This window comes from Macaca mulatta, chromosome 20, assembly GCF_049350105.2.
Source record: "Macaca mulatta isolate MMU2019108-1 chromosome 20, T2T-MMU8v2.0, whole genome shotgun sequence".
NCBI lineage: Eukaryota > Metazoa > Chordata > Mammalia > Primates > Cercopithecidae > Macaca > Macaca mulatta.
The window spans coordinates 35,645,757-35,717,845 of NC_133425.1; positions in this window are offsets into that span (position 1 = coordinate 35,645,757).

Here is a 72,089-nt window from a genome sequence, read left to right on the forward strand (position 1 = left end):
AAAGGCTTCTTGAGGGGAAAGCTGTAACTCTGTGAGATGATTTCACAGAACACAAAGTAATTTCTCAGAAAGCTTCTTTCTCTTTGTTATCGGAGGATATTGCCTTTGACCCTATAGTCTCCAAAGGGATCCGAAATATCTGTTCTCAGATGCCACAGAAATAAGGCTAGCAAAGAGATCCACGAAATACAGATGTAACTCTGTGAGATGAATTAAGGGAACACTAAGCAGTTTCTCAGAAAGCTTCTTTCCAGATTTCATCTGAGGATATTTCCTTTTTCACCATAGCCCTCTATTGGCTTCCAAATATCACTATGCCAAATCTACAAGAACTGTCTTAGCGAAAGGATTCTTCATGAGAAAGCTGTAACTCTGTGAATTGATTTCACAGAACACAAAGAAGTTTCTCAGAAAGCTTCTTTCTCTTTGTTATCGGAGTATATTTCCTTTGGCCATATAGTCTCCACAGGTATCCGAATATCTGTTCTCAGATTCCACAGAAATAAGGCTAGCAAAGAGATCCACGAAATACAGATGCAACCCTGTGAGATGAATTAAAAGAACACTAAGCAGTTTCTCATAAAGCTTCTTTCCAGATTTCATCTGAGGATATTTCCTTTTTCACCACAGCCCTCTAAGGGCTTACAAATATCACTTTGTCAATTCCACAAGAACTCTCTTAGCGAAAGGCTTCTTGAGGGGAAAGCTGTAACTCTGTGAGATGATTTCACAGAACACAAAGAAGTTTCTCAGAAAGCTTCTTTCTCTTTGTTATCGGAGGATATTTCCTTTGGCCCTATAGTCTCCAAAGGGATCCGAAATATCTGTTCTCAGATTCCACAGAAATAAGGCTAGCAAAGAGATCCACGAAATACAGATGTAACTCTGTGAGATGAATTAACAGAACACTAAGCAGTTTCTCAGAAAGCTTCTTTCCAGATTTCATCTGAGGATATTTCCTTTTTCACCATAGCCCTCTATGGGCTTCCAAATATCACTTTGCCAATTCCACAAGAACTGTCTTAGCGAAAGGCTTCTTGAGGGGAAAGCTGTAACTCTGTGAGAAGATTTCACAGAACACAAAGAAGTTTCCCAGAAAGCTTCTTTCTCTTTGTTATCGGAGGATATTTCCTTTGGCCCTATAGTCTCCAAAGGGATCCGAAATATCTGTTCTCAGATTCCACAGAAATAAGGCTAGCAAAGAGATCCACGAAATACAGGTGTAACTCTGTGAGATGAATTAACAGAACAATAAGCAGTTTCTCAGAAAGCTTCTTTCCAGATTTCATCTGAGGATATTTCCTTTTTCACCATAGCCCTCTATGGGCTTCCAAATATCACTTTGCCAATTCCACAAGAACTGTCTTTGAGAAAGGCTCTTGAGGGGAAAGCTGTAACTCTGTGAGATGATTTCACAGAACACAAAGAAGTTTCTCAGAAAGCTTCTTTCTCTTTGTTATCGGAGGATATTTCCTTTGGCCTTATAGTCTCCAAAGCGATCCGAAATATCTTTTCTCAGACTCCACAGAAATAAGCCTAGCAAAGAGATCCAGGAAATACAGATGTAGCTCTGTGAGATGAATTAACAGAACACTAAGCAGTTTCTCAGAAAGCTTCTTTCCAGATTTCATCTGAGGATATATCCTTTTTCACCATAGCCCTCTATGGGCTTCCAAATATTACTTTGCCAATTCCACAAGAACTGTCTTTGAGAAAGGCTTCTTGAGTGGGAAGCTGTAACTCTGTGAGATGATTTCACAGAACACAAAGAAATTTCTCAGAAAGCTTCTTTCTCTTTGTTATCGGAGGATATTTCCTTTGGCCCTATAGTCTCCAAAGGGATCCGAAATATCTGTTCTCAGATTCCACAGAAATAAGGCTAGCAAAGAGATCCACGAAATACAGATGTAACTCTGTGAGATGAATTAACAGAACACTAAGCAGTTTCTCAGAAAGCTTCTTTCCAGATTTCATCTGAGGATATTTCCTTTTTCACCATAGCCCTCTATGGGCTTCCAAATATCACTTTGCCAATTCCACAAGTACTGTCTTAGCGAAAGGCTTCTTGAGGGGAAATCTGTAACTCTGTGAGATGATTTCACAGAACACAAAGAAGTTTCTCAGAAACCTTCTTTCTCTTTGTTATCGGAGGATATTTCCTTTGGCCCTATAGTCTCCAAAGGGATCCGAAATATCTGTTCTCAGATTCCACAGAAATAAGGCTAGCAAAGAGATCCACGAAATACAGATGTAACTCTGTGAGATGAATTAACAGAACACTAAGCAGTTTCTCAGAAAGCTTCTTTCCAGATTTCATCTGAGGATATTTCCTTTTTCACCATAGCCCTCTATGGGCTTCCAAATATCACTTTGCCAATTCCACAAGAACTGTCTTAGCGAAAGGCTTCTTGGGGGGAAAGCTGTAACTCTGTGAGATGATTTCACACAACACAAAGAAGTTTCTCAGAAAGCTTCTTTCTCTTTGTTATCGGAGGATATTTCCTTTCGCCCTATAGTCTCCAAAGGGATCCGAAATATCTGTTCTCAGGTTCCACAGAAATAAGGCTAGCAAAGAGATCCACGAAATACAGATGTAACTCTGTGAGATGAATTAACAGAACACTAAGCAGTTTCTCAGAAAGCTTCTTTCCAGATTTCATCTGAGGATATTTCCTTTTTCACCATAGCCCTCTATGGGCTTCCAAATATCACTTTGCCAATTCCACAAGAACTGTCTTAGCGAAAGGCTTCTTGAGGGGAAAGCTGTAACTCTGTGAGATGATTTCACAGAACACAAAGAAGTTTCTCAGAAAGCTTCTTTCTCTTTATTATCGCAGGATATTTCCTTTGGCCCTATAGTCTCCATAGGGAACCGAAATATTTGTTCTCAGTTTCCACAGAAATAAGGCTAGCAAAGAGATCGACGAAATACAGATGTAACTCTGTGAGATGAATTAACAGAACACTAACCAGTTTCTCAGAAAACTTCTTTCCAGATTTCATCTGAGGATATTTCCTTTTTCACCATAACCCTCTATGGGCTTCCAAATATTACGTTGCCAATTCCACAGGAACTGTCTTAGCGAAAGGCTTCTTGAGGGGAAAGCTGTAACTCTGTGAGATGATTTCACAGAACACCATGAAGTTTCTCAGAAAGCTTCTTTCTCTTTGTTATCGGAGGATATTTCCTTTGGCCCTATAGTCTCCAAAGGGATCCGAAATATCTGTTCTGAGATTCCACAGAAATAAGGCTAGCAAAGAGATCCACGAAATACAGATGTAACTCTGTGAGATGAATTAACAGAACACTAAGCAGTTTCTCAGAAAGCTTCTTTCCAGATTTCATCTGAGGATATTTCTTTTTCACCATAGCCCTCTAAGGGCTTCCAAATATCACTTTGCCTATTCCAAAAGTACTGTCTTAGCGAAAGGCTTCTTGAGGGGAAATCTGTAACTCTGTGAGATGATTTCACAGAACACAAAGAAGTTTCTCAGAAAGCTTCTTTCTCTTTGTTATCGGAGGATATTTCCTTTCGCCCTATAGTCTCCAAAGGGATCCGAAATATCTGTTCTCGGATTCCACAGAAATAAGGCTAGCAAAGAGATCCACGAAATACAGATGTAACTCTGTGAGATGAATTAACAGAACAATAAGCAGTTTCTCAGAAAGCTTCTTTCCAGATTTCATCTGAGGATATTTCCTTTTTCACCATAGCCCTCTAAGGGCTTCCAAATATCACTTTGCCAATTCCACAAGAACTGTCTTAGCGAAAGGCTTCTTGAGGGGAAAGCTGTAACTCTGAGAGATGATTTCACAGAACACAAAGAAGTTTCTCAGAAAGCTTCTTTCTCTTTGTTATCGGAGGATATTTCCTTTGGCCCTATATTCTCCAAAGGGATCTGAAATATCTGTTCTCAGATTCCACATAAATAAGGCTAGCAAAGAGATCCACGAAATACCGATGTAAATCTGTGAGATGAATTAACAGAACACTAAGCAGTTTCTCAGACAGCTTCTTTCCAGATTTCATCTGAGGATATTTCCTTTTTCACCATAGCCCTCTATGGGTTTCCAAATATCACTTTACCAATTCCACAAGAACTGTCTTAGCGAAAGGCTTCTTGAGGGGAAAGCTGTAACTCTGTGAGATGATTTCACAGAACACAAAGAAGTTTCTCAGAAAGCTTCTTTCTCTTTGTTATCGGAGGATATTTCCTTTGGCCCTATAGTCTCCAAAGGGAACCGAAATATCTGTTCTCAGATTCCACAGAAATAAGGCTAGCAAAGAGATCCACGAAATACAGATGTAACTCTGTGAGATGAATTAACAGAACACTAAGCAGTTTCTCAGAAAGCTTCTTTCCAGATTTCATCTGAGGATATTTCCTTTTTCACCATAGCCCTCTATGGGCTTCCAAATATAACTTTGACAAATCTACAAGATCTGTCTTAGCGAAAGGCTTCTTGAGGAGAAAGCTGTAACTCTGTGAGATGATTTCACAGAACACAAAGAAGTTTCTCAGAAAGCTTCTTTCTCTTTGTTATCGGAGTATATTTCCTTTGGCCCTATAGTCTCCAAAGGGATCCGAAATATCTGTTCTCAGATTCCACAGAAATAAGGCTAGCAAAGAGATCCACGAAATACAGATGTAACTCTGTGAGATGAATTAACAGAACACTAAGCAGTTTCTCAGAAAGCTTCTTTCCAGATTTCATCTGAGGATATTTCCTTTTTCACCATAGCCCTCTACGGGCTTCCAAATATTACGTTGCCAATTCCACAGGAACTGTCTTAGCGAAAGGCTTCTTGAGGGGAAAGCTGTAACTCTGTGAGATGATTTCACAGAACACAAAGAAGTTTCTCAGAAAGCTTCTTTCTCTTTGTTATCGGAGGATATTACCTTTGGCCCTATAGTCTCCAAAGGGATCCGAAATGTCTGTTCTCAGATTCCACAGAAATAAGGCTAGCAAAGAGATCCACGAAATACAGATGTAACTCTGTGAGATGAATTAACAGAACACTAAGCAGTTTCTCAGAAAGCTTCTTTCCAGATTTCATCTGAGGATATTTCCTTTTTCACCATAGCCCTCTATGGGCTTCCAAATATCACTTTGCCAATTCCACAAGAACTGTCTTAGCGAAAGGCTTCTTGAGGGGAAAGCTGTAACTCTGTGAGATGATTTCACAGAACACCAAGAAGTTTCTCAGAAAGCTTCTTTCTCTTTGTTATCGGAGGATATTTCCTTTGGCCCTATAGTCTTCAAAGGGATCCGAAATATCTGTTGTCAGATTCCACAGAAATAAGGCTAGCAAAGAGATCCACGAAATACAGATGTAACTCTGTGAGATGAATTAACAGAACACTAAGCAGTTTCTCAGAAAGCTTCTTTCCAGATTTCATCTGTGGATATTTCCTTTTTCACCATAGCCCTCTATGGGCTTCCAAATATCACTTTGCCAATTCCACAAGAACTGTCTTAGCGAAAGGCTTCTTGAGGGGAAAGCTGTAACTCTGTGAGATGATTTCACAGAACACAAAGTAATTTCTCAGAAAGCTTCTTTCTCTTTGTTATCGGAGGATATTGCCTTTGGCCCTATAGTCTCCAAAGGGATCCGAAATATCTGTTCTCAGATGCCACAGAAATAAGGCTAGCAAAGAGATCCACGAAATACAGATGTAACTCTGTGAGATGAATTAACGGAACACTAAGCGGTTTCTCAGAAAGCTTCTTTCCAGATTTCATCTGAGGATATTTCCTTTTTCACCATAGCCCTCTAAGGGCTTCCAAATATCACTATGCCAAATCTACAAGAACTGTCTTAGCGAAAGGCTTCTTCATGAGAAAGCTGTAACTCTGTGAATTGATTTCACAGAACACAAAGAAGTTTCTCAGAAAGCTTCTTTCTCTTTGTTATCGGAGTATATTTCCTTTGGCCATATAGTCTCCACAGGTATCCGAATATCTGTTCTCAGATTCCACAGAAATAAGGCTAGCAAAGAGATCCACGAAATACAGATGCAACCCTGTGAGATGAATTAACAGAACACTAAGCAGTTTCTCATAAAGCTTCTTTCCAGATTTCATCTGAGGATATTTCCTTTTTCACCACAGCCCTCTAAGGGCTTACAAATATCACTTTGTCAATTCCACAAGAACTCTCTTAGCGAAAGGCTTCTTGAGGGGAAAGCTGTAACTCTGTGAGATGATTTCACAGAACACAAAGAAGTTTCTCAGAAAGCTTCTTTCTCTTTGTTATCGGAGGATATTTCCTTTGGCCCTATAGTCTCCAAAGGGATCCGAAATATCTGTTCTCAGATTCCACAGAAATAAGGCTAGCAAAGAGATCCACGAAATAGAGATGTAACTCTGTGAGATGAATTAACAGAACAATAAGCAGTTTCTCAGAAAGCTTCTTTCCAGATTTCATCTGAGGATATTTCCTTTTTCACCATAGCCCTCTAAGGGCTTCCAAATATCACTTTGCCAATACCACAAGAACTGTCTTTGAGAACGGCTCTTGAGGGGAAAGCTGTAACTCTGTGAGATGATTTCACAGAACACAAAGAAGTTTCTCAGAAAGCTTCTTTCTATTTGTATTCGGAGGATATTTCCTTTGGCCCTATACTCTCCAAAGGGATCCGAAATATCTGTTCTCAGATTCCACAGAAATAAGGCTAGCAAAGAGATCCAGGAAATACAGATGTAGCTCTGTGAGATGAATTAACAGAACACTAAGCAGTTTCTCAGAAAGCTTCTTTCCAGATTTCATCTGAGGATATTTCCTTTTTCACCATAGCCCTCTATGGGCTTCCAAATATCACTTTGCCAATTCCACAGGAACTGTCTTAGCGAAAGGCTTCTTGAGGGGAAATCTGTAACTCTGTGAGATGATTTCACAACACAAAGAAGTTTCTCAGAAAGCTTCTTTCTCTTTGTTATCGGAGGATATTTCCTTTGGCCCTATAGTCTCCAAAGGGATCCGAAATATCTGTTCTCAGATTCCACAGAAATAAGGCTAGCAAAGAGATCCACGAAATACAGATGTAACTCTGTGAGATGAATTAACAGAACACTGAGCAGTTTCTCAGAAAGCTTCTTTCCAGATTTCATCTGAGGATATTTCCTTTTTCACCGTAGCCCTCTATGGACTTCCAAATATCACTTTGCCAATTCCACAAGAACTGTCTTAGCGAAAGGCTTCTTGAGGGGAAAGCTGTAACTCAGTGAGATGATTTCTCAGAACACAAAGAAGTTTCTCAGAAAGCTTCTTTCTCTTTGTTATCGGAGGATATTTCCTTTGGCCCTATAGTCTCAAAAGGGATCCGAAATATCTGTTCTGAGATTCCACAGAAATAAGGCTAGCAAAGAGATCCACGAAATACAGATGTAACTCTGTGAGATGAATTAACAGAACACTAAGCAGTTTCTCAGAAAGCTTCTTTACAGATTTCATCTAAGGATATTTCTTTTTCACCATAGCCCTCTATGGGCTTCCAAATATCACTTTGCCAATTCCACAAGTACTGTCTTAGCGAAAGGCTTCTTGAGGGGAAATCTGTAACTCTGTGAGATGATTTCACAGAACACAAAGAAGTTTCTCAGAAAGCTTCTTTCTCTTTGTTATCGGAGGATATTTCCTTTCGCCCTATAGTCTCCAAAGGGATCCGAAATATCTGTTCTCAGAATCCACAGAAATAAGGCTAGCAAAGAGATCCACGAAATACAGATGTAACTCTGTGAGATGAATTAACAGAACAATAAGCAGTTACTCAGAAAGCTTCTTTCCAGATTTCATCTGAGGATATTTCCTTTTTCACCATAGCCCTCTAAGGGCTTCCAAATATCACTTTGCCAATTCCACAAGAACTGTCTTTGAGAACGGCTCTTGAGGGGAAAGCTGTAACTCTGTGAGACGATTTCACAGAACACAAAGAAGTTTCTCAGAAAGCTTCTTTCTATTTGTATTCGGAGGATATTTCCTTTGGCCCTATAGTCTCCAAAGGGATCCGAAATATCTGTTCTCAGATTCCACAAAAATAAGGCTAGCAAAGAGATCCAGGAAATACAGATGTAGCTCTGTGAGATGAATTAACAGAACACTAAGCAGTTTCTCAGAAAGCTTCTTTCCAGATTTCATCTGAGGATATTTCCTTTTTCACCATAGCCCTCTATGGGCTTCCAAATATCACTTTGCCAATTCCACAAGTACTGTCTTAGCGAAAGGCTTCTTGAGGGGAAATCTGTAACTCTCTGAGATGATTTCACAGAACACAAAGAAGTTTCTCAGAAAGCTTCTTTCTCTTTGTTATCGGAGGATATTTCCTTTGGCCCTATAGTCTCCAAAGGGATCCGAAATATCTGTTCTCAGATTCCACAGAAATAAGGCTAGCAAAGAGATCCACGAAATACAGATGTAACTCTGTGAGATGAATTAACAGAACAATAAGCAGTTTCTCAGAAAGCTTCTTTCCAGATTTCATCTGAGGATATTTCCTTTTTCACCATAGCCCTCTAAGGGCTTCCAAATATCACTTTGCCAATTCCACAAGAACTGTCTTTGAGAACGGCTCTTGAGGGGAAAGCTGTAACTCTGTGAGACGATTTCACAGAACACAAAGAAGTTTCTCAGAAAGCTTCTTTCTATTTGTATTCGGAGGATATTTCCTTTGGCCCTATAGTCTCCAAAGGGATCCGAAATATCTGTTCTCAGATTCCACAAAAATAAGGCTAGCAAAGAGATCCAGGAAATACAGATGTAGCTCTGTGGGTTGAATTAACAGAACACTAAGCAGTTTCTCAGAAAGCTTCTTTCCAGATTTCATCTCAGGATATTTCCTTTTTCACCATAGCCCTCTATGGGCTTCCAAATATCACTTTGCCAATTCCACAAGTACTGTCTTAGCGAAAGGCTTCTTGAGGGGAAATCTGTAACTCTCTGAGATGATTTCACAGAACACAAAGAAGTTTCTCAGAAAGCTTCTTTCTCTTTGTTATCGGAGGATATTTCCTTTGGCCCTATAGTCTCCAAAGGGATCCGAAATATCTGTTCTCAGATTCCACAGAAATAAGGCTAGCAAAGAGATCCACGAAATACAGATGTAACTCTGTGAGATGAATTAACAGAACACTAAGCAGTTTCTCAGAAAGCTTCTTTCCAGATTTCATCTGAGGATATTTCCTTTTTCACCATAGCCCTCTATGGGCTTCCAAATATCACTTTGCCAATTCCACAAGAACTGTCTTAGCGAAAGGCTTCTTGAGGGGTAAGCTGTAACTCAGTGAGATGATTTCTCAGAACACAAAGAAGTTTCTCAGAAAGCTTCTTTCTCTTTGTTATCGGAGGATATTTCCTTTGGCCCTATAGTCTCCCAAGGGATCCGAAATATCTGTTCTGAGATTCCACAGAAATAAGGCTAGCAAAGAGATCCAGGAAATACAGATGTAACTCTGTGAGATAAATTAACAGAACACTAAGCAGTTTCTCAGAAAGCTTCTTTCCAGATTTCATCTGAGGATATTTCTTTTTCACCATAGCCCTCTATGGGCTTCCAAATATCACTTTGCCAATTCCACAAGTACTGTCTTAGCGAAAGGCTTCTTGAGGGGAAATCTGTAACTCTGTGAGATGATTTCACAGAACACAAAGAAGTCTCTCAGAAAGCTTCTTTCTCTTTGTTATCGGAGGATATTTCCTTTCGCCCTATAGTCTCCAAAGGGATCCGAAATATCTGTTCTCAGATTCCACAGAAATAAGGCTAGCAAAGAGATCCACGAAATGCAGATGTAACTCTCTGAGATGAATTAACAGAACACTAAGCAGTTTCTCAGAAAGCTTCTTTCCAGATTTCATCTGAGGATATTTCCTTTTTCACCATAGCCCTCTATGGGCTTCCAAATATCACTTTGCCAATTCCACAAGAACTGTCTTAGCGAAAGGCTTCTTGAGGGGAAAGCTGTAACTCTGAGAGTTGATTTCACAGAACACAAAGAAGTTTCTCAGAAAGCTTCTTTCTCTTTGTTATCGGAGGATATTTCCTTTGGCCCTATATTCTCCAAAGGGATCCGAAATATCTGTTCTCAGATTCCACAGAAATAAGGCTAGCAAAGAGATCCACGAAATACCGATGTAAATCTGTGAGATGAATTAACAGAACACTAAGCAGTTTCTCAGACAGCTTCTTTCCAGATTTCATCTGAGGATATTTCCTTTTTCACCATAGCCCTCTATGGGTTTCCAAATATCACTTTACCAATTCCACAAGAACTGTCTTAGCGAAAGGCTTCTTGAGGGGAAAGCTGTAACTCTGTGAGATGATTTCACAGAACACAAAGAAGTTTCTCAGAAAGCTTCTTTCTCTTTGTTATCGGAGGATATTTCCTTTGGCCCTATAGTCTCCAAAGCGATCCGAAATATCTTTTCTCAGACTCCACAGAAATAAGCCTAGCAAAGAGATGCAGGAAATACAGATGTAGCTCTGTGAGATGAATTAACAGAACACTAAGCAGTTTCTCAGAAAGCTTCTTTCCAGATTTCATCTGAGGATATTTCCTTTTTCACCATAGCCCTCTATGGGCTTCCAAATATCACTTTGCCAATTCCACAAGTACTGTCTTAGCGAAAGGCTTCTTGAGGAGAAATCTGTAACTCTGTGAGATGATTTCACAGAACACAAAGAAGTTTCTCAGAAAGCTTCTTTCTCTTTGTTATCGGAGGATATTTCCTTTGGCCCTATAGTTTCCAAAGGGATCCGAAATATCTGTTCTCAGATTCCACAGAAATAAGGCTAGCAAAGAGATCCACGAAATACAGATGTAACTCTGTGAGATGAATTAACAGAACACTAAGCAGTCTCTCAGAAAGCTTCTTTCCAGATTTCATCTGAGGATATTTCCTTTTTCACCATAGCCCTCTATGGGCTTCCAAATATCACTTTGCCAATTCCACAACTACTGTCTTAGCGAAAGGCTTCTTGAGGGGAAATCTGTAACTCTGTGAGATGATTTCACAGAACACAAAGAAGTTTCTCAGAAAGCTTCTTTCTCTTTGTTATCGGAGGATATTTCCTTTCGCCCTATAGTCTCCAAAGGGATCCGAAATATCTGTTCTCAGATTCCACAGAAATAAGGCTAGCAAAGAGATCCACGAAATACAGATGTAACACTGTGAGATGAATTAACAGAACACTAAGCAGATTCTCAGAAAGCTTCTTTCCAGATTTCATCTGAGGATATTTCCTTTTTCAACATAGCCCTCTATGGGCTTCCAAATATCACTTTGCCAATTCCACAAGAACTGTCTTAGCGAAAGGCTTCTTGAGGGGAAAGCTGTAACTCTGAGAGATGATTTCACAGAACACAAAGAAGTTTCTCAGAAAGCTTCTTTCTCTTTGTTATCGGAGGATATTTCCTTTGGCCCTATATTCTCCAAAGGGATCCGAAATATCTGTTCTCAGATTCCACAGAAATAAGGCTAGCACAGAGATCCACGAAATACCGATGTACATCTGTGAGATGAATTAACAGAACACTAAGCAGTTTCTCAGACAGCTTCTTTCCAGATTTCATCTGAGGATATTTCCTTTTTCACCGTAGCCCTCTATGGGCTTCCAAATATCACTTTGCCAATTCCACAAGAACTGTCTTAGCGAAAGGCTTCTTGAGGGGAATGCTGTAACTCTGTGAGATGATTTCACAGAACACAAAGAAGTTTCTCAGAAAGCTTCTTTCTCTTTGTTATCGGAGGATATTTCCTTTGGCCCTATAGTCTCCAAAGGGATCCGAAATATCTGTTCTCAGATTCCACAGAAATAAGGCTAGCAAAGAGATCCACGAAATACAGATGTAACTCTGTGAGATGAATTAACAGAACGCTAAGCAGTTTCTCAGAAAGCTTCTTTCCAGATTTCATCTGAGGATATTTCCTTTTTCACCATAGCCCTCTATGGGCTTCCAAATATCACTTTGCCATATCTACAAGAACTGTCTTAGCGAAAGGCTTCTTGAGGGGAAAGCTGTAACTCTGTGAGATGATTTCACAGAACACAAAGAAGTTTCTCAGAAAGCTTCTTTCTCTTTGTTATCGGAGTATATTTCCTTTGGCCATATAGTCTCCACAGGGATCCGAAATATCTGTTCTCAGATTCCACAGAAATAAGGCTAGCAAAGAGATCCACGAAATACAGATGTAACTCTGTGAGATGAATTAACAGAACACTAAGCAGTTTCTCAGAAAGCTTCTTTCCAGATTTCATCTGAGGATATTTCCTTTTTCACCATAGCCCTCTATGGGCTTCCAAATATCACTTTGCCAATTCCACAAGAACTGTCTTAGCGAAAGGCTTCTTGAGGGGAAAGCTGTAACTCTGTGAGATGATTTCACAGAACACAAAGAAGTTTCTCAGAAAGCTTCTTTCTCTTTGTTATCGGAGGATATTTCCTTTGGCCCTGTAGTCTTCAAAGGGATCCGAAATATCTGTTCTCAGATTCCACAGAAATAAGGCTAGCAAAGAGATCCACGAAATACCGATGTAACTCTGTGAGATGAATTAACAGAACACTAAGCAGTTTCTCAGAAAGCTTCTTTCCAGATTTCATCTGAGGATATTTCAATTTTCACCATAGCCCTCTATGGGCTTCCAAATATTACGTTGCCAATTCCACAGGAACTGTCTTAGCGAAAGGCTTCTTGAGGGGAAAGCTGTAACTCTGTGAGATGATTTCACTGAACACAAAGAAGTTTCTCAGAAAGCTTCTTTCTCTTTGTTATCGGAGGATATTTCCTTTGGCCCTATAGTCTCCAAAGGGATCCGAAATATCTCTTCTCAGATTCCACAGAAATAATGCTAGCAATGGGATCCACGAATTACAGATGTAGCTCTGTGAGATGAATTAACAGAACACTAAGCAGTTTCTCAGAAAGCTTCTTTCCAGATTTCATCTGAGGATATTTCCTTTTTCACCATAGCCCTCTATGGGCTTCCAAATATCACTTTGCCAATTCCACAAGAACTGTCTTAGCGAAAGGCTTCTTGAGGGGAAAGCTGTAACTCTGTGAGATGATTTCACAGAACACAAAGAAATTTCTCAGAAAGCTTCTTTCTCTTTGTTATCGGAGGATATTTCCTTTGGCCATACAGTCTCCACAGGGATCCGAAATATCTGTTCTCAGATTCCACAGAAATAAGGCTAGCAAAGAGATCCACGAAATACAGATGTAACTCTGTGAGATGAATTAACAGAACACTAAGCAGTTTCTCAGAAAGCTTCTTTCCAGATTTCATCTGAGGATATTTCCTTTTTCACCATAGCCCTCTATGGGCTTCGAAATATCACTTTGCCAATTCCACAAGAACTGTCTTAGCGAAAGGCTTCTTGAGGGGAAAGCTGTAACTCTGTGAGATGATTTCACAGAACACAAAGAAGTTTCTCAGAAAGCTTCTTTCTCTTTGTTATCGGAGGATATTTCCTTTGGCCCTATAGGCTCCAAAGGGAACCGAAATATCTGTTCTCAGATTCCACAGAAATAAGGCTAGCAAAGAGATCCATGAAATACAGATGTAACTCTGTGAGATGAATTAACAGAACACTAAGCAGTTTCTCAGAAAGCTTCTTTCCAGATTTCATCTGAGGATATTTCCTTTTTCACCATAGCCCTCTATGGGCTTCCAAATATCACTATGCCAAATCTACAAGAACTGTCTTAGCGAAAGGCTTCTTCATGAGAAAGCTGTAACTCTGTGAATTGATTTCACAGAACACAAAGAAGTTTCTCAGAAAGCTTCTTTCTCTTTGTTATCGGAGTATATTTCCTTTGGCCATATAGTCTCCACAGGTATCCGAATATCTGTTCTCAGATTCCACAGAAATAAGGCTAGCAAAGAGATCCACGAAATACAGATGCAACCCTGTGAGATGAATTAACAGAACACTAAGCAGTTTCTCATAAAGCTTCTTTCCAGATTTCATCTGAGGATATTTCCTTTTTCACCACAGCCCTCTAAGGGCTTACAAATATCACTTTGTCAATTCCACAAGAACTCTCTTAGCGAAAGGCTTCTTGAGGGGAAAGCTGTAACTCTGTGAGATGATTTCACAGAACACAAAGAAGTTTCTCAGAAAGCTTCTTTCTCTTTGTTATTGGAGGATATTTCCTTTGGCCCTATAGTCTCCAAAGGGATCCGAAATATCTGTTCTCAGATTCCACAGAAATAAGGCTAGCAAAGAGATCCACGAAATACAGATGTAACTCTGTGAGATGAATTAACAGAACACTAAGCAGTTTCTCAGAAAGCTTCTTTCCAGATTTCATCTGAGGATATTTCCTTTTTCACCATAGCCCTCTATGGGCTTCCAAATATCACTTTGCCAATTCCACAAGAACTGTCTTAGCGAAAGGCTTCTTGAGGGGAAAGCTGTAACTCTGTGAGAAGATTTCACAGAACACAAAGAAGTTTCTCAGAAAGCTTCTTTCTCTTTGTTATCGGAGGATATTTCCTTTGGCCCTATAGTCTCCAAAGGGATCCGAAATATCTGTTCTCAGATTCCACAGAAATAAGGCTAGCAAAGAGATCCACGAAATACAGATGTAACTCTGTGAGATGAATTAACAGAACAATAAGCAGTTTCTCAGAAAGCTTCTTTCCAGATTTCATCTGAGGATATTTCCTTTTTCATCATAGCCCTCTATGGGCTTCCAAATATCACTTTGCCAATTCCACAAGAACTGTCTTTGAGAAAGGCTCTTGAGGGGAAAGCTGTAACTCTGTGAGATGATTTCACAGAACACAAAGAAGTTTCTCAGAAAGCTTCTTTCTCTTTGTTATCGGAGGATATTTCCTTTGGCACTATAGTCTCCAAAGCGATCCGAAATATCTTTTCTCAGACTCCACAGAAATAAGCCTAGCAAAGAGATCCAGGAAATACAGATGTAGCTCTGTGAGATGAATTAACAGAACACTAAGCAGTTTCTCAGAAAGCTTCTTTCCAGATTTCATCTGAGGATATTTCCTTTTTCACCATAGCCCTCTATGGGCTTCCAAATATCACTTTGCCAATTCCACAAGAACTGTCTTAGCGAAAGGCTTCTTGAGGGGAAAGCTGTAACTCTGTGAGAAGATTTCACAGAACACAAAGAAGTTTCTCAGAAAGCTTCTTTCTCTTTGTTATCGGAGGATATTTCCTTTGGCCCTATAGTCTCCAAAGGGATCCGAAATATCTGTTCTCAGATTCCACAGAAATAAGGCTAGCAAAGAGATCCACGAAATACAGATGTAACTCTGTGAGATGAATTAACAGAACACTAAGCAGTCTCTCAGAAAGCTTCTTTCCAGATTTCATCTGAGGATATTTCCTTTTTCACCATAGCCCTCTATGGGCTTCCAAATATCACTTTGCCAAATCCACAACTACTGTCTTAGCGAAAGGCTTCTTGAGGGGAAATCTGTAACTCTGTGAGATGATTTCACAGAACACAAAGAAGTTTCTCAGAAAGCTTCTTTCTCTTTGTTATCGGAGGATATTTCCTTTCGCCCTATAGTCTCCAAAGGGATCCGAAATATCTGTTCTCAGATTCCACAGAAATATGGCTAGCAAAGAGATCCACGAAATACAGATGTAACACTGTGAGATGAATTAACAGAACACTAAGCAGATTCTCAGAAAGCTTCTTTCCAGATTTCATCTGAGGATATTTCCTTTTTCACCATAGCCCTCTATGGGCTTCCAAATATCACTTTGCCAATTCCACAAGAACTGTCTTACCGAAAAGCTTCTTGAGGGGAAAGCTGTAACTCTGTGAGATGATTTCACAGAACACAAAGAAGTTTCTCAGAAACCTTCTTTCTCTTTGTTATCAGAGGATATTTCCTTTGGCCCTATAGTCTCCAAAGGGATCCGAAATATCTGTTCTCAGATTCCACAGAAATAAGGCTAGCAAAGAGATCCACGAAATACAGATGTAACTCTGTGAGATGAATTAACAGAACGCTAAGCAGTTTCTCAGAAAGCTTCTTTCCAGATTTCATCTGAGGATATTTCCTTTTTCACCATAGCCCTCTATGGGCTTCCAAATATCACTTTGCCATATCTACAAGAACTGTCTTAGCGAAAGGCTTCTTGAGGGGAAAGCTGTAACTCTGTGAGATGATTTCACAGAACACAAAGAAGTTTCTCAGTAAGCTTCTTTCTCTTTGTTATCGGAGTATATTTCCTTTGGCCATATAGTCTCCACAGGGATCCGAAATATCTGTTCTCAGATTCCACAGAAATAAGGCTAGCAAAGAGATCCACGAAATACAGATGTAACTCTGTGAGATGAATTAACAGAACACTAAGCAGTTTCTCAGAAAGCTTCTTTCCAGATTTCATCTGAGGATATTTCCTTTTTCACCATAGCCTTCTATGTGCTTCCAAATATCACTTTGCCAATTCCACAAGTACTGTCTTAGCGAAAGGCTTCTTGAGGGGAAATCTGTAACTCTGTGAGATGATTTCACAGAACACAAAGAAGTTTCTCAGAAAGCTTCTTTCTCTTTGTTATCGGAGGATATTTCCTTTGGCCCTATAGTCTCCAAAGGGATCCGAAATATCTGTTCTCAGATTCCACAGAAATAAGGCTAGCAAAGAGATCCACGAAATACAGATGTAACTCTGTGAGATGAATTAACAGAACACTAAGCAGTTTCTCAGAAAGCTTCTTTCCAGATTTCATCTGAGGATATTTCCTTTTTCACCATAGCCCTCTATGGGCTTCCAAATATCACTTTGCCAATTCCAAAAGAACTGTCTTAGCGAAAGACTTCTTGAGGGGAAAGCTGTAACTCAGTGAGATGATTTCTCAGAACACAAAGAAGTTTCTCAGAAAGCTTCTTTCTCTTTGTTATCGGAGGATATTTCCTTTGGCCCTATAGTCTCCCAAGGGATCCGAAATATCTGTTCTGAGATTCCACAGAAATAAGGCTAGCAAAGAGATCCACGAAATACAGATGTAACTCTGTGAGATGAATTAACAGAACACTAAGCAGTTTCTCAGAAAGCTTCTTTCCAGATTTCATCTGAGGATATTTCTTTTTCACCCTAGCCCTCTATGGGCTTCCAAATATCACTTTTCCAATTCCACAAGTACTGTCTTAGCGAAAGGCTTCTTGAGGGGAAATCTGTAACTCTGTGAGATGATTTCACAGAACACAAAGAAGTTTCTCAGAAAGCTTCTTTCTCTTTGTTATCGGAGGATATTTCCTTTGGCCCTATAGTCTTCAAAGGGATCCGAAATATCTGTTCTCAGATTCCACAGAAATAAGGCTAGCAAAGAGATCCACGAAATGCAGATGTAACTCTCTGAGATGAATTAACAGAACACTAAGCAGTTTCTCAGAAAGCTTCTTTCCAGATTTCATCTGAGGATATTTCCTTTTTCACCATAGCCCTCTATGGGCTTCCAAATATCACTTTGCCAATTCCACAAGAACTGTCTTAGCGAAAGGCTTCTTGAGGGGAAAGCTGTAACTCTGAGAAATGATTTCACAGAACACAAAGAAGTTTCTCAGAAAGCTTCTTTCTCTTTGTTATCGGAGGATATTTCCTTTGGCCCTATATTCTCCAAAGGGATCCGAAATATCTGTTCTCAGATTCCACAGAAATAAGGTAGCCAAGAAATCCACGAAATACCGATGTAAATCTGTGAGATGAATTAACAGAACACTAAGCAGTTTCTCAGACAGCTTCTTTCCAGATTTCATCTGAGGATATTTCCTTTTTCACCATAGCCCTCTATGGGTTTCCAAATATCACTTTACCAATTCCACAAGAACTGTCTTAGCGAAAGGCTTCTTGAGGGGAAAGCTGTAACTCTGTGAGATGATTTCACAGAACACAAAGAAGTTTCTCAGAAAGCTTCTTTCTCTTTGTTATCGGAGGATATTTCCTTTGGCCCTATAGTCTCCAAAGGGATCCGAAATATCTGTTCTCAGATTCCACAGAAATAAGGCTAGCAAAGAGATCCACGAAATACAGATGTAACTCTGTGAGATGAATTAACAGAACACTAAGCAGTTTCTCAGAAAGCTTCTTTCCAGATTTCATCTGAGGATATTTCCTTTTTCACCATAGCCCTCTATGGGCTTCCAAATATCACTTTGCCATATCTACAAGAACTGTCTTAGCGAAAGGCTTCTTGAGGGGAAAGCTGTAACTCTGTGAGATGATTTCACAGAACACAAAGAAGTTTCTCAGAAAGCTTCTTTCTCTTTGTTATCGGAGTATATTTCCTTTGGCCATATAGTCTCCACAGGGATCCGAAATATCTGTTCTCAGATTCCACAGAAATAAGGCTAGCAAAGAGATCCACGAAATACAGATGTAACTCTGTGAGATGAATTAACAGAACACTAAGCAGTTTCTCAGAAAGCTTCTTTCCAGATTTCATCTGAGGATATTTCCTTTTTAACCATAGCCCTCTATGTGCTTCCAAATATCACTTTGCCAATTCCACAAGAACTGTCTTAGCGAAAGGCTTCTTGAGGGGAAAGCTGTAACTCTGTGAGATGATTTCACAGAACACAAAGAAGTTTCTCAGAAAGCTTCTTTCTCTTTGTTATCAGAGGATATTTCCTTTGGCCCTATAGTCTCCAAAGGGAACCGAAATATCTGTTCTCAGATTCCACAGAAATAAGGCTAGCAAAGAGATCCAGGAAATACCGATGTAACACTGTGAGATGAATTAACAGAAGACTAAGCAGTTTCTCAGAAAGCTTCTTTCCAGATTTCATCTGAGGATATTTCAATTTTCACCATAGCCCTCTATGGGCTTCCAAATATTACGTTGCCAATTCCACAGGAACTCTCTTAGCGAAAGGCTTCTTGAGGGGAAAGCTGTAATTCTGTGAGATGATTTCACTGAACACAAAGAAGTTTCTCTTTAAGCTTCTTTCTCTTTGTTATCGGAGGATATTTCCTTTGGCCCTATAGGTTCCAAAGGGATCCGAAATATCTCTTCTCAGATTCCACAGAAATAATGCTAGCAAAGGGATCCACGAATTACAGATGTAACTCTGTGAGATGAATTAACAGAACACTAAGCAGTTTCTCAGAAAGCTTCTTTCCAGATTTCATCTGAGGATATTTCCTTTTTCACCATAGCCCTCTATGGGCTTCCAAATATCACTTTGCCAATTCCACAAGAACTGTCTTAGCGAAAGGCTTCTTGAGGGGAAAGCTGTAACTCTGTGAGATGATTTCACAGAACACAAAGAAATTTCTCAGAAAGCTTCTTTCTCTTTGTTATCGGAGGATATTTCCTTTGGCCATACAGTCTCCACAGGGATCCGAAATATCTGTTCTCAGATTCCACAGAAATAAGGCTAGCAAAGAGATCCACGAAATACAGATGTAACTCTGTGAGATGAATTAACAGAACACTAAGCAGTTTCTCAGAAAGCTTCTTTCCAGATTTCATCTGAGGATATTTCCTTTTTCACCATAGCCCTCTATGGGCTTCCAAATATCACTTTGCCAATTCCACAAGAACTGTCTTAGCGAAAGGCTTCTTGAGGGGAAAGCTGTAACTCTGTGAGATGATTTCACAGAACACAAAGAAGTTTCTCAGAAAGCTTCTTTCTCTTTGTTATCGGAGGATATTTCCTTTGGCCCTATAGGCTCCAAAGGGAACCGAAATATCTGTTCTCAGATTCCACAGAAATAAGGCTAGCAAAGAGATCCACGAAATACACATGTAACTCTGTGAGATGAATTAACAGAACACTAAGCAGTTTCTCAGAAAGCTTCTTTCCAGATTTCATCTGAGGATATTTCCTTTTTCACCATAGCCCTCTATGGGCTTCCAAATATCACTTTGACAAATCTACAAGAACTGTCTTAGCGAAAGGCTTCTTGAGGAGAAAGCTGTAACTCTGTGAGATGATTTCACAGAACACAAAGAAGTTTCTCAGAAAGCTTCTTTCTCTTTGTTATCGGAGTATATTTCCTTTGGCCGTATAGTCTCCACAGGGATCCGAAATATCTGTTCTCAGATTCCACAGAAATAAGGCTAGCAAAGAGATCCACGAAATACAGATGTAACTCTGTGAGATGAATTAACAGAACACTAAGCAGTTTCTCAGAAAGCTTCTTTCCAGATTTCATCTGAGGATATTTCCTTTTTCACCATAGCCCTCTATGGGCTTCCAAATATTACGTTGCCAATTCCACAGGAACTGTCTTAGCGAAAGGCTTCTTGAGGGGAAAGCTGTAACTCTGTGAGATGATTTCACAGAACACAAAGAAGTTTCTCAGAAAGCTTCTTTCTCTTTGTTATCGGAGGATATTACCTTTGGCCCTATAGTCTCCAAAGGGATCCGAAATGTCTGTTCTCAGATTCCACAGAAATAAGGCTAGCAAAGAGATCCACGAAATACAGATGTAACTCTGTGAGATGAATTAACAGAACACTAAGCAGTTTCTCAGAAAGCTTCTTTCCAGATTTCCTCTGAGGATATTTCCTTTTTCACCATAGCCCTCTATGGGCTTCCAAATATCACTTTGCCAATTCCACAAGAACTGTCTTAGCGAAAGGCTTCTTGAGGGGAAAGCTGTAACTCTGTGAGATGATTTCACAGAACACCAAGAAGTTTCTCAGAAAGCTTCTTTCTCTTTGTTATCGGAGGATATTTCCTTTGGCCCTATAGTCTTCAAAGGGATCCGAAATATCTGTTGTCAGATTCCACAGAAATAAGACTAGCAAAGAGATCCACGAAATACAGATGTAACTCTGTGAGTTGAATTAACAGAACACTAAGCAGTTTCTCAGAAAGCTTCTTTCCAGATTTCATCTGTGGATATTTCCTTTTTCACCATAGCCCTCTATGGGCTTCCAAATATCACTTTGCCAATTCCACAAGAACTGTCTTAGCGAAAGGCTTCTTGAGGGGAAAGCTGTAACTCTGTGAGATGATTTCACAGAACACAAAGTAATTTCTCAGAAAGCTTCTTTCTCTTTGTTATCGGAGGATATTGCCTTTGACCCTATAGTCTCCAAAGGGATCCGAAATATCTGTTCTCAGATGCCACAGAAATAAGGCTAGCAAAGAGATCCACGAAATACAGATGTAACTCTGTGAGATGAATTAAGGGAACACTAAGCAGTTTCTCAGAAAGCTTCTTTCCAGATTTCATCTGAGGATATTTCCTTTTTCACCATAGCCCTCTATTGGCTTCCAAATATCACTATGCCAAATCTACAAGAACTGTCTTAGCGAAAGGATTCTTCATGAGAAAGCTGTAACTCTGTGAATTGATTTCACAGAACACAAAGAAGTTTCTCAGAAAGCTTCTTTCTCTTTGTTATCGGAGTATATTTCCTTTGGCCATATAGTCTCCACAGGTATCCGAATATCTGTTCTCAGATTCCACAGAAATAAGGCTAGCAAAGAGATCCACGAAATACAGATGCAACCCTGTGAGATGAATTAAAAGAACACTAAGCAGTTTCTCATAAAGCTTCTTTCCAGATTTCATCTGAGGATATTTCCTTTTTCACCACAGCCCTCTAAGGGCTTACAAATATCACTTTGTCAATTCCACAAGAACTCTCTTAGCGAAAGGCTTCTTGAGGGGAAAGCTGTAACTCTGTGAGATGATTTCACAGAACACAAAGAAGTTTCTCAGAAAGCTTCTTTCTCTTTGTTATCGGAGGATATTTCCTTTGGCCCTATAGTCTCCAAAGGGATCCGAAATATCTGTTCTCAGATTCCACAGAAATAAGGCTAACAAAGAGATCCACGAAATACAGATGTAACTCTGTGAGATGAATTAACAGAACACTAAGCAGTTTCTCAGAAAGCTTCTTTCCAGATTTCATCTGAGGATATTTCCTTTTTCACCATAGCCCTCTATGGGCTTCCAAATATCACTTTGCCAATTCCACAAGAACTGTCTTAGCGAAAGGCTTCTTGAGGGGAAAGCTGTAACTCTGTGAGAAGATTTCACAGAACACAAAGAAGTTTCCCAGAAAGCTTCTTTCTCTTTGTTATCGGAGGATATTTCCTTTGGCCCTATAGTCTCCAAAGGGATCCGAAATATCTGTTCTCAGATTCCACAGAAATAAGGCTAGCAAAGAGATCCACGAAATACAGGTGTAACTCTGTGAGATGAATTAACAGAACAATAAGCAGTTTCTCAGAAAGCTTCTTTCCAGATTTCATCTGAGGATATTTCCTTTTTCACCATAGCCCTCTATGGGCTTCCAAATATCACTTTGCCAATTCCACAAGAACTGTCTTTGAGAAAGGCTCTTGAGGGGAAAGCTGTAACTCTGTGAGATGATTTCACAGAACACAAAGAAGTTTCTCAGAAAGCTTCTTTCTCTTTGTTATCGGAGGATATTTCCTTTGGCCTTATAGTCTCCAAAGCGATCCGAAATATCTTTTCTCAGACTCCACAGAAATAAGCCTAGCAAAGAGATCCAGGAAATACAGATGTAGCTCTGTGAGATGAATTAACAGAACACTAAGCAGTTTCTCAGAAAGCTTCTTTCCAGATTTCATCTGAGGATATATCCTTTTTCACCATAGCCCTCTATGGGCTTCCAAATATTACTTTGCCAATTCCACAAGAACTGTCTTTGAGAAAGGCTTCTTGAGTGGGAAGCTGTAACTCTGTGAGATGATTTCACAGAACACAAAGAAATTTCTCAGAAAGCTTCTTTCTCTTTGTTATCGGAGGATATTTCCTTTGGCCCTATAGTCTCCAAAGGGATCCGAAATATCTGTTCTCAGATTCCACAGAAATAAGGCTAGCAAAGAGATCCACGAAATACAGATGTAACTCTGTGAGATGAATTAACAGAACACTAAGCAGTTTCTCAGAAAGCTTCTTTCCAGATTTCATCTGAGGATATTTCCTTTTTCACCATAGCCCTCTATGGGCTTCCAAATATCACTTTGCCAATTCCACAAGTACTGTCTTAGCGAAAGGCTTCTTGAGGGGAAATCTGTAACTCTGTGAGATGATTTCACAGAACACAAAGAAGTTTCTCAGAAACCTTCTTTCTCTTTGTTATCGGAGGATATTTCCTTTGGCCCTATAGTCTCCAAAGGGATCCGAAATATCTGTTCTCAGATTCCACAGAAATAAGGCTAGCAAAGAGATCCACGAGATACAGATGTAACTCTGTGAGATGAATTAACAGAACACTAAGCAGTTTCTCAGAAAGCTTCTTTCCAGATTTCATCTGAGGATATTTCCTTTTTCACCATAGCCCTCTATGGGCTTCCAAATATCACTTTGCCAATTCCACAAGAACTGTCTTAGCGAAAGGCTTCTTGGGGGGAAAGCTGTAACTCTGTGAGATGATTTCACACAACACAAAGAAGTTTCTCAGAAAGCTTCTTTCTCTTTGTTATCGGAGGATATTTCCTTTCGCCCTATAGTCTCCAAAGGGATCCGAAATATCTGTTCTCAGGTTCCACAGAAATAAGGCTAGCAAAGAGATCCACGAAATACAGATGTAACTCTGTGAGATGAATTAACAGAACACTAAGCAGTTTCTCAGAAAGCTTCTTTCCAGATTTCATCTGAGGATATTTCCTTTTTCACCATAGCCCTCTATGGGCTTCCAAATATCACTTTGCCAATTCCACAAGAACTGTCTTAGCGAAAGGCTTCTTGAGGGGAAAGCTGTAACTCTGTGAGATGATTTCACAGAACACAAAGAAGTTTCTCAGAAAGCTTCTTTCTCTTTATTATCGCAGGATATTTCCTTTGGCCCTATAGTCTCCATAGGGAACCGAAATATTTGTTCTCAGTTTCCACAGAAATAAGGCTAGCAAAGAGATCGACGAAATACAGATGTAACTCTGTGAGATGAATTAACAGAACACTAACCAGTTTCTCAGAAAACTTCTTTCCAGATTTCATCTGAGGATATTTCCTTTTTCACCATAACCCTCTATGGGCTTCCAAATATTACGTTGCCAATTCCACAGGAACTGTCTTAGCGAAAGGCTTCTTGAGGGGAAAGCTGTAACTCTGTGAGATGATTTCACAGAACACCATGAAGTTTCTCAGAAAGCTTCTTTCTCTTTGTTATCGGAGGATATTTCCTTTGGCCCTATAGTCTCCAAAGGGATCCGAAATATCTGTTCTGAGATTCCACAGAAATAAGGCTAGCAAAGAGATCCACGAAATACAGATGTAACTCTGTGAGATGAATTAACAGAACACTAAGCAGTTTCTCAGAAAGCTTCTTTCCAGATTTCATCTGAGGATATTTCTTTTTCACCATAGCCCTCTAAGGGCTTCCAAATATCACTTTGCCTATTCCAAAAGTACTGTCTTAGCGAAAGGCTTCTTGAGGGGAAATCTGTAACTCTGTGAGATGATTTCACAGAACACAAAGAAGTTTCTCAGAAAGCTTCTTTCTCTTTGTTATCGGAGGATATTTCCTTTCGCCCTATAGTCTCCAAAGGGATCCGAAATATCTGTTCTCGGATTCCACAGAAATAAGGCTAGCAAAGAGATCCACGAAATACAGATGTAACTCTGTGAGATGAATTAACAGAACAATAAGCAGTTTCTCAGAAAGCTTCTTTCCAGATTTCATCTGAGGATATTTCCTTTTTCACCATAGCCCTCTAAGGGCTTCCAAATATCACTTTGCCAATTCCACAAGAACTGTCTTAGCGAAAGGCTTCTTGAGGGGAAAGCTGTAACTCTGAGAGATGATTTCACAGAACACAAAGAAGTTTCTCAGAAAGCTTCTTTCTCTTTGTTATCGGAGGATATTTCCTTTGGCCCTATATTCTCCAAAGGGATCTGAAATATCTGTTCTCAGATTCCACATAAATAAGGCTAGCAAAGAGATCCACGAAATACCGATGTAAATCTGTGAGATGAATTAACAGAACACTAAGCAGTTTCTCAGACAGCTTCTTTCCAGATTTCATCTGAGGATATTTCCTTTTTCACCATAGCCCTCTATGGGTTTCCAAATATCACTTTACCAATTCCACAAGAACTGTCTTAGCGAAAGGCTTCTTGAGGGGAAAGCTGTAACTCTGTGAGATGATTTCACAGAACACAAAGAAGTTTCTCAGAAAGCTTCTTTCTCTTTGTTATCGGAGGATATTTCCTTTGGCCCTATAGTCTCCAAAGGGAACCGAAATATCTGTTCTCAGATTCCACAGAAATAAGGCTAGCAAAGAGATCCACGAAATACAGATGTAACTCTGTGAGATGAATTAACAGAACACTAAGCAGTTTCTCAGAAAGCTTCTTTCCAGATTTCATCTGAGGATATTTCCTTTTTCACCATAGCCCTCTATGGGCTTCCAAATATAACTTTGACAAATCTACAAGAACTGTCTTAGCGAAAGGCTTCTTGAGGAGAAAGCTGTAACTCTGTGAGATGATTTCACAGAACACAAAGAAGTTTCTCAGAAAGCTTCTTTCTCTTTGTTATCGGAGTATATTTCCTTTGGCCCTATAGTCTCCAAAGGGATCCGAAATATCTGTTCTCAGATTCCACAGAAATAAGGCTAGCAAAGAGATCCACGAAATACAGATGTAACTCTGTGAGATGAATTAACAGAACACTAAGCAGTTTCTCAGAAAGCTTCTTTCCAGATTTCATCTGAGGATATTTCCTTTTTCACCATAGCCCTCTACGGGCTTCCAAATATTACGTTGCCAATTCCACAGGAACTGTCTTAGCGAAAGGCTTCTTGAGGGGAAAGCTGTAACTCTGTGAGATGATTTCACAGAACACAAAGAAGTTTCTCAGAAAGCTTCTTTCTCTTTGTTATCGGAGGATATTACCTTTGGCCCTATAGTCTCCAAAGGGATCCGAAATGTCTGTTCTCAGATTCCACAGAAATAAGGCTAGCAAAGAGATCCACGAAATACAGATGTAACTCTGTGAGATGAATTAACAGAACACTAAGCAGTTTCTCAGAAAGCTTCTTTCCAGATTTCATCTGAGGATATTTCCTTTTTCACCATAGCCCTCTATGGGCTTCCAAATATCACTTTGCCAATTCCACAAGAACTGTCTTAGCGAAAGGCTTCTTGAGGGGAAAGCTGTAACTCTGTGAGATGATTTCACAGAACACCAAGAAGTTTCTCAGAAAGCTTCTTTCTCTTTGTTATCGGAGGATATTTCCTTTGGCCCTATAGTCTTCAAAGGGATCCGAAATATCTGTTGTCAGATTCCACAGAAATAAGGCTAGCAAAGAGATCCACGAAATACAGATGTAACTCTGTGAGATGAATTAACAGAACACTAAGGAGTTTCTCAGAAAGCTTCTTTCCAGATTTCATCTGTGGATATTTCCTTTTTCACCATAGCCCTCTATGGGCTTCCAAATATCACTTTGCCAATTCCACAAGAACTGTCTTAGCGAAAGGCTTCTTGAGGGGAAAGCTGTAACTCTGTGAGATGATTTCACAGAACACAAAGTAATTTCTCAGAAAGCTTATTTCTCTTTGTTATCGGAGGATATTGCCTTTGGCCCTATAGTCTCCAAAGGGATCCGAAATATCTGTTCTCAGATGCCACAGAAATAAGGCTAGCAAAGAGATCCACGAAATACAGATGTAACTCTGTGAGATGAATTAACGGAACACTAAGCGGTTTCTCAGAAAGCTTCTTTCCAGATTTCATCTCAGGATATTTCCTTTTTCACCATAGCCCTCTATGGGCTTCCAAATATCACTTTGCCAATTCCACAAGTACTGTCTTAGCGAAAGGCTTCTTGAGGGGAAATCTGTAACTCTCTGAGATGATTTCACAGAACACAAAGAAGTTTCTCAGAAAGCTTCTTTCTCTTTGTTATCGGAGGATATTTCCTTTGGCCCTATAGTCTCCAAAGGGATCCGAAATATCTGTTCTCAGATTCCACAGAAATAAGGCTAGCAAAGAGATCCACGAAATACAGATGTAACTCTGTGAGATGAATTAACAGAACACTAAGCAGTTTCTCAGAAAGCTTCTTTCCAGATTTCATCTGAGGATATTTCCTTTTTCACCATAGCCCTCTATGGGCTTCCAAATATCACTTTGCCAATTCCACAAGAACTGTCTTAGCGAAAGGCTTCTTGAGGGGTAAGCTGTAACTCAGTGAGATGATTTCTCAGAACACAAAGAAGTTTCTCAGAAAGCTTCTTTCTCTTTGTTATCGGAGGATATTTCCTTTGGCCCTATAGTCTCCCAAGGGATCCGAAATATCTGTTCTGAGATTCCACAGAAATAAGGCTAGCAAAGAGATCCAGGAAATACAGATGTAACTCTGTGAGATAAATTAACAGAACACTAAGCAGTTTCTCAGAAAGCTTCTTTCCAGATTTCATCTGAGGATATTTCTTTTTCACCATAGCCCTCTATGGGCTTCCAAATATCACTTTGCCAATTCCACAAGTACTGTCTTAGCGAAAGGCTTCTTGAGGGGAAATCTGTAACTCTGTGAGATGATTTCACAGAACACAAAGAAGTCTCTCAGAAAGCTTCTTTCTCTTTGTTATCGGAGGATATTTCCTTTCGCCCTATAGTCTCCAAAGGGATCCGAAATATCTGTTCTCAGATTCCACAGAAATAAGGCTAGCAAAGAGATCCACGAAATGCAGATGTAACTCTCTGAGATGAATTAACAGAACACTAAGCAGTTTCTCAGAAAGCTTCTTTCCAGATTTCATCTGAGGATATTTCCTTTTTCACCATAGCCCTCTATGGGCTTCCAAATATCACTTTGCCAATTCCACAAGAACTGTCTTAGCGAAAGGCTTCTTGAGGGGAAAGCTGTAACTCTGAGAGTTGATTTCACAGAACACAAAGAAGTTTCTCAGAAAGCTTCTTTCTCTTTGTTATCGGAGGATATTTCCTTTGGCCCTATATTCTCCAAAGGGATCCGAAATATCTGTTCTCAGATTCCACAGAAATAAGGCTAGCAAAGAGATCCACGAAATACCGATGTAAATCTGTGAGATGAATTAACAGAACACTAAGCAGTTTCTCAGACAGCTTCTTTCCAGATTTCATCTGAGGATATTTCCTTTTTCACCATAGCCCTCTATGGGTTTCCAAATATCACTTTACCAATTCCACAAGAACTGTCTTAGCGAAAGGCTTCTTGAGGGGAAAGCTGTAACTCTGTGAGATGATTTCACAGAACACAAAGAAGTTTCTCAGAAAGCTTCTTTCTCTTTGTTATCGGAGGATATTTCCTTTGGCCCTATAGTCTCCAAAGCGATCCGAAATATCTTTTCTCAGACTCCACAGAAATAAGCCTAGCAAAGAGATGCAGGAAATACAGATGTAGCTCTGTGAGATGAATTAACAGAACACTAAGCAGTTTCTCAGAAAGCTTCTTTCCAGATTTCATCTGAGGATATTTCCTTTTTCACCATAGCCCTCTATGGGCTTCCAAATATCACTTTGCCAATTCCACAAGTACTGTCTTAGCGAAAGGCTTCTTGAGGAGAAATCTGTAACTCTGTGAGATGATTTCACAGAACACAAAGAAGTTTCTCAGAAAGCTTCTTTCTCTTTGTTATCGGAGGATATTTCCTTTGGCCCTATAGTTTCCAAAGGGATCCGAAATATCTGTTCTCAGATTCCACAGAAATAAGGCTAGCAAAGAGATCCACGAAATACAGATGTAACTCTGTGAGATGAATTAACAGAACACTAAGCAGTCTCTCAGAAAGCTTCTTTCCAGATTTCATCTGAGGATATTTCCTTTTTCACCATAGCCCTCTATGGGCTTCCAAATATCACTTTGCCAATTCCACAACTACTGTCTTAGCGAAAGGCTTCTTGAGGGGAAATCTGTAACTCTGTGAGATGATTTCACAGAACACAAAGAAGTTTCTCAGAAAGCTTCTTTCTCTTTGTTATCGGAGGATATTTCCTTTCGCCCTATAGTCTCCAAAGGGATCCGAAATATCTGTTCTCAGATTCCACAGAAATAAGGCTAGCAAAGAGATCCACGAAATACAGATGTAACACTGTGAGATGAATTAACAGAACACTAAGCAGATTCTCAGAAAGCTTCTTTCCAGATTTCATCTGAGGATATTTCCTTTTTCAACATAGCCCTCTATGGGCTTCCAAATATCACTTTGCCAATTCCACAAGAACTGTCTTAGCGAAAGGCTTCTTGAGGGGAAAGCTGTAACTCTGAGAGATGATTTCACAGAACACAAAGAAGTTTCTCAGAAAGCTTCTTTCTCTTTGTTATCGGAGGATATTTCCTTTGGCCCTATATTCTCCAAAGGGATCCGAAATATCTGTTCTCAGATTCCACAGAAATAAGGCTAGCACAGAGATCCACGAAATACCGATGTACATCTGTGAGATGAATTAACAGAACACTAAGCAGTTTCTCAGACAGCTTCTTTCCAGATTTCATCTGAGGATATTTCCTTTTTCACCGTAGCCCTCTATGGGCTTCCAAATATCACTTTGCCAATTCCACAAGAACTGTCTTAGCGAAAGGCTTCTTGAGGGGAATGCTGTAACTCTGTGAGATGATTTCACAGAACACAAAGAAGTTTCTCAGAAAGCTTCTTTCTCTTTGTTATCGGAGGATATTTCCTTTGGCCCTATAGTCTCCAAAGGGATCCGAAATATCTGTTCTCAGATTCCACAGAAATAAGGCTAGCAAAGAGATCCACGAAATACAGATGTAACTCTGTGAGATGAATTAACAGAACGCTAAGCAGTTTCTCAGAAAGCTTCTTTCCAGATTTCATCTGAGGATATTTCCTTTTTCACCATAGCCCTCTATGGGCTTCCAAATATCACTTTGCCATATCTACAAGAACTGTCTTAGCGAAAGGCTTCTTGAGGGGAAAGCTGTAACTCTGTGAGATGATTTCACAGAACACAAAGAAGTTTCTCAGAAAGCTTCTTTCTCTTTGTTATCGGAGTATATTTCCTTTGGCCATATAGTCTCCACAGGGATCCGAAATATCTGTTCTCAGATTCCACAGAAATAAGGCTAGCAAAGAGATCCACGAAATACAGATGTAACTCTGTGAGATGAATTAACAGAACACTAAGCAGTTTCTCAGAAAGCTTCTTTCCAGATTTCATCTGAGGATATTTCCTTTTTCACCATAGCCCTCTATGGGCTTCCAAATATCACTTTGCCAATTCCACAAGAACTGTCTTAGCGAAAGGCTTCTTGAGGGGAAAGCTGTAACTCTGTGAGATGATTTCACAGAACACAAAGAAGTTTCTCAGAAAGCTTCTTTCTCTTTGTTATCGGAGGATATTTCCTTTGGCCCTGTAGTCTTCAAAGGGATCCGAAATATCTGTTCTCAGATTCCACAGAAATAAGGCTAGCAAAGAGATCCACGAAATACCGATGTAACTCTGTGAGATGAATTAACAGAACACTAAGCAGTTTCTCAGAAAGCTTCTTTCCAGATTTCATCTGAGGATATTTCAATTTTCACCATAGCCCTCTATGGGCTTCCAAATATTACGTTGCCAATTCCACAGGAACTGTCTTAGCGAAAGGCTTCTTGAGGGGAAAGCTGTAACTCTGTGAGATGATTTCACTGAACACAAAGAAGTTTCTCAGAAAGCTTCTTTCTCTTTGTTATCGGAGGATATTTCCTTTGGCCCTATAGTCTCCAAAGGGATCCGAAATATCTCTTCTCAGATTCCACAGAAATAATGCTAGCAATGGGATCCACGAATTACAGATGTAGCTCTGTGAGATGAATTAACAGAACACTAAGCAGTTTCTCAGAAAGCTTCTTTCCAGATTTCATCTGAGGATATTTCCTTTTTCACCATAGCCCTCTATGGGCTTCCAAATATCACTTTGCCAATTCCACAAGAACTGTCTTAGCGAAAGGCTTCTTGAGGGGAAAGCTGTAACTCTGTGAGATGATTTCACAGAACACAAAGAAATTTCTCAGAAAGCTTCTTTCTCTTTGTTATCGGAGGATATTTCCTTTGGCCATACAGTCTCCACAGGGATCCGAAATATCTGTTCTCAGATTCCACAGAAATAAGGCTAGCAAAGAGATCCACGAAATACAGATGTAACTCTGTGAGATGAATTAACAGAACACTAAGCAGTTTCTCAGAAAGCTTCTTTCCAGATTTCATCTGAGGATATTTCCTTTTTCACCATAGCCCTCTATGGGCTTCGAAATATCACTTTGCCAATTCCACAAGAACTGTCTTAGCGAAAGGCTTCTTGAGGGGAAAGCTGTAACTCTGTGAGATGATTTCACAGAACACAAAGAAGTTTCTCAGAAAGCTTCTTTCTCTTTGTTATCGGAGGATATTTCCTTTGGCCCTATAGGCTCCAAAGGGAACCGAAATATCTGTTCTCAGATTCCACAGAAATAAGGCTAGCAAAGAGATCCATGAAATACAGATGTAACTCTGTGAGATGAATTAACAGAACACTAAGCAGTTTCTCAGAAAGCTTCTTTCCAGATTTCATCTGAGGATATTTCCTTTTTCACCATAGCCCTCTATGGGCTTCCAAATATCACTATGCCAAATCTACAAGAACTGTCTTAGCGAAAGGCTTCTTCATGAGAAAGCTGTAACTCTGTGAATTGATTTCACAGAACACAAAGAAGTTTCTCAGAAAGCTTCTTTCTCTTTGTTATCGGAGTATATTTCCTTTGGCCATATAGTCTCCACAGGTATCCGAATATCTGTTCTCAGATTCCACAGAAATAAGGCTAGCAAAGAGATCCACGAAATACAGATGCAACCCTGTGAGATGAATTAACAGAACACTAAGCAGTTTCTCATAAAGCTTCTTTCCAGATTTCATCTGAGGATATTTCCTTTTTCACCACAGCCCTCTAAGGGCTTACAAATATCACTTTGTCAATTCCACAAGAACTCTCTTAGCGAAAGGCTTCTTGAGGGGAAAGCTGTAACTCTGTGAGATGATTTCACAGAACACAAAGAAGTTTCTCAGAAAGCTTCTTTCTCTTTGTTATTGGAGGATATTTCCTTTGGCCCTATAGTCTCCAAAGGGATCCGAAATATCTGTTCTCAGATTCCACAGAAATAAGGCTAGCAAAGAGATCCACGAAATACAGATGTAACTCTGTGAGATGAATTAACAGAACACTAAGCAGTTTCTCAGAAAGCTTCTTTCCAGATTTCATCTGAGGATATTTCCTTTTTCACCATAGCCCTCTATGGGCTTCCAAATATCACTTTGCCAATTCCACAAGAACTGTCTTAGCGAAAGGCTTCTTGAGGGGAAAGCTGTAACTCTGTGAGAAGATTTCACAGAACACAAAGAAGTTTCTCAGAAAGCTTCTTTCTCTTTGTTATCGGAGGATATTTCCTTTGGCCCTATAGTCTCCAAAGGGATCCGAAATATCTGTTCTCAGATTCCACAGAAATAAGGCTAGCAAAGAGATCCACGAAATACAGATGTAACTCTGTGAGATGAATTAACAGAACAATAAGCAGTTTCTCAGAAAGCTTCTTTCCAGATTTCATCTGAGGATATTTCCTTTTTCATCATAGCCCTCTATGGGCTTCCAAATATCACTTTGCCAATTCCACAAGAACTGTCTTTGAGAAAGGCTCTTGAGGGGAAAGCTGTAACTCTGTGAGATGATTTCACAGAACACAAAGAAGTTTCTCAGAAAGCTTCTTTCTCTTTGTTATCGGAGGATATTTCCTTTGGCACTATAGTCTCCAAAGCGATCCGAAATATCTTTTCTCAGACTCCACAGAAATAAGCCTAGCAAAGAGATCCAGGAAATACAGATGTAGCTCTGTGAGATGAATTAACAGAACACTAAGCAGTTTCTCAGAAAGCTTCTTTCCAGATTTCATCTGAGGATATTTCCTTTTTCACCATAGCCCTCTATGGGCTTCCAAATATCACTTTGCCAATTCCACAAGAACTGTCTTAGCGAAAGGCTTCTTGAGGGGAAAGCTGTAACTCTGTGAGAAGATTTCACAGAACACAAAGAAGTTTCTCAGAAAGCTTCTTTCTCTTTGTTATCGGAGGATATTTCCTTTGGCCCTATAGTCTCCAAAGGGATCCGAAATATCTGTTCTCAGATTCCACAGAAATAAGGCTAGCAAAGAGATCCACGAAATACAGATGTAACTCTGTGAGATGAATTAACAGAACACTAAGCAGTCTCTCAGAAAGCTTCTTTCCAGATTTCATCTGAGGATATTTCCTTTTTCACCATAGCCCTCTATGGGCTTCCAAATATCACTTTGCCAAATCCACAACTACTGTCTTAGCGAAAGGCTTCTTGAGGGGAAATCTGTAACTCTGTGAGATGATTTCACAGAACACAAAGAAGTTTCTCAGAAAGCTTCTTTCTCTTTGTTATCGGAGGATATTTCCTTTCGCCCTATAGTCTCCAAAGGGATCCGAAATATCTGTTCTCAGATTCCACAGAAATATGGCTAGCAAAGAGATCCACGAAATACAGATGTAACACTGTGAGATGAATTAACAGAACACTAAGCAGATTCTCAGAAAGCTTCTTTCCAGATTTCATCTGAGGATATTTCCTTTTTCACCATAGCCCTCTATGGGCTTCCAAATATCACTTTGCCAATTCCACAAGAACTGTCTTACCGAAAAGCTTCTTGAGGGGAAAGCTGTAACTCTGTGAGATGATTTCACAGAACACAAAGAAGTTTCTCAGAAACCTTCTTTCTCTTTGTTATCAGAGGATATTTCCTTTGGCCCTATAGTCTCCAAAGGGATCCGAAATATCTGTTCTCAGATTCCACAGAAATAAGGCTAGCAAAGAGATCCACGAAATACAGATGTAACTCTGTGAGATGAATTAACAGAACGCTAAGCAGTTTCTCAGAAAGCTTCTTTCCAGATTTCATCTGAGGATATTTCCTTTTTCACCATAGCCCTCTATGGGCTTCCAAATATCACTTTGCCATATCTACAAGAACTGTCTTAGCGAAAGGCTTCTTGAGGGGAAAGCTGTAACTCTGTGAGATGATTTCACAGAACACAAAGAAGTTTCTCAGTAAGCTTCTTTCTCTTTGTTATCGGAGTATATTTCCTTTGGCCATATAGTCTCCACAGGGATCCGAAATATCTGTTCTCAGATTCCACAGAAATAAGGCTAGCAAAGAGATCCACGAAATACAGATGTAACTCTGTGAGATGAATTAACAGAACACTAAGCAGTTTCTCAGAAAGCTTCTTTCCAGATTTCATCTGAGGATATTTCCTTTTTCACCATAGCCTTCTATGTGCTTCCAAATATCACTTTGCCAATTCCACAAGAACTGTCTTAGCGAAAGGCTTCTTGAGGGGAAAGCTGTAACTCTCTGAGATGATTTCACAGAACACAAAGAAGTTTCTCAGAAAGCTTCTTTCTCTTTGTTATCGGAGGATATTTCCTTTGGCCCTATAGTCTCCAAAGGGAACCGAAATATCTGTTCTCAGATTCCACAGAAATAAGGCTAGCAAAGAGATCCACGAAATACCGATGTAACTCTGTGAGATGAATTAACAGAACACTAAGCAGTTTCTCAGAAAGCTTCTTTCCAGATTTCATCTGAGGATATTTCAATTTTCACCATAGCCCTCTATGGGCTTCCAAATATTACGTTGCCAATTCCACAGGAACTGTCTTAGCGAAAGGCTTCTTGAGGGGAAAGCTGTAACTCTGTGAGATGATTTCACTGAACACAAAGAAGTTTCTCTGAAAGCTTCTTTCTCTTTGTTATCGGAGGATATTTCCTTTGGCCCTATAGTCTCCAAAGGGATCCGAAATATCTCTTCTCAGATTCCACAGAAATAATGCTAGCAATGGGATCCACGAATTACAGATGTAGCTCTGTGAGATGAATTAACAGAACACTAAGCAGTTTCTCAGAAAGCTTCTTTCCAGATTTCATCTGAGGATATTTCCTTTTTCACCATAGCCCTCTATGGGCTTCCAAATATCACTTTGCCAATTCCACAAGAACTGTCTTAGCGAAAGGCTTCTTGAGGGGAAAGCTGTAACTCTGTGAGATGATTTCACAGAACACAAAGAAATTTCTCAGAAAGCTTCTTTCTCTTTGTTATCGGAGGATATTTCCTTTGGCCATACAGTCTCCACAGGGATCCGAAATATCTGTTCTCAGATTCCACAGAAATAAGGCTAGCAAAGAGATCCACGAAATACAGATGTAACTCTGTGAGATGAATTAACAGAACACTAAGCAGTTTCTCAGAAAGCTTCTTTCCAGATTTCATCTGAGGATATTTCCTTTTTCACCATAGCCCTCTAAGGGCTTCGAAATATCACTTTGCCAATTCCACAAGAACTGTCTTAGCGAAAGGCTTCTTGAGGGGAAAGCTGTAACTCTGTGAGATGATTTCACAGAACACAAAGAAGTTTCTCAGAAAGCTTCTTTCTCTTTGTTATCGGAGGATATTTCCTTTGGCCCTATAGGCTCCAAAGGGAACCGAAATATCTGTTCTCAGATTCCACAGAAATAAGGCTAGCAAAGAGATCCACGAAATACAGATGTAACTCTGTGAGATGAATTAACAGAACGCTAAGCAGTTTCTCAGAAAGCTTCTTTCCAGATTTCATTTGAGGATATTTCCTTTTTCACCATAGCCCTCTATGGGCTTCCAAATATCACTTTGCCATATCTACAAGAACTGTCTTAGCGAAAGGCTTCTTGAGGGGAAAGCTGTAACTCTGTGAGATGATTTCACAGAACACAAAGAAGTTTCTCAGAAAGCTTCTTTCTCTTTGTTATCGGAGTATATTTCCTTTGGCCATATAGTCTCCACAGGGATCCGAAATATCTGTTCTCAGATTCCACAGAAATAAGGCTAGCAAAGAGATCCACGAAATACAGATGTAACTCTGTGAGATGAATTAACAGAACCCTAAGCAGTTTCTCAGAAAGCTTCTTTCCAGATTTCATCTGAGGATATTTCCTTTTTCACCATAGCCCTCTACGTGCTTCCAAATATCACTTTGCCAATTCCACAAGAACTGTCTTAGCGAAAGGCTTCTTGAGGGGAAAGCTGTAACTCTGTGAGATGATTTCACAGAACACAAAGAAGTTTCTCAGAAAGCTTCTTTCTCTTTGTTATCGGAGGATATTTCCTTTGGCCCTATAGTCTCCAAAGGGAACCGAAATATCTGTTCTCAGATTCCACAGAAATAAGGCTAGCAAAGAGATCCACGAAATACCGATGTAACTCTGTGAGATGAATTAACAGAACACTAAGCAGTTTCTCAGAAAGCTTCTTTCCAGATTTCATCTGAGGATATTTCAATTTTCACCATAGCCCTCTATGGGCTTCCAAATATTACGTTGCCAATTCTACAGGAACTGTCTTAGCGAAAGGCTTCTTGAGGGGAAAGCTGTAACTCTGTGAGATGATTTCACTGAACACAAAGAAGTTTCTCTGAAAGCTTCTTTCTCTTTGTTATCGGAGGATATTTCCTTTGGCCCTATAGTCTCCAAAGGGATCCGAAATATCTCTTCTCAGATTCCACAGAAATAATGCTAGCAATGGGATCCACGAATTACAGATGTAGCTCTGTGAGATGAATTAACAGAACACTAAGCAGTTTCTCAGAAAGCTTCTTTCCAGATTTCATCTGAGGATATTTCCTTTTTCACCATAGGCCTCTATGAGCTTCCAAATATCACTTTGCCAATTCCACAAGAACTGTCTTAGCGAAAGGCTTCTTGAGGGGAAAGCTGTAACTCTGTGAGATGATTTCACAGAACACAAAGAAATTTCTCAGAAAGCTTCTTTCTCTTTGTTATCGGAGGATATTTCCTTTGGCCATACAGTCTCCACAGGGATCCGAAATATCTGTTCTCAGATTCCACAGAAATAAGGCTAGCAAAGAGATCCACGAAATACAGATGTAACTCTGTGAGATGAATTAACAGAACACTAAGCAGTTTCTCAGAAAGCTTCTTTCCAGATTTCATCTGAGGATATTTCCTTTTTCACCATAGCCCTCTATGGGCTTCCAAATATCACTTTGCCAATTCCACAAGAACTGTCTTAGCGAAAGGCTTCTTGAGGGGAAAGCTGTAACTCTGTGAGATGATTTCACAGAACACAAAGAAGTTTCTCAGAAAGCTTCTTTCTCTTTGTTATCGGAGGATATTTCCTTTGGCCCTATAGGCTCCAAAGGGAACCGAAATATCTGTTCTCAGATTCCACAGAAATAAGGCTAGCAAAGAGATCCGCGAAATACAGATGTAACTCTGTGAGATGAATTAACAGAACACTAAGCAGTTTCTCAGAAAGCTTCTTTCCAGATTTCATCTGAGGATATTTCCTTTTTCACCATAGCCCTCTATGGGCTTCCAAATATCACTTTGACAAATCTACAAGAACTGTCTTAGCGAAAGGCTTCTTGAGGAGAAAGCTGTAACTCTGTGAGATGATTTCACAGAACACAAAGAAGTTTCTCAGAAAGCTTCTTTCTCTTTGTTATCGGAGTATATTTCCTTTATCCATATAGTCTCCACAGGGATCCGAAATATCTGTTCTCAGATTCCACAGAAATAAGGCTAGCAAAGAGATCCACGAAATACAGATGTAACTCTGTGAGATGAATTAACAGAACACTAAGCAGTTTCTCAGAAAGCTTCTTTCCAGATTTCATCTGAGGATATTTCCTTTTTCACCATAGCCCTCTATGGGCTTCCAAATATTACGTTGCCAATTCCACGGGAACTGTCTTAGCGAAAGGCTTCTTGAGGGGAAAGCTGTAACTCTGTGAGATGATTTCACAGAACACAATGAAGTTTCTCAGAAAGCTTCTTTCTCTTTGTTATCGGAGGATATTACCTTTGGCCCTATAGTCTCCAAAGGGATCCGAAATGTCTGTTCTCAGATTCCACAGAAATAAGGCTAGCAAAGAGATCCACGAAATACAGATGTAACTCTGTGAGATGAATTAACAGAACACTAAGCAGTTTCTCAGAAAGCTTCTTTCCAGATTTCATCTGAGGATATTTCCTTTTTCACCATAGCCCTCTATGGGCTTCCAAATATCACTTTGCCAATTCCACAAGAACTGTCTTAGCGAAAGGCTTCTTGAGGGGAAAGCTGTAACTCTGTGAGATGATTTCACAGAACACCAAGAAGTTTCTCAGAAAGCTTCTTTCTCTTTGTCATCGGAGGATATTTCCTTTGGCCCTATAGTCTTCAAAGGGATCCGAAATATCTGTTGTCAGATTCCACAGAAATAAGGCTAGCAAAGAGATCCACGAAATACAGATGTAACTCTGTGAGATGAATTAACAGAACACTAAGCAGTTTCTCAGAAAGCTTCTTTCCAGATTTCATCTGTGGATATTTCCTTTTTCACCATAGCCCTCTATGGGCTTCCAAATATCACTTTGCCAATTCCACAAGAACTGTCTTAGCGAAAGGCTTCTTGAGGGGAAAGCTGTAACTCTGTGAGATGATTTCACAGAACACAAAGTAATTTCTCAGAAAGCTTCTTTCTCTTTGTTATCGGAGGATATTTCCTTTGGCCCTATAGTCTCCAAAGGGATCCGAAATATCTCTTCTCAGATTCCACAGAAATAATGCTAGCAATGGGATCCACGAATTACAGATGTAGCTCTGTGAGATGAATTAACAGAACACTAAGCAGTTTCTCAGAAAGCTTCTTTCCAGATTTCATCTGAGGATATTTCCTTTTTCACCATAGCCCTCTATGGGCTTCCAAATATCACTTTGCCAATTCCACAAGAACTGTCTTAGCGAAAGGCTTCTTGAGGGGAAAGCTGTAACTCTGTGAGATGATTTCACAGAACACAAAGAAATTTCTCAGAAAGCTTCTTTCTCTTTGTTATCGGAGGATATTTCCTTTGGCCATACAGTCTCCACAGGGATCCGAAATATCTGTTCTCAGATTCCACAGAAATAAGGCTAGCAAAGAGATCCACGAAATACAGATGTAACTCTGTGAGATGAATTAACAGAACACTAAGCAGTTTCTCAGAAAGCTTCTTTCCAGATTTCATCTGAGGATATTTCCTTTTTCACCATAGCCCTCTAAGGGCTTCGAAATATCACTTTGCCAATTCCACAAGAACTGTCTTAGCGAAAGGCTTCTTGAGGGGAAAGCTGTAACTCTGTGAGATGATTTCACAGAACACAAAGAAGTTTCTCAGAAAGCTTCTTTCTCTTTGTTATCGGAGGATATTTCCTTTGGCCCTATAGGCTCCAAAGGGAACCGAAATATCTGTTCTCAGATTCCACAGAAATAAGGCTAGCAAAGAGATCCACGAAATACAGATGTAACTCTGTGAGATGAATTAACAGAACGCTAAGCAGTTTCTCAGAAAGCTTCTTTCCAGATTTCATTTGAGGATATTTCCTTTTTCACCATAGCCCTCTATGGGCTTCCAAATATCACTTTGCCATATCTACAAGAACTGTCTTAGCGAAAGGCTTCTTGAGGGGAAAGCTGTAACTCTGTGAGATGATTTCACAGAACACAAAGAAGTTTCTCAGAAAGCTTCTTTCTCTTTGTTATCGGAGTATATTTCCTTTGGCCATATAGTCTCCACAGGGATCCGAAATATCTGTTCTCAGATTCCACAGAAATAAGGCTAGCAAAGAGATCCACGAAATACAGATGTAACTCTGTGAGATGAATTAACAGAACCCTAAGCAGTTTCTCAGAAAGCTTCTTTCCAGATTTCATCTGAGGATATTTCCTTTTTCACCATAGCCCTCTACGTGCTTCCAAATATCACTTTGCCAATTCCACAAGAACTGTCTTAGCGAAAGGCTTCTTGAGGGGAAAGCTGTAACTCTGTGAGATGATTTCACAGAACACAAAGAAGTTTCTCAGAAAGCTTCTTTCTCTTTGTTATCGGAGGATATTTCCTTTGGCCCTATAGTCTCCAAAGGGAACCGAAATATCTGTTCTCAGATTCCACAGAAATAAGGCTAGCAAAGAGATCCACGAAATACAGATGCAACCCTGTGAGATGAATTAACAGAACACTAAGCAGTTTCTCAGAAAGCTTCTTTCCAGATTTCATCTGAGGATATTTCCTTTTTCACCACAGCCCTCTAAGGGCTTACAAATATCACTTTGTCAATTCCACAAGAACTCTCTTAGCGAAAGGCTTCTTGAGGGTAAAGCTGTAACTCTGTGAGATGATTTCACAGAACACAAAGAAGTTTCTCAGAAAGCTTCTTTCTCTTTGTTATCGGAGGATATTTCCTTTGGCCCTATAGTCTCCAAAGGGATCCGAAATATCTGTTCTCAGATTCCACAGAAATAAGGCTAGCAAAGAGATCCACGAAATACAGATGTAACTCTGTGAGATGAATTAACAGAACACTAAGCAGTTTCTCAGAAAGCTTCTTTCCAGATTTCATCTGAGGATATTTCCTTTTTCACCATAGCCCTCTAGGGGCTTCCAAATATCACTTTGCCAATTCCACAAGAACTGTCTTAGCGAAAGGCTTCTTGAGGGGAAAGCTGTAACTCTGTGAGAAGATTTCACAGAACACAAAGAGTTTCTCAGAAAGCTTCTTTCTCTTTGTTATCGGAGGATATTTCCTTTGGCCCTATAGTCTCCAAAGGCATCCGAAATATCTGTTCTCAGATTGCACAGAAATAAGGCTAGCAAAGAGATCCACGAAATACAGATGTAACTCTGTGAGATGAATTAACAGAACACTAAGCAGTTTCTCAGAAAGCTTCTTTCCAGATTTCATCTGAGGATATTTCCTTTTTCACCATAGCCCTCTATGGGCTTCCAAATATCACTTTGCCAATTCCACAAGAACTGTCTTTGAGAAAGGCTCTTGAGGGTAAAGCTGTAACTCTGTGAGATGATTTCACAGAACACAAAGAAGTTTCTCAGAAAGCTTCTTTCTCTTTGTTATCGGAGGATATTTCCTTTGGCCCTATAGTCTCCAAAGCGATCCGAAATATCTTTTCTCAGACTCCACAGAAATAAGCCTAGCAAAGAGATCCAGGAAATACAGATGTAGCTCTGTGAGATGAATTAACAGAACACTAAGCAGTTTCTCAGAAAGCTTCTTTCCAGATTTCATCTGAGGATATTTCCTTTTTCACCATAGCCCTCTATGGGCTTCCAAATATCACTTTGCCAATTCCACAAGTACTGTCTTAGCGAAAGGCTTCTTGAGGAGAAATCTGTAACTCTGTGAGATGATTTCACAGAACACAAAGAAGTTTCTCAGAAAGATTCTTTCTCTTTGTTATCGGAGGATATTTCCTTTGGCCCTATAGTCTCCAAAGGGATCCGAAATATCTGTTCTCAGATTCCACAGAAATAAGTCTAGCAAAGAGATCCACGAAATACAGATGTAACTCTGTGAGATGAATTAACAGAACACTAAGCATTTTCTCAGAAAGCTTCTTTCCGGATTTCATCTGAGGATATTTCCTTTTTCACCATAGCCCTCTATGGGCTTCCAAATATCACTTTGCCAATTCCACAAGAACTGTCTTAGCGAAAGGCTTCTTGAGGGGAAAGCGGTAACTCTGTGAGATGATTTCACAGAACACAAAGAAGTTTCTCAGAAAGCTTCTTTCTCTTTGTTATCGGAGGATATTTCCTTTGGCCCTATAGTTTCCAAAGGGATCCGAAATATCTGTTCTCAGATTCCACAGAAATAAGGCTAGCAAAGAGTTCCACGAAATACAGATGTAACTCTGTGAGATGAATTAACAGAACACTAAGCAGTCTCTCAGAAAGCTTCTTTCCAGATTTCATCTGAGGATATTTCCTTTTTCACCATAGCCCTCTATGGGCTTCCAAATATCACTTTGCCAATTCCACAACTACTGTCTTAGCGAAAGGCTTCTTGAGGGGAAATCTGTAACTCTGTGAGATGATTTCACAGAACACAAAGAAGTTTCTCAGAAAGCTTCTTTCTCTTTGTTATCGGAGGATATTTCCTTTCGCCCTATAGTCTCCAAAGGGATCCGAAATATCTGTTCTCAGATTCCACAGAAATAAGGCTAGCAAAGAGATCCACGAAATACAGATGTAACTCTGTGAGATGAATTAACAGAACACTAAGCAGATTCTCAGAAAGCTTCTTTCCAGATTTCATCTGAGGATATTTCCTTTTTCACCATAGCCCTCTATGGGCTTCCAAATATCACTTTGCCATATCTACAAGAACTGTCTTAGCGAAAGGCTTCTTGAGGGTAAAGCTGTAACTCTGTGAGATGATTTCACAGAACACAAAGAAGTTTCTCAGAAAGCTTCTTTCTCTTTGTTATCGGAGGATATTTCCTTTGGCCCTATAGTCTCCAAAGGGATCCGAAATATCTGTTCTCAGATTCCACAGAAATAAGGCTAGCAAAGAGATCCACGAAATACAGATGTAACTCTGTGAGATGAATTAACAGAACACTAAGCAGTTTCTCAGAAAGCTTCTTTCCAGATTTCATCTGAGGATATTTCCTTTTTCACCATAGCCCTCTATGGGCTTCCAAATATCACTTTGCCAATTCCACAAGAACTGTCTTAGCGAAAGGCTTCTTGAGGGGAAAGCTGTAACTCTGTGAGAAGATTTCACAGAACACAAAGAAGTTTCTCAGAAAGCTTCTTTCTCTTTGTTATCGGAGGATATTTCCTTTGGCCCTATAGTCTCCAAAGGCATCCGAAATATCTGTTCTCAGATTCCACAGAAATAAGGCTAGCAAAGAGATCCACGAAATACAGATGTAACTCTGTGAGATGAATTAACAGAACAATAAGCAGTTTCTCAGAAAGCTTCTTTCCAGATTTCATCTGAGGATATTTGCTTTTTCACCATAGCCCTCTATGGGCTTCCAAATATCACTTTGCCAATTCCACAAGAACTGTCTTTGAGAAAGGCTCTTGAGGGTAAAGCTGTAACTCTGTGATATGATTTCACAGAACACAAAGAAGTTTCTCAGAAACCTTCTTTCTCTTTGTTATCGGAGGATATTTCCTTTGGCCCTATAGTCTCCAAAGCGATCCGAAATATCTTTTCTCAGACTCCACAGAAATAAGCCTAGCAAAGAGATCCAGGAAATACAGATGTAGCTCTGTGAGATGAATTAACAGAACACTGAGCAGTTTCTCAGAAAGCTTCTTTCCAGATTTCATCTGAGGATATTTCCTTTTTCACCATAGCCCTCTACGGGCTTCCAAATATCACTTTGCCAATTCCACAAGTACTGTCTTAGCGAAAGGCTTCTTGAGGAGAAATCTGTAACTCTGTGAGATGATTTCACAGAACACAAAGAAGTTTCTCAGAAAGATTCTTTCTCTTTGTTATCGGAGGATATTTCCTTTGGCCCTATAGTCTCCAAAGGGATCCGAAATATCTGTTCTCAGATTCCACAGAAATAAGTCTAGCAAAGAGATCCACGAAATACAGATGTAACTCTGTGAGATGAATTAACAGAACACTAAGCATTTTCTCAGAAAGCTTCTTTCCAGATTTCATCTGAGGATATTTCCTTTTTCACCATAGCCCTCTATGGGCTTCCAAATATCACTTTGCCAATTCCACAAGAACTGTCTTAGCGAAAGGCTTCTTGAGGGGAAAGCGGTAACTCTGTGAGATGATTTCACAGAACACAAAGAAGTTTCTCAGAAAGCTTCTTTCTCTTTGTTATCGGAGGATATTTCCTTTGGCCCTATAGTGTCCAAAGGGATCCGAAATATCTGTTCTCAGATTCCACAGAAATAAGGCTAGCAAAGAGATCCACGAAATACAGATGTAACTCTGTGAGATGAATTAACAGAACACTAAGCAGTCTCTCAGAAAGCTTCTTTCCAGATTTCATCTGAGGATATTTCCTTTTTCACCATAGCCCTCTATGGGCTTCCAAATATCACTTTGCCAATTCCACAACTACTGTCTTAGCGAAAGGCTTCTTGAGGGGAAATCTGTAACTGTGTGAGATGATTTCACAGAACACAAAGAAGTTTCTCAGAAAGCTTCTTTCTCTTTGTTATCGGAGGATATTTCCTTTGGCCCTATAGTCTCCAAAGGGATCCGAAATATCTGTTCTCAGATTCCACAGAAATAAGGCTAGCAAAGAGATCCACGAAATACAGATGTAACTCTGTGAGATGAATTAACAGAACACTAAGCAGATTCTCAGAAAGCTTCTTTCCAGATTTCATCTGAGGATATTTCCTTTTTCACCATAGCCCTCTATGGGCTTCCAAATATCACTTTGCCATATCTACAAGAACTGTCTTAGCGAAAGGCTTCTTGAGGGGAAAGCTGTAACTCTGTGAGATGATTTCACAGAACACAAAGAAGTTTCTCAGAAAGCTTCTTTCTCTTTGTTATCGGAGTATGTTTCCTTTGGCCATATAGTCTCCACAGGGATCCGAAATATCTGTTCTCAGATTCCACAGAAATAAGGCTAGCAAAGAGATCCACGAAATACCGATGTAACTCTGTGAGATGAATTAACAGAACACTAAGCAGTTTCTCAGAAAGCTTCTTTCCAGATTTCATCCGAGGATATTTCCTTTTTCACCGTAGCCCTCTATGTGCTTCCAAATATCACTTTGCCAATTCCACAAGAACTGTCTTAGCGAAAGGCTTCTTGAGGGGAAAGCTGTAACTCTGTGAGATGATTTCACAGAACACAAAGAAGTTTCTCAGAAAGCTTCTTTCTCTTTGTCATCGGAGGATATTTCCTTTGGCCCTATAGTCTTCAAAGGGATCCGAAATATCTGTTGTCAGATTCCACAGAAATAAGGCTAGCAAAGAGATCCACGAAATACAGATGTAACTCTGTGAGATGAATTAACAGAACACTAAGCAGTTTCTCAGAAAGCTTCTTTCCAGATTTCATCTGTGGATATTTCCTTTTTCACCATAGCCCTCTATGGGCTTCCAAATATCACTTTGCCAATTCCACAAGAACTGTCTTAGCGAAAGGCTTCTTGAGGGGAAAGCTGTAACTCTGTGAGATGATTTCACAGAACACAAAGTAATTTCTCAGAAAGCTTCTTTCTCTTTGTTATCGGAGGATATTTCCTTTGGCCCTATAGTCTCCAAAGGGATCCGAAATATCTCTTCTCAGATTCCACAGAAATAATGCTAGCAATGGGATCCACGAATTACAGATGTAGCTCTGTGAGATGAATTAACAGAACACTAAGCAGTTTCTCAGAAAGCTTCTTTCCAGATTTCATCTGAGGATATTTCCTTTTTCACCATAGCCCTCTATGGGCTTCCAAATATCACTTTGCCAATTCCACAAGAACTGTCTTAGCGAAAGGCTTCTTGAGGGGAAAGCTGTAACTCTGTGAGATGATTTCACAGAACACAAAGAAATTTCTCAGAAAGCTTCTTTCTCTTTGTTATCGGAGGATATTTCCTTTGGCCATACAGTCTCCACAGGGATCCGAAATATCTGTTCTCAGATTCCACAGAAATAAGGCTAGCAAAGAGATCCACGAAATACAGATGTAACTCTGTGAGATGAATTAACAGAACACTAAGCAGTTTCTCAGAAAGCTTCTTTCCAGATTTCATCTGAGGATATTTCCTTTTTCACCATAGCCCTCTAAGGGCTTCGAAATATCACTTTGCCAATTCCACAAGAACTGTCTTAGCGAAAGGCTTCTTGAGGGGAAAGCTGTAACTCTGTGAGATGATTTCACAGAACACAAAGAAGTTTCTCAGAAAGCTTCTTTCTCTTTGTTATCGGAGGATATTTCCTTTGGCCCTATAGGCTCCAAAGGGAACCGAAATATCTGTTCTCAGATTCCACAGAAATAAGGCTAGCAAAGAGATCCACGAAATACAGATGTAACTCTGTGAGATGAATTAACAGAACGCTAAGCAGTTTCTCAGAAAGCTTCTTTCCAGATTTCATTTGAGGATATTTCCTTTTTCACCATAGCCCTCTATGGGCTTCCAAATATCACTTTGCCATATCTACAAGAACTGTCTTAGCGAAAGGCTTCTTGAGGGGAAAGCTGTAACTCTGTGAGATGATTTCACAGAACACAAAGAAGTTTCTCAGAAAGCTTCTTTCTCTTTGTTATCGGAGTATATTTCCTTTGGCCATATAGTCTCCACAGGGATCCGAAATATCTGTTCTCAGATTCCACAGAAATAAGGCTAGCAAAGAGATCCACGAAATACAGATGTAACTCTGTGAGATGAATTAACAGAACCCTAAGCAGTTTCTCAGAAAGCTTCTTTCCAGATTTCATCTGAGGATATTTCCTTTTTCACCATAGCCCTCTACGTGCTTCCAAATATCACTTTGCCAATTCCACAAGAACTGTCTTAGCGAAAGGCTTCTTGAGGGGAAAGCTGTAACTCTGTGAGATGATTTCACAGAACACAAAGAAGTTTCTCAGAAAGCTTCTTTCTCTTTGTTATCGGAGGATATTTCCTTTGGCCCTATAGTCTCCAAAGGGAACCGAAATATCTGTTCTCAGATTCCACAGAAATAAGGCTAGCAAAGAGATCCACGAAATACAGATGCAACCCTGTGAGATGAATTAACAGAACACTAAGCAGTTTCTCAGAAAGCTTCTTTCCAGATTTCATCTGAGGATATTTCCTTTTTCACCACAGCCCTCTAAGGGCTTACAAATATCACTTTGTCAATTCCACAAGAACTCTCTTAGCGAAAGGCTTCTTGAGGGTAAAGCTGTAACTCTGTGAGATGATTTCACAGAACACAAAGAAGTTTCTCAGAAAGCTTCTTTCTCTTTGTTATCGGAGGATATTTCCTTTGGCCCTATAGTCTCCAAAGGGATCCGAAATATCTGTTCTCAGATTCCACAGAAATAAGGCTAGCAAAGAGATCCACGAAATACAGATGTAACTCTGTGAGATGAATTAACAGAACACTAAGCAGTTTCTCAGAAAGCTTCTTTCCAGATTTCATCTGAGGATATTTCCTTTTTCACCATAGCCCTCTAGGGGCTTCCAAATATCACTTTGCCAATTCCACAAGAACTGTCTTAGCGAAAGGCTTCTTGAGGGGAAAGCTGTAACTCTGTGAGAAGATTTCACAGAACACAAAGAGTTTCTCAGAAAGCTTCTTTCTCTTTGTTATCGGAGGATATTTCCTTTGGCCCTATAGTCTCCAAAGGCATCCGAAATATCTGTTCTCAGATTGCACAGAAATAAGGCTAGCAAAGAGATCCACGAAATACAGATGTAACTCTGTGAGATGAATTAACAGAACACTAAGCAGTTTCTCAGAAAGCTTCTTTCCAGATTTCATCTGAGGATATTTCCTTTTTCACCATAGCCCTCTATGGGCTTCCAAATATCACTTTGCCAATTCCACAAGAACTGTCTTTGAGAAAGGCTCTTGAGGGTAAAGCTGTAACTCTGTGAGATGATTTCACAGAACACAAAGAAGTTTCTCAGAAAGCTTCTTTCTCTTTGTTATCGGAGGATATTTCCTTTGGCCCTATAGTCTCCAAAGCGATCCGAAATATCTTTTCTCAGACTCCACAGAAATAAGCCTAGCAAAGAGATCCAGGAAATACAGATGTAGCTCTGTGAGATGAATTAACAGAACACTAAGCAGTTTCTCAGAAAGCTTCTTTCCAGATTTCATCTGAGGATATTTCCTTTTTCACCATAGCCCTCTATGGGCTTCCAAATATCACTTTGCCAATTCCACAAGTACTGTCTTAGCGAAAGGCTTCTTGAGGAGAAATCTGTAACTCTGTGAGATGATTTCACAGAACACAAAGAAGTTTCTCAGAAAGATTCTTTCTCTTTGTTATCGGAGGATATTTCCTTTGGCCCTATAGTCTCCAAAGGGATCCGAAATATCTGTTCTCAGATTCCACAGAAATAAGTCTAGCAAAGAGATCCACGAAATACAGATGTAACTCTGTGAGATGAATTAACAGAACACTAAGCATTTTCTCAGAAAGCTTCTTTCCGGATTTCATCTGAGGATATTTCCTTTTTCACCATAGCCCTCTATGGGCTTCCAAATATCACTTTGCCAATTCCACAAGAACTGTCTTAGCGAAAGGCTTCTTGAGGGGAAAGCGGTAACTCTGTGAGATGATTTCACAGAACACAAAGAAGTTTCTCAGAAAGCTTCTTTCTCTTTGTTATCGGAGGATATTTCCTTTGGCCCTATAGTTTCCAAAGGGATCCGAAATATCTGTTCTCAGATTCCACAGAAATAAGGCTAGCAAAGAGTTCCACGAAATACAGATGTAACTCTGTGAGATGAATTAACAGAACACTAAGCAGTCTCTCAGAAAGCTTCTTTCCAGATTTCATCTGAGGATATTTCCTTTTTCACCATAGCCCTCTATGGGCTTCCAAATATCACTTTGCCAATTCCACAACTACTGTCTTAGCGAAAGGCTTCTTGAGGGGAAATCTGTAACTCTGTGAGATGATTTCACAGAACACAAAGAAGTTTCTCAGAAAGCTTCTTTCTCTTTGTTATCGGAGGATATTTCCTTTCGCCCTATAGTCTCCAAAGGGATCCGAAATATCTGTTCTCAGATTCCACAGAAATAAGGCTAGCAAAGAGATCCACGAAATACAGATGTAACTCTGTGAGATGAATTAACAGAACACTAAGCAGATTCTCAGAAAGCTTCTTTCCAGATTTCATCTGAGGATATTTCCTTTTTCACCATAGCCCTCTATGGGCTTCCAAATATCACTTTGCCATATCTACAAGAACTGTCTTAGCGAAAGGCTTCTTGAGGGTAAAGCTGTAACTCTGTGAGATGATTTCACAGAACACAAAGAAGTTTCTCAGAAAGCTTCTTTCTCTTTGTTATCGGAGGATATTTCCTTTGGCCCTATAGTCTCCAAAGGGATCCGAAATATCTGTTCTCAGATTCCACAGAAATAAGGCTAGCAAAGAGATCCACGAAATACAGATGTAACTCTGTGAGATGAATTAACAGAACACTAAGCAGTTTCTCAGAAAGCTTCTTTCCAGATTTCATCTGAGGATATTTCCTTTTTCACCATAGCCCTCTATGGGCTTCCAAATATCACTTTGCCAATTCCACAAGAACTGTCTTAGCGAAAGGCTTCTTGAGGGGAAAGCTGTAACTCTGTGAGAAGATTTCACAGAACACAAAGAAGTTTCTCAGAAAGCTTCTTTCTCTTTGTTATCGGAGGATATTTCCTTTGGCCCTATAGTCTCCAAAGGCATCCGAAATATCTGTTCTCAGATTCCACAGAAATAAGGCTAGCAAAGAGATCCACGAAATACAGATGTAACTCTGTGAGATGAATTAACAGAACAATAAGCAGTTTCTCAGAAAGCTTCTTTCCAGATTTCATCTGAGGATATTTGCTTTTTCACCATAGCCCTCTATGGGCTTCCAAATATCACTTTGCCAATTCCACAAGAACTGTCTTTGAGAAAGGCTCTTGAGGGTAAAGCTGTAACTCTGTGATATGATTTCACAGAACACAAAGAAGTTTCTCAGAAACCTTCTTTCTCTTTGTTATCGGAGGATATTTCCTTTGGCCCTATAGTCTCCAAAGCGATCCGAAATATCTTTTCTCAGACTCCACAGAAATAAGCCTAGCAAAGAGATCCAGGAAATACAGATGTAGCTCTGTGAGATGAATTAACAGAACACTGAGCAGTTTCTCAGAAAGCTTCTTTCCAGATTTCATCTGAGGATATTTCCTTTTTCACCATAGCCCTCTACGGGCTTCCAAATATCACTTTGCCAATTCCACAAGTACTGTCTTAGCGAAAGGCTTCTTGAGGAGAAATCTGTAACTCTGTGAGATGATTTCACAGAACACAAAGAAGTTTCTCAGAAAGATTCTTTCTCTTTGTTATCGGAGGATATTTCCTTTGGCCCTATAGTCTCCAAAGGGATCCGAAATATCTGTTCTCAGATTCCACAGAAATAAGTCTAGCAAAGAGATCCACGAAATACAGATGTAACTCTGTGAGATGAATTAACAGAACACTAAGCATTTTCTCAGAAAGCTTCTTTCCAGATTTCATCTGAGGATATTTCCTTTTTCACCATAGCCCTCTATGGGCTTCCAAATATCACTTTGCCAATTCCACAAGAACTGTCTTAGCGAAAGGCTTCTTGAGGGGAAAGCGGTAACTCTGTGAGATGATTTCACAGAACACAAAGAAGTTTCTCAGAAAGCTTCTTTCTCTTTGTTATCGGAGGATATTTCCTTTGGCCCTATAGTGTCCAAAGGGATCCGAAATATCTGTTCTCAGATTCCACAGAAATAAGGCTAGCAAAGAGATCCACGAAATACAGATGTAACTCTGTGAGATGAATTAACAGAACACTAAGCAGTCTCTCAGAAAGCTTCTTTCCAGATTTCATCTGAGGATATTTCCTTTTTCACCATAGCCCTCTATGGGCTTCCAAATATCACTTTGCCAATTCCACAACTACTGTCTTAGCGAAAGGCTTCTTGAGGGGAAATCTGTAACTGTGTGAGATGATTTCACAGAACACAAAGAAGTTTCTCAGAAAGCTTCTTTCTCTTTGTTATCGGAGGATATTTCCTTTGGCCCTATAGTCTCCAAAGGGATCCGAAATATCTGTTCTCAGATTCCACAGAAATAAGGCTAGCAAAGAGATCCACGAAATACAGATGTAACTCTGTGAGATGAATTAACAGAACACTAAGCAGATTCTCAGAAAGCTTCTTTCCAGATTTCATCTGAGGATATTTCCTTTTTCACCATAGCCCTCTATGGGCTTCCAAATATCACTTTGCCATATCTACAAGAACTGTCTTAGCGAAAGGCTTCTTGAGGGGAAAGCTGTAACTCTGTGAGATGATTTCACAGAACACAAAGAAGTTTCTCAGAAAGCTTCTTTCTCTTTGTTATCGGAGTATGTTTCCTTTGGCCATATAGTCTCCACAGGGATCCGAAATATCTGTTCTCAGATTCCACAGAAATAAGGCTAGCAAAGAGATCCACGAAATACCGATGTAACTCTGTGAGATGAATTAACAGAACACTAAGCAGTTTCTCAGAAAGCTTCTTTCCAGATTTCATCCGAGGATATTTCCTTTTTCACCGTAGCCCTCTATGTGCTTCCAAATATCACTTTGCCAATTCCACAAGAACTGTCTTAGCGAAAGGCTTCTTGAGGGGAAAGCTGTAACTCTGTGAGATGATTTCACAGAACACAAAGAAGTTTCTCAGAAAGCTTCTTTCTCTTTGTTATCGGAGGATATTTCCTTTGGCCCTATAGTCTCCAAAGGGAACCGAAATATCTGTTCTCAGATTCCACAGAAATAAGGCTAGCAAAGAGATCCACGAAATACCGATGTAACTCTGTGAGATGAATTATCAGAACACTAAGCAGTTTCTCAGAAAGCTTCTTTCCAGATTTCATCTGAGGATATTTCAATTTTCACCATAGCCCTCTATGGGCTTCCAAATATTACGTTGCCAATTCCACAGGAACTGTCTTAGCGAAAGGCTTCTTGAGGGGAAAGCTGTAACTCTGTGAGATGATTTCACTGAACACCAAGAAGTTTCTCTGAAAGCTTCTTTCTCTTTGTTATCGGAGGATATTTCCTTTGGCCCTATAGTCTCCAAAGGGATCCGAAATATCTGTTCTCAGATTCCACAGAAATAATGCTAGCAATGGGATCCACGAATTACAGATGTAGCTCTGTGAGATGAATTAACAGAACACTAAGCAGTTTCTCAGAAAGCTTCTTTCCAGATTTCGTCTGAGGATATTTCCTTTTTCACCATAGCCCTCTATGGGCTTCCAAATATCACTTTGCCAAATCTACAAGAACTGTCTTAGCGAAAGTCTTCTTGAGGGGAAAGCTGTAACTCTGTGAGATGATTTCACAGAACACAAAGAAATTTCTCAGAAAGCTTCTTTCTCTTTGTTATCGGAGGATATTTCCTTTGGCCATACATTCTCCACAGGGATCCGAAATATCTGCTCTCAGATTCCACAGAAATAAGGCTAGCAAAGAGATCCACGAAATACAGATGTAACTCTGTGAGATGAATTAACAGAACACTAAGCAGTTTCTCAGAAAGCTTCTTTCCAGATTTCATCTGAGGATATTTCCTTTTTCACCATAGCCCTCTAGGGCTTCCAAATATCACTTTGCCAATTCCACAAGAACTGTCTTAGCGAAAGGCTTCTTGAGGGGAAAGCTGTAACTCTGTGAGATGATTTCACAGAACACAAAGAAGTTTCTCAGAAAGCTTCTTTCTCTTTGTTATCGGAGGATATTTCCTTTGGCCCTATAGGCTCTAAAGGGAACCGAAATATCTGTACTCAGATTCCACAGAAATAAGGCTAGCAAAGAGATCCACGAAATACAGATGTAACTCTGTGAGATGAATTAACAGAACACTAAGCAGTTTCTCAGAAAGCTTCTTTCCAGATTTCATCTGAGGATATTTCCTTTTTCACCATAGCCCTCTAAGGGCTTCCAAATATCACTTTGACAAATCTACAAGAACTGTCTTAGCGAAAGGCTTCTTGAGGGGAAAGCTGTAACTCTGTGAGATGATTTCACAGAACACAAAGAAGTTTCTCAGAAAGCTTCTTTCTCTTTGTTATCGGAGGATATTACCTTTGGCCCTATAGTCTCCAAAGGGATCCGAAATATCTGTTCTCAGATTCCACAGAAATAAGGCTAGCAAAAAGATCCACGAAATACAGATGTAACTCTGTGAGATGAATTAACAGAACACTAAACAGTTTCTCAGAAAGCTTCTTTCCAGATTTCATCTGAGGATATTTCCTTTTTCACCATAGCCCTCTATGGGCTTCCAAATATCACTTTGCCAATTCCACAAGAACTGTCTTAGCGAAAGTCTTCTTGAGGGGAAAGCTGTAACTCTGTGAGATGATTTCACAGAACACAAAGAAGTTTCTCAGAAAGCTTCTTTCTCTTTGTTATCGGAGGATATTTCCTTTGGCCCTATAGTCTTCAAAGGGATCCGAAATATCTGTTCTCAGATTCCACAGAAATAAGGCTAGCAAAGAGATCCACGAAATACTGATGTAACTCTGTGAGATGAATTAACAGAACACTAAGCAGTTTCTCAGAAAGCTTCTTTCCAGATTTCATCTGAGGATATTTCCTTTTTCACCATAGCCCTCTATGGGCTTCCAAATATCACTTTGCCAATTCCACAAGAACTGTCTTAGCGAAAGGCTTCTTGAGGGGAAAGCTGTAACTCTGTGAGATGATTTCACAGAACACAAAGTAATTTCTCAGAAAGCTTCTTTCTCTTTGTTATCGGAGGATATTTCCTTTGGCCCTATAGTCTCCAAAGGGATCCGAAATATCTGTTCTCAGATGCCACAGAAATAAGGCTAGCAAAGAGATCCACGAAATACAGATGTAACTCTGTGAGATGAATTAACGGAACACTAAGCAGTTTCTCAGAAAGCTTCTTTCCAGATTTCATCTGAGGATATTTCCTTTTTCACCATAGCCCTCTATGGGCTTCCAAATATCACTATGCCAAATCTACAAGAACTGTCTTAGCGAAAGGCTTCTCCATGGGAAAGCTGTAACTCTGTGAATTGATTTCACAGAACACCAAGAAGTTTCTCAGAAAGCTTCTTTCTCTTTGTTATCGGAGTATATTTCCTTTGGCCATATAGTCTCCACAGGGATCCGAATATCTGTTCTCAGATTCCACAGAAATAAGGCTAGCAAAGAGATCCACGAAATACAGATGTAACTCTGTGAGATGAATTAACAGAACACTAAGCAGTTTCTCAGAAAGCTTCTTTCCAGATTTCATCTGAGGATATTTCCTTTTTCACCATAGCCCTCTATGGGCTTCCAAATATCACTTTGCCAAATCCGCAAGAACTGTCTTAGCGAAAGGCTTCTTGAGGGGAAAGCTGTAACTCTGTGAGATGATTTCACAGAACACAAAGAAGTTTCTCAGAAAGCTTCTTTCTCTTTGTTATCGGAGGATATTTCCTTTGGCCCTATAGTCTCCAAAGGGATCCGAAATATCTGTTCTCAGATTCCACAGAAATAAGGCTAGCAAAGAGATCCACGAAATACAGATGTAACTCTGTGAGATGAATTAACCGAACACTAAGCAGTTTCTCAGAAAGCTTCTTTCCAGATTTCATCTCAGGATATTTCCTTTTTCACCATAGCCCTCTATGGGCTTCCAAATATCACTTTGCCAAATCCACAAGAACTGTCTTAGCGAAAGGCTTCTTGAGGGGAAAGATGTAACTCTGTGAGATGATATCACAGAACACAAAGAAGTTTCTCAGAAAGTTTCTTTCTCTTTGTTATCGGAGGATATTTCCTTTGGCCCTATAGTCTCCAAAGGGAACCGAAATATCTGTTCTCAGATTCCACAGAAATAAGGCTAGCAAAGAGATCGACGAAATACAGATGTATCTCTGTGAGATGAATTAACAGAACACTAAGCAGTTTCTCAGAAAACTTCTTTCCAGATTTCAACTGAGGATATTTCCTTTTTCACCATAGCCCTCTATGGGCTTCCAAATATTACGTTGCCAATTCCACAGGAACTGTCTTAGCGAAAGGCTTCTTGAGGGGAAAGCTGTAACTCTGTGATATGATTTCACAGAACACCAAGAGGTTTCTCAGAAAGCTTCTTTCTCTTTGTTATCGGAGGATATTTCCTTTGGCCCTATAGTCTTCAAAGGGATCCGAAATATCTGTTCTCAGATTCCACAGAAATAAGGCTAGCAAAGAGATCCACGAAATACAGATATAACTCTGTGAGATGAATTAACAGAACACTAAGCAGTTTCTCAGAAAGCTTCTTTCCAGATTTCATCTGAGGATATTTCCTTTTTCACCACAGCCCTCTAAGGGCTTACAAATATCACTTTGTCAATTCCACAAGAACTCTCTTAGCGAAAGGCTTCTTGAGGGGAAAGCTGTAACTCTGTGAGATAATTTCACAGAACACAAAGAAGATTCTCAGAAAGCTTCTTTCTCTTTGTTATCGGAGGATATTTCCTTTGGCCCTATAGTCTCCAAAGGGATCCGAAATATCTGTTCTCAGATTCCACAGAAATAAGGCTAGCAAAGAGATCCACGAAATACAGAAGTAACTCTGTGAGATGAATTAACAGAACACTAAGCAGTTTCTCAGAAAGCTTCTTTCCAGATTTCATCTGAGGATATTTCCTTTCTCACTATAGCCCTCTATGGGTTTCCAAATATCACTTTGCCAATTCCACAAGAACTGTCTTAGCGAAAGGCTTCTTGAGGGGAAAGCTGTAACTCTGTGAGATGATTTCACAGAACACAAAGAATTTTCTCAGAAAGCTTCTTTCTCTTTGTTATCAGAGGATATTTCCTTTGGCCCTATAGTCTCCAAAGGGATCCGAAATATCTGTTCTCAGATTCCACAGAAAGAAGGCTAGCAAAGAGATCCACGAAATACAGATGTATCTCTGTGAGATAAATTAACAGAACAACAAGCAGTTTCTCAGAAAGCTTCTTTCCAGATTTCATCTGAGGATATTTCCTTTTTCACCATAGCCCTCTATGGGCTTCCAAATATCACTTTGCCAATTCCACAAGAACTGTCTTTGAGAAAGGCTTCTTGAGGGGAAAGCTGTAACTATGTGAGATGATTTCACAGAACACAAAGAAGTTTCTCAGAAAGCTTCTTTCTCTTTGTTATCGGAGGATATTTCCTTTGGCCCTATAGTCTCCAAAGGGATCCGAAATATCTGTTCTCAGATTCCACAGAAATAAGGCTAGCAAAGAGATCCACGAAATACAGATGTAACTCTGTGAGATGAATTAACAGAACACTAAGCAGTTTCTCAGAAAGCTTCTTTCCAGATTTCATCTGAGGATATTTCCTTTTTCACCATAGCCCTCTATGGGCTTCCAAATATCACTTTGCCATATCTACAAGAACTGTCTTAGCGAAAGGCTTCTTGAGGGGAAAGCTGTAACTCTGTGAGATGATTTCACAGAACACAAAGAAGTTTCTCAGAAAGCTTCTTTCTCTTTGTTATCGGAGTATATTTCCTTTGGCCATATAGTCTCCACAGGGATCCGAAATATCTGTTCTCAGATTCCACAGAAATAAGGCTAGCAAAGAGATCCACGAAATACAGATGTAACTCTGTGAGATGAATTAACAGAACACTAAGCAGTTTCTCAGAAAGCTTCTTTCCAGATTTCATCTGAGGATATTTCCTTTTTCACCATAGCCCTCTATGTGCTTCCAAATATCACTTTGCCAATTCCACAAGAACTGTCTTAGCGAAAGGCTTCTTGAGGGGAAAGCTGTAACTCTGTGAGATGATTTCACAGAACACAAAGAAGTTTCTCAGAAAGCTTCTTTCTCTTTGTTATCGGAGGATATTTCCTTTGGCCCTGTAGTCTCCAAAGGGAACCGAAATATCTGTTCTCAGATTCCACAGAAATAAGGCTAGCAAAGAGATCCACGAAATACCGATGTAACCCTGTGAGATGAATTAACAGAACACTAAGCAGTTTCTCAGAAAGCTTCTTTCCAGATTTCATCTGAGGATATTTCCTTTTTCACCATAGCCCTCTATGGGCTTCCAAATATCACTTTGCCAATTCCACAAGAACTGTCTTTGAGAAAGGCTTCTTGAGGGGAAAGCTGTAACTATGTGAGATGATTTCACAGAACACAAAGAAGTTTCTCAGAAAGCTTCTTTCTCTTTGTTATCGGAGGATATTTCCTTTGGCCCTATAGTCTCCAAAGGGATCCGAAATATCTGTTCTCAGATTCCACAGAAATAAGGCTAGCAAAGAGATCCACGAAATACAGATGTAACTCTGTGAGATGAATTAACAGAACACTAAGCAGTTTCTCAGAAAGCTTCTTTCCAGATTTCATCTGAGGATATTTCCTTTTTCACCATAGCCCTCTATGGGCTTCCAAATATCACTTTGCCATATCTACAAGAACTGTCTTAGCGAAAGGCTTCTTGAGGGGAAAGCTGTAACTCTGTGAGATGATTTCACAGAACACAAAGAAGTTTCTCAGAAAGCTTCTTTCTCTTTGTTATCGGAGTATATTTCCTTTGGCCATATAGTCTCCACAGGGATCCGAAATATCTGTTCTCAGATTCCACAGAAATAAGGCTAGCAAAGAGATCCACGAAATACAGATGTAACTCTGTGAGATGAATTAACAGAACACTAAGCAGTTTCTCAGAAAGCTTCTTTCCAGATTTCATCTGAGGATATTTCCTTTTTCACCATAGCCCTCTATGTGCTTCCAAATATCACTTTGCCAATTCCACAAGAACTGTCTTAGCGAAAGGCTTCTTGAGGGAAAAGCTGTAACTCTGTGAGATGATTTCACAGAACACCAAGAAGTTTCTCAGAAAGCTTCTTTCTCTTTGTTATCGGAGGATATTTCCTTTGGCGCTATAGTCTCCAAAGGGATCCGAAATATCTGTTGTCAGATTCCACAGAAATAAGGCTAGCAAAGAGATCCACGAAATACAGATGTAACTCTGTGAGATGAATTAACAGAACACTAAGCAGTTTCTCAGAAAGCTTCTTTCCAGATTTCATCTGTGGATATTTCCTTTTTCACCATAGCCCTCTATGGGCTTTCAAATATCACTTTGCCAATTCCACAAGAACTGTCTTAGCGAAAGGCTTCTTGAGGGGAAAGCTGTAACTCTGTGAGATGATTTCACAGAACACAAAGTAATTTCTCAGAAAGCTTCTTTCTCTTTGTTATCGGAGGATATTGCCTTTGGCCCTATAGTCTCCAAAGGGATCCGAAATATCTGTTCTCAGATGCCACAGAAATAAGGCTAGCAAAGAGATCCACGAAATACAGATGTAACTCTGTGAGATGAATTAACGGAACACTAAGCCGTTTCTCAGAAAGCTTCTTTCCAGATTTCATCTGAGGATATTTCCTTTTTCACCAAAGCCCTCTAAGGGCTTCCAAATATCACTATGCCAAATCTACAAGAACTGTCTTAGCGAAAGGCTTCTTCATGAGAAAGCTGTAACTCTGTGAATTGATTTCACAGAACACAAAGAAGTTTCTCAGAAAGCTTCTTTCTCTTTGTTATCGGAGTATATTTCCTTTGGCCATATAGTCTCCACAGGTATCCGAATATCTGTTCTCAGATTCCACAGAAATAAGGCTAGCAAAGAGATCCACGAAATACAGATGCAACCCTGTGAGATGAATTAACAGAACACTAAGCAGTTTCTCATAAAGCTTCTTTCCAGATTTCATCTGAGGATATTTCCTTTTTCACCACAGCCCTCTAAGGGCTTACAAATATCACTTTGTCAATTCCACAAGAACTCTCTTAGCGAAAGGCTTCTTGAGGGTAAAGCTGTAACTCTGTGAGATGATTTCACAGAACACAAAGAAGTTTCTCAGAAAGCTTCTTTCTCTTTGTTATCGGAGGATATTTCCTTTGGCCCTATAGTCTCCAAAGGGATCCGAAATATCTGTTCTCAGATTCCACAGAAATAAGGCTAGCAAAGAGATCCACGAAATACAGATGTAACTCTGTGAGATGAATTAACAGAACACTAAGCAGTTTCTCAGAAAGCTTCTTTCCAGATTTCATCTGAGGATATTTCCTTTTTCACCATAGCCCTCTATGGGCTTCCAAATATCACTTTGCCAATTCCACAAGAACTGTCTTAGCGAAAGGCTTCTTGAGGGGAAAGCTGTAACTCTGTGAGAAGATTTCACAGAACACAAAGAAGTTTCTCAGAAAGCTTCTTTCTCTTTGTTATCGGAGGATATTTCCTTTGGCCCTATAGTCTCCAAAGGGATCCGAAATATCTGTTCTCAGATTCCACAGAAATAAGGCTAGCAAAGAGATCCACGAAATACAGATGTAACTCTGTGAGATGAATTAACAGAACAATAAGCAGTTTCTCAGAAAGCTTCTTTCCAGATTTCATCTGAGGATATTTCCTTTTTCACCATAGCCCTCTATGGGCTTGCAAATATCACTTTGCCAATTCCACAAGAACTGTATTTGAGAAAGGCTCTTGAGGGGAAAGCTGTAACTCTGTGAGATGATTTCACAGAACACAAAGAAGTTTCTCAGAAAGCTTCTTTCTCTTTGTTATCGGAGGATATTTCCTTTGGCCCTATAGTCTCCAAAGCGATCCGAAATATCTTTTCTCAGACTCCACAGAAATAAGCCGAGCAAAGAGATCCAGGAAATACAGATGTAGCTCTGTGAGATGAATTAACAGAACACTAAGCAGTTTCTCAGAAAGCTTCTTTCCAGATTTCATCTGAGGATATTTCCTTTTTCACCATAGCCCTCTATGGGCTTCCAAATATCACTTTGCCAATTCCACAAGTACTGTCTTAGCGAAAGGCTTCTTGAGGAGAAATCTGTAACTCTGTGAGATGATTTCACAGAACACAAAGAAGTTTCTCAGAAAGATTCTTTCTCTTTGTTATCGGAGGATATTTCCTTTGGCCCTATAGTCTCCAAAGGGATCCGAAATATCTGTTCTCAGATTCCACAGAAATAAGTCTAGCAAAGAGATCCACGAAATACAGATGTAACTCTGTGAGATGAATTAACAGAACACTAAGCATTTTCTCAGAAAGCTTCTTTCCAGATTTCATCTGAGGATATTTCCTTTTTCACCATAGCCCTCTATGGGCTTCCAAATATCACTTTGCCAATTCCACAAGAACTGTCTTAGCGAAAGGCTTCTTGAGGGGAAAGCGGTAACTCTGTGAGATGATTTCACAGAACACTAAGAAGTTTCTCAGAAAGCTTCTTTCTCTTTGTTATCGGAGGATATTTCCTTTGGCCCTATAGTTTCCAAAGGGATCCGAAATATCTGTTCTCAGATTCCACAGAAATAAGGCTAGCAAAGAGATCCACGAAATACAGATGTAACTCTGTGAGATGAATTAACAGAACACTAAGCAGTCTCTCAGAAAGCTTCTTTCCAGATTTCATCTGAGGATATTTCCTTTTTCACCATAGCCCTCTATGGGGTTCCAAATATCACTTTGCCAATTCCACAACTACTGTCTTAGCGAAAGGCTTCTTGAGGGGAAAGCTGTAACTCTGTGAGATGATTTCACAGAACACAAAGAAGTTTCTCAGAAAGCTTCTTTCTCTTTGTTATCGGAGGATATTTCCTTTCGCCCTATAGTCTCCAAAGGGATCCGAAATATCTGTTCTCAGATTCCACAGAAATAAGGCTATCAAAGAGATCCACGAAATACAGATGTAACTCTGTGAGATGAATTAACAGAACACTAAGCATTTTCTCAGAAAGCTTCTTTCCAGATTTCATCTGAGGATATTTCCTTTTTCACCATAGCCCTCTATGGGCTTCCAAATATCACTTTGCCAATTCCACAAGAACTGTCTTAGCGAAAGGCTTCTTGAGGGGAAAGCTGTAACTCTGAGAGATGATTTCACAGAACACAAAGAAGTTTCTCAGAAAGCTTCTTTCTCTTTGTTATCGGAGGATATTTCCTTTGGCCCTATATTCTCCAAAGGGATCCGAAATATCTGTTCTCAGATTCCACAGAAATAAGGCTAGCAAAGAGAATCACGAAATACAGATGTAAATCTGTGAGATGAATTAACAGAACACTAAGCAGTTTCTCAGACAGCTTCTTTCCAGATTTCATCTGAGGATATTTCCTTTTTCACCGTAGCCCTCTATGGGCTTCCAAATATCACTTTGCCAATTCCACAAGAACTGTCTTACCGAAAGGCTTCTTGAGGGGAAAGCTGTAACTCTGTGAGATGATTTCACAGAACACAAAGAAGTTTTTCAGAAAGCTTCTTTCTCTTTGTTATCGGAGGATATTTCCTTTGGCCCTATAGTCTCCAAAGGGATCCGAAATATCTGTTCTCAGATTCCACAGAAATAAGGCTAGCAAAGAGATCCACGAAATACAGATGTAACTCTGTGAGATGAATTAACAGAACGCTAAGCAGTTTCTGAGAAAGCTTCTTTCCAGATTTCATCTGAGGATATTTCCTTTTTCACCATAGCCCTCTATGGGCTTCCAAATATCACTTTGCCATATCTACAAGAACTGTCTTAGCGAAAGGCTTCTTGAGGGGAAAGCTGTAACTCTGTGAGATGATTTCACAGAACACAAAGAAGTTTCTCAGAAAGCTTCTTTCTCTTTGTTATCGGAGTATATTTCCTTTGGCCATATAGTCTCCACAGGGATCCGAATTATCTGTTCTCAGATTCCACAGAAATAAGGCTAGCAAAGAGATCCACGAAATACAGATGTAACTCTGTGAGATGAATTAACAGAACACTAAGCAGTTTCTCAGAAAGCTTCTTTCCAGATTTCATCTGAGGATATTTCCTTTTTCACCATAGCCCTCTATGGGCTTCCAAATATCACTTTGCCAATTCCACAAGTACTGTCTTAGCGAAAGGCTTCTTGAGGAGAAATCTGTAACTCTGTGAGATGATTTCACAGAACACAAAGAAGTTTCTCAGAAAGATTCTTTCTCTTTGTTATCGGAGGATATTTCCTTTGGCCCTATAGTCTGCAAAGGGATCCGAAATATCTGTTCTCAGATTCCACAGAAATAAGTCTAGCAAAGAGATCCACGAAATACAGATGTAACTCTGTGAGATGAATTAACAGAACACTAAGCATTTTCTCAGAAAGCTTCTTTCCAGATTTCATCTGAGGATATTTCCTTTTTCACCATAGCCCTCTATGGGCTTCCAAATATCACTTTGCCAATTCCACAAGAACTGTCTTAGCGAAAGGCTTCTTGAGGGGAAAGCGGTAACTCTGTGAGATGATTTCACAGAACACTAAGAAGTTTCTCAGAAAGCTTCTTTCTCTTTGTTATCGGAGGATATTTCCTTTGGCCCTATAGTTTCCAAAGGGATCCGAAATATCTGTTCTCAGATTCCACAGAAATAAGGCTAGCAAAGAGATCCACGAAATACAGATGTAACTCTGTGAGATGAATTAACAGAACACTAAGCAGTCTCTCAGAAAGCTTCTTTCCAGATTTCATCTGAGGATATTTCCTTTTTCACCATAGCCCTCTATGGGGTTCCAAATATCACTTTGCCAATTCCACAACTACTGTCTTAGCGAAAGGCTTCTTGAGGGGAAAGCTGTAACTCTGTGAGATGATTTCACAGAACACAAAGAAGTTTCTCAGAAAGCTTCTTTCTCTTTGTTATCGGAGGATATTTCCTTTCGCCCTATAGTCTCCAAAGGGATCCGAAATATCTGTTCTCAGATTCCACAGAAATAAGGCTAGCAAAGAGATCCACGAAATACAGATGTAACTCTGTGAGATGAATTAACAGAACACTAAGCAGATTCTCAGAAAGCTTCTTTCCAGATTTCATCTGAGGATATTTCCTTTTTCACCATAGCCCTCTATGGGCTTCCAAATATCACTTTGCCAATTCCACAAGAACTGTCTTAGCGAAAGGCTTCTTGAGGGGAAAGCTGTAACTCTGAGAGATGATTTCACAGAACACAAAGAAGTTTCTCAGAAAGCTTCTTTCTCTTTGTTATCGGAGGATATTTCCTTTGGCCCTATATTCTCCAAAGGGATCCGAAATATCTGTTCTCAGATTCCACAGAAATAAGGCTAGCAAAGAGAATCACGAAATACAGATGTAAATCTGTGAGATGAATTAACAGAACACTAAGCAGTTTCTCAGACAGCTTCTTTCCAGATTTCATCTGAGGATATTTCCTTTTTCACCGTAGCCCTCTATGGGCTTCCAAATATCACTTTGCCAATTCCACAAGAACTGTCTTACCGAAAGGCTTCTTGAGGGGAAAGCTGTAACTCTGTGAGATGATTTCACAGAACACAAAGAAGTTTTTCAGAAAGCTTCTTTCTCTTTGTTATCGGAGGATATTTCCTTTGGCCCTATAGTCTCCAAAGGGATCCGAAATATCTGTTCTCAGATTCCACAGAAATAAGGCTAGCAAAGAGATCCACGAAATACAGATGTAACTCTGTGAGATGAATTAACAGAACGCTAAGCAGTTTCTCAGAAAGCTTCTTTCCAGATTTCATCTGAGGATATTTCCTTTTTCACCATAGCCCTCTATGGGCTTCCAAATATCACTTTGCCATATGTACAAGAACTGTCTTAGCGAAAGGCTTCTTGAGGGGAAAGCTGTAACTCTGTGAGATGATTTCACAGAACACAAAGAAGTTTCTCAGAAAGCTTCTTTCTCTTTGTTATCGGAGTATATTTCCTTTGGCCATATAGTCTCCACAGGGATCCGAATTATCTGTTCTCAGATTCCACAGAAATAAGGCTAGCAAAGAGATCCACGAAATACAGATGTAACTCTGTGAGATGAATTAACAGAACACTAAGCAGTTTCTCAGAAAGCTTCTTTCCAGATTTCATCTGAGGATATTTCCTTTTTCACCATAGCCCTCTATGGGCTTCCAAATATCACTTTGCCAATTCCACAAGAACTGTCTTAGCGAAAGGCTTCTTGAGGGGAAAGCTGTAACTCTGAGAGATGATTTCACAGAACACAAAGAAGTTTCTCAGAAAGCTTCTTTCTCTTTGTTATCGGAGGATATTTCCTTTGGCCCTATATTCTCCAAAGGGATCCGAAATATCTGTTCTCAGATTCCACAGAAATAAGGCTAGCAAAGAGAATCACGAAATACAGATGTAAATCTGTGAGATGAATTAACAGAACACTAAGCAGTTTCTCAGACAGCTTCTTTCCAGATTTCATCTGAGGATATTTCCTTTTTCACCGTAGCCCTCTATGGGCTTCCAAATATCACTTTGCCAATTCCACAAGAACTGTCTTACCGAAAGGCTTCTTGAGGGGAAAGCTGTAACTCTGTGAGATGATTTCACAGAACACAAAGAAGTTTTTCAGAAAGCTTCTTTCTCTTTGTTATCGGAGGATATTTCCTTTGGCCCTATAGTCTCCAAAGGGATCCGAAATATCTGTTCTCAGATTCCACAGAAATAAGGCTAGCAAAGAGATCCACGAAATACAGATGTAACTCTGTGAGATGAATTAACAGAACGCTAAGCAGTTTCTCAGAAAGCTTCTTTCCAGATTTCATCTGAGGATATTTCCTTTTTCACCATAGCCCTCTATGGGCTTCCAAATATCACTTTGCCATATCTACAAGAACTGTCTTGGCGAAAGGCTTCTTGAGGGGAAAGCTGTAACTATGTGAGATGATTTCACAGAACACAAAGAAGTTTCTCAGAAAGCTTCTTTCTCTTTGTTATCGGAGTATATTTCCTTTGGCCATATAGTCTCCACAGGGATCCGAATTATCTGTTCTCAGATTCCACAGAAATAAGGCTAACAAAGAGATCCACGAAATACAGATGTAACTCTGTGAGATGAATTAACAGAACACTAAGCAGTTTCTCAGAAAGCTTCTTTCCAGATTTCATCTGAGGATATTTCCTTTTTCACCATAGCCCTCTATGTGCTTCCAAATATCACTTTGCCAATTCCACAAGAACTGTCTTAGCGAAAGGCTTCTTGAGGGGAAAGCTGTAACTCTGTGAGATGATTTCACAGAACACAAAGAAGTTTCTCAGAAAGCTTCTTTCTCTTTGTTATCGGAGGATATTTCCTTTGGCCCTATAGTCTCCAAAGGGAACCGAAATATCTGTTCTCAGATTCCACAGAAATAAGGCTAGCAAAGAGATCCACGAAATACCGATGTAACTCTGTGAGATGAATTAACAGAACACTAAGCAGTTTCTCAGAAAGCTTCTTTCCAGATTTCATCTGAGGATATTTCAATTTTCACCATAGCCCTCTATGGGCTTCCAAATATTACGTTGCCAATTCCACAGGAACTGTCTTTGCGAAAGGCTTCTTGAGGGGAAAGCTGTAACTCTGTGAGATGATTTCACTGAACACAAAGAAGTTTCTCTGAAAGCTTCTTTCTCTTTGTTATCGGAGGATATTTCCTTTGGCCCTATAGTCTCCAAAGCGATCCGAAATATCTTTTCTCAGACTCCACAGAAATAAGCCTAGCAAAGAGATCCAGGAAATACAGATGTAGCTCTGTGAGATGAATTAACAGAACACTAAGCAGTTTCTCAGAAAGCTTCTTTCCAGATTTCATCTGAGGATATTTCCTTTTTCAACATAGCCCTCTATGGGCTTCCAAATATCACTTTCCCAATTCCACAAGTACTGTCTTAGCGAAAGGCTTCTTGAGGAGAAATCTGTAACTCTGTGAGATGATTTCACAGAACACAAAGAAGTTTCTCAGAAAGATTCTTTCTCTTTGTTATCGGAGGATATTTCCTTTGGCCCTATAGTCTCCAAAGGGATCCGAAATATCTGTTCTCAGATTCCACAGAAATAAGTCTAGCAAAGAGATCCACGAAATACAGATGTAACTCTGTGAGATGAATTAACAGAACACTAAGCATTTTCTCAGAAAGCTTCTTTCCAGATTTCATCTGAGGATATTTCCTTTTTCACCATAGCCCTCTATGGGCTTCCAAATATCACTTTGCCAATTCCACAAGAACTGTCTTAGCGAAAGGCTTCTTGAGGGGAAAGCGGTAACTCTGTGAGATGATTTCACAGAACACTAAGAAGATTCTCAGAAAGCTTCTTTCTCTTTGTTATCGGAGGATATTTCCTTTGGCCCTATAGTTTCCAAAGGGATCCGAAATATCTGTTCTCAGATTCCACAGAAATAAGGCTAGCAAAGAGATCCACGAAATACAGATGTAACTCTGTGAGATGAATTAACAGAACACTAAGCAGTCTCTCAGAAAGCTTCTTTCCAGATTTCATCTGAGGATATTTCCTTTTTCACCATAGCCTTCTATGGGGTTCCATATATCACTTTGCCAATTCCACAACTACTGTCTTAGCGAAAGGCTTCTTGAGGGGAAAGCTGTAACTCTGTGAGATGATTTCACAGAACACAAAGAAGTTTCTCAGAAAGCTTCTTTCTCTTTGTTATCGGAGGATATTTCCTTTCGCCCTATAGTCTCCAAAGGGATCCGAAATATCTGTTCTCAGATTCCACAGAAATAAGGCTAGCAAAGAGATCCACGAAATACAGATGTAACTCTGTGAGATGAATTAACAGAACACTAAGCAGATTCTCAGAAAGCTTCTTTCCAGATTTCATCTGAGGATATTTCCTTTTTCACCATAGCCCTCTATGGGCTTCCAAATATCACTTTGCCAATTCCACAAGAACTGTCTTAGCGAAAGGCTTCTTGAGGGGAAAGCTGTAACTCTGAGAGATGATTTCACAGAACACAAAGAAGTTTCTCAGAAAGCTTCTTTCTCTTTGTTATCGGAGGATATTTCCTTTGGCCCTATATTCTCCAAAGGGATCCGAAATATCTGTTCTCAGATTCCTCAGAAATAAGGCTAGCAAAGAGAATCACCAAATACAGATGTAAATCTGTGAGATGAATTAACAGAACACTAAGCAGTTTCTCAGACAGCTTCTTTCCAGATTTCATCTGAGGATATTTCCTTTTTCACCGTAGCCCTCAATGGGCTTCCAAATATCACTTTGCCAATTCCACAAGAACTGTCTTACCGAAAGGCTTCTTGAGGGGAAAGCTGTAACTCTGTGAGATGATTTCACAGAACACAAAGAAGTTTTTCAGAAAGCTTCTTTCTCTTTGTTATCGGAGGATATTTCCTTTGGCCCTATAGTCTCCAAAGGGATCCGAAATATCTGTTCTCAGATTCCACAGAAATAAGGCTAGCAAAGAGATCCACGAAATACAGATGTAACTCTGTGAGATGAATTAACAGAACGCTAAGCAGTTTCTCAGAAAGCTTCTTTCCAGATTTCATCTGAGGATATTTCCTTTTTCACCATAGCCCTCTATGGGCTTCCAAATATCACTTTGCCATATCTACAAGAACTGTCTTAGCGAAAGGCTTCTTGAGGGGAAAGCTGTAACTCTGTGAGATGATTTCACAGAACACAAAGAAGTTTCTCAGAAAGCTTCTTTCTCTTTGTTATCGGAGTATATTTCCTTTGGCCATATAGTCTCCACAGGGATCCGAATTATCTGTTCTCAGATTCCACAGAAATAAGGCTAGCAAAGAGATCCACGAAATACAGATGTAACTCTGTGAGATGAATTAACAGAACACTAAACAGTTTCTCAGAAAGCTTCTTTCCAGATTTCATCTGAGGATATTTCCTTTTTCACCATAGCCCTCTATGGGCTTCCAAATATCACTTTGCCAATTCCACAAGAACTGTCTTAGCGAAAGTCTTCTTGAGGGGAAAGCTGTAACTCTGTGAGATGATTTCACAGAACACAAAGAAGTTTCTCAGAAAGCTTCTTTCTCTTTGTTATCGGAGGATATTTCCTTTGGCCCTATAGTCTTCAAAGGGATCCGAAATATCTGTTCTCAGATTCCACAGAAATAAGGCTAGCAAAGAGATCCACGAAATACAGATGTAACTCTGTGAGATGAATTAACAGAACACTAAGCAGTTTCTCAGAAAGCTTCTTTCCAGATTTCATCTGAGGATATTTCCTTTTTCACCATAGCCCTCTATGGGCTTCCAAATATCATTTTGCCAATTCCACAAGAACTGTCTTAGCGAAAGGCTTCTTGAGGGGAAAGCTGTAACTCTGTGAGATGATTTCACAGAACACAAAGTAATTTCTCAGAAAGCTTCTTTCTCTTTGTTATCGGAGGATATTTCCTTTGGCCCTATAGTCTCCAAAGGGATCCGAAATATCTGTTCTCAGATGCCACAGAAATAAGGCTAGCAAAGAGATCCACGAAATACAGATGTAACTCTGTGAGATGAATTAACGGAACACTAAGCAGTTTCTCAGAAAGCTTCTTTCCAGATTTCATCTGAGGATATTTCCTTTTTCACCATAGCCCTCTATGGGCTTCCAAATATCACTATGCCAAATCTACAAGAACTGTCTTAGCGAAAGGCTTCTCCATGGGAAAGCTGTAACTCTGTGAATTGATTTCACAGAACACCAAGAAGTTTCTCAGAAAGCTTCTTTCTCTTTGTTATCGGAGTATATTTCCTTTGGCCATATAGTCTCCACAGGGATCCGAATATCTGTTCTCAGATTCCACAGAAATAAGGCTAGCAAAGAGATCCACGAAATACAGATGTAACTCTGTGAGATGAATTAACAGAACACTAAGCAGTTTCTCAGAAAGCTTCTTTCCAGATTTCATCTGAGGATATTTCCTTTTTCACCATAGCCCTCTATGGGCTTCCAAATATCACTTTGCCAAATCCGCAAGAACTGTCTTAGCGAAAGGCTTCTTGAGGGGAAAGCTGTAACTCTGTGAGATGATTTCACAGAACACAAAGAAGTTTCTCAGAAAGCTTCTTTCTCTTTGTTATCGGAGGATATTTCCTTTGGCCCTATAGTCTCCAAAGGGATCCGAAATATCTGTTCTCAGATTCCACAGAAATAAGGCTAGCAAAGAGATCCACGAAATACAGATGTAACTCTGTGAGATGAATTAACCGAACACTAAGCAGTTTCTCAGAAAGCTTCTTTCCAGATTTCATCTCAGGATATTTCCTTTTTCACCATAGCCCTCTATGGGCTTCCAAATATCACTTTGCCAAATCCACAAGAACTGTCTTAGCGAAAGGCTTCTTGAGGGGAAAGATGTAACTCTGTGAGATGATATCACAGAACACAAAGAAGTTTCTCAGAAAGTTTCTTTCTCTTTGTTATCGGAGGATATTTCCTTTGGCCCTATAGTCTCCAAAGGGAACCGAAATATCTGTTCTCAGATTCCACAGAAATAAGGCTAGCAAAGAGATCGACGAAATACAGATGTATCTCTGTGAGATGAATTAACAGAACACTAAGCAGTTTCTCAGAAAACTTCTTTCCAGATTTCAACTGAGGATATTTCCTTTTTCACCATAGCCCTCTATGGGCTTCCAAATATTACGTTGCCAATTCCACAGGAACTGTCTTAGCGAAAGGCTTCTTGAGGGGAAAGCTGTAACTCTGTGATATGATTTCACAGAACACCAAGAGGTTTCTCAGAAAGCTTCTTTCTCTTTGTTATCGGAGGATATTTCCTTTGGCCCTATAGTCTTCAAAGGGATCCGAAATATCTGTTCTCAGATTCCACAGAAATAAGGCTAGCAAAGAGATCCACGAAATACAGATATAACTCTGTGAGATGAATTAACAGAACACTAAGCAGTTTCTCAGAAAGCTTCTTTCCAGATTTCATCTGAGGATATTTCCTTTTTCACCACAGCCCTCTAAGGGCTTACAAATATCACTTTGTCAATTCCACAAGAACTCTCTTAGCGAAAGGCTTCTTGAGGGGAAAGCTGTAACTCTGTGAGATAATTTCACAGAACACAAAGAAGATTCTCAGAAAGCTTCTTTCTCTTTGTTATCGGAGGATATTTCCTTTGGCCCTATAGTCTCCAAAGGGATCCGAAATATCTGTTCTCAGATTCCACAGAAATAAGGCTAGCAAAGAGATCCACGAAATACAGATGTAACTCTGTGAGATGAATTAACAGAACACTAAGCAGTTTCTCAGAAAGCTTCTTTCCAGATTTCATCTGAGGATATTTCCTTTCTCACTATAGCCCTCTATGGGTTTCCAAATATCACTTTGCCAATTCCACAAGAACTGTCTTAGCGAAAGGCTTCTTGAGGGGAAAGCTGTAACTCTGTGAGATGATTTCACAGAACACAAAGAATTTTCTCAGAAAGCTTCTTTCTCTTTGTTATCAGAGGATATTTCCTTTGGCCCTATAGTCTCCAAAGGGATCCGAAATATCTGTTCTCAGATTCCACAGAAAGAAGGCTAGCAAAGAGATCCACGAAATACAGATGTATCTCTGTGAGATAAATTAACAGAACAACAAGCAGTTTCTCAGAAAGCTTCTTTCCAGATTTCATCTGAGGATATTTCCTTTTTCACCATAGCCCTCTATGGGCTTCCAAATATCACTTTGCCAATTCCACAAGAACTGTCTTTGAGAAAGGCTTCTTGAGGGGAAAGCTGTAACTATGTGAGATGATTTCACAGAACACAAAGAAGTTTCACAGAAAGCTTCTTTCTCTTTGTTATCGGAGGATATTTCCTTTGGCCCTATAGTCTCCAAAGGGATCCGAAATATCTGTTCTCAGATTCCACAGAAATAAGGCTAGCAAAGAGATCCACGAAATACAGATGTAACTCTGTGAGATGAATTAACAGAACACTAAGCAGTTTCTCAGAAAGCTTCTTTCCAGATTTCATCTGAGGATATTTCCTTTTTCACCATAGCCCTCTATGGGCTTCCAAATATCACTTTGCCATATCTACAAGAACTGTCTTAGCGAAAGGCTTCTTGAGGGGAAAGCTGTAACTCTGTGAGATGATTTCACAGAACACAAAGAAGTTTCTCAGAAAGCTTCTTTCTCTTTGTTATCGGAGTATATTTCCTTTGGCCATATAGTCTCCACAGGGATCCGAAATATCTGTTCTCAGATTCCACAGAAATAAGGCTAGCAAAGAGATCCACGAAATACAGATGTAACTCTGTGAGATGAATTAACAGAACACTAAGCAGTTTCTCAGAAAGCTTCTTTCCAGATTTCATCTGAGGATATTTCCTTTTTCACCATAGCCCTCTATGTGCTTCCAAATATCACTTTGCCAATTCCACAAGAACTGTCTTAGCGAAAGGCTTCTTGAGGGGAAAGCTGTAACTCTGTGAGATGATTTCACAGAACACAAAGAAGTTTCTCAGAAAGATTCTTTCTCTTTGTTATCGGAGGATATTTCCTTTGGCCCTGTAGTCTCCAAAGGGAACCGAAATATCTGTTCTCAGATTCCACAGAAATAAGGCTAGCAAAGAGATCCACGAAATACCGATGTAACCCTGTGAGATGAATTAACAGAACACTAAGCAGTTTCTCAGAAAGCTTCTTTCCAGATTTCATCTGAGGATATTTCCTTTTTCACCATAGCCCTCTAGGGGCTTCCAAATATCACTTTGCCAATTCCACAAGAACTGTCTTTGAGAAAGGCTTCTTGAGGGGAAAGCTGTAACTATGTGAGATGATTTCACAGAACACAAAGAAGTTTCTCAGAAAGCTTCTTTCTCTTTGTTATCGGAGGATATTTCCTTTGGCCCTATAGTCTCCAAAGGGATCCGAAATATCTGTTCTCAGATTCCACAGAAATAAGGCTAGCAAAGAGATCCACGAAATACAGATGTAACTCTGTGAGATGAATTAACAGAACACTAAGCAGTTTCTCAGAAAGCTTCTTTCCAGATTTCATCTGAGGATATTTCCTTTTTCACCATAGCCCTCTATGGGCTTCCAAATATCACTTTGCCATATCTACAAGAACTGTCTTAGCGAAAGGCTTCTTGAGGGGAAAGCTGTAACTCTGTGAGATGATTTCACAGAACACAAAGAAGTTTCTCAGAAAGCTTCTTTCTCTTTGTTATCGGAGTATATTTCCTTTGGCCATATAGTCTCCACAGGGATCCGAAATATCTGTTCTCAGATTCCACAGAAATAAGGCTAGCAAAGAGATCCACGAAATACAGATGTAACTCTGTGAGATGAATTAACAGAACACTAAGCAGTTTCTCAGAAAGCTTCTTTCCAGATTTCATCTGAGGATATTTCCTTTTTCACCATAGCCCTCTATGTGCTTCCAAATATCACTTTGCCAATTCCACAAGAACTGTCTTAGCGAAAGGCTTCTTGAGGGAAAAGCTGTAACTCTGTGAGATGATTTCACAGAACACCAAGAAGTTTCTCAGAAAGCTTCTTTCTCTTTGTTATCGGAGGATATTTCCTTTGGCGCTATAGTCTCCAAAGGGATCCGAAATATCTGTTGTCAGATTCCACAGAAATAAGGCTAGCAAAGAGATCCACGAAATACAGATGTAACTCTGTGAGATGAATTAACAGAACACTAAGCAGTTTCTCAGAAAGCTTCTTTCCAGATTTCATCTGTGGATATTTCCTTTTTCACCATAGCCCTCTATGGGCTTTCAAATATCACTTTGCCAATTCCACAAGAACTGTCTTAGCGAAAGGCTTCTTGAGGGGAAAGCTGTAACTCTGTGAGATGATTTCACAGAACACAAAGTAATTTCTCAGAAAGCTTCTTTCTCTTTGTTATC